The sequence below is a fragment of the Carassius auratus genome, chromosome 14 (assembly GCF_003368295.1).
Source record: "Carassius auratus strain Wakin chromosome 14, ASM336829v1, whole genome shotgun sequence".
NCBI lineage: Eukaryota > Metazoa > Chordata > Actinopteri > Cypriniformes > Cyprinidae > Carassius > Carassius auratus.
The window spans coordinates 15,603,118-15,665,377 of NC_039256.1; the positions used below are offsets into that span (position 1 = coordinate 15,603,118).

General features: G+C 35.9%; 5 protein-coding genes and 1 pseudogene across 5 annotated transcripts in view; 3 read left to right on the forward strand and 3 right to left on the reverse strand.

Moving 5' to 3' along the window:
- The first annotated feature begins 3,656 nt into the window (after positions 1-3,656).
- Positions 3,657-21,277, forward strand: LOC113113791 (long-chain-fatty-acid--CoA ligase 1-like). The gene is made up of 21 exons (XM_026280276.1): positions 3,657-3,781; positions 6,851-7,063; positions 7,149-7,263; positions 7,521-7,585; positions 9,145-9,246; positions 10,230-10,329; positions 10,559-10,734; positions 12,057-12,089; positions 12,231-12,282; positions 12,508-12,581; positions 12,710-12,787; positions 12,898-13,032; positions 14,105-14,239; positions 14,344-14,439; positions 14,529-14,601; positions 14,690-14,778; positions 15,625-15,741; positions 16,139-16,282; positions 16,366-16,467; positions 16,620-16,691; positions 18,041-21,277. The coding sequence occupies exons 2-21, from the start codon at positions 6,869-6,871 to the stop codon at positions 18,179-18,181; spliced, it is 2,094 nt and encodes a 697-aa protein (XP_026136061.1). The 5' UTR covers positions 3,657-3,781; positions 6,851-6,868; the 3' UTR covers positions 18,182-21,277.
- Positions 21,278-27,053: 5,776 nt separating this feature from the next.
- On the reverse strand, positions 27,054-35,958 carry LOC113114476 (myozenin-2-like). Its single transcript, XM_026281399.1, has 6 exons — positions 35,872-35,958; positions 34,674-34,758; positions 32,589-32,746; positions 32,059-32,209; positions 30,607-30,775; positions 27,054-27,830 (listed from the first exon to the last, which is right to left on the reverse strand). The coding sequence occupies exons 1-6, from the start codon at positions 35,935-35,937 to the stop codon at positions 27,647-27,649; spliced, it is 813 nt and encodes a 270-aa protein (XP_026137184.1). The 5' UTR covers positions 35,938-35,958; the 3' UTR covers positions 27,054-27,646.
- An 8,704-nt stretch (positions 35,959-44,662) lies between these two features.
- LOC113113306 (soluble guanylate cyclase 88E-like) lies at positions 44,663-48,677 on the forward strand. The gene is made up of 4 exons (XM_026279429.1): positions 44,663-45,115; positions 45,427-45,573; positions 48,362-48,508; positions 48,600-48,677. Exons 1-4 carry the CDS (start codon positions 44,987-44,989, stop codon positions 48,675-48,677), a joined length of 501 nt encoding a protein of 166 aa, XP_026135214.1. The 5' UTR covers positions 44,663-44,986.
- A 566-nt stretch (positions 48,678-49,243) lies between these two features.
- Positions 49,244-51,008, forward strand: LOC113114477 (receptor-type guanylate cyclase gcy-4-like). The gene is made up of 5 exons (XM_026281400.1): positions 49,244-49,345; positions 49,587-49,676; positions 50,123-50,257; positions 50,356-50,481; positions 50,568-51,008. Exons 1-5 carry the CDS (start codon positions 49,250-49,252, stop codon positions 50,724-50,726), a joined length of 606 nt encoding a protein of 201 aa, XP_026137185.1. The 5' UTR covers positions 49,244-49,249; the 3' UTR covers positions 50,727-51,008.
- A 4,635-nt stretch (positions 51,009-55,643) lies between these two features.
- Positions 55,644-59,386, reverse strand: LOC113114478 (ADP-ribosylation factor-like protein 3; annotated as a pseudogene).
- Positions 59,387-62,146: 2,760 nt separating this feature from the next.
- The window catches only part of LOC113114479 (uncharacterized), a 5,202-nt gene continuing 5,088 nt past the window's right edge, over positions 62,147-62,260 (reverse strand). Inside the window, exon 7 of the mRNA XM_026281402.1 lies at positions 62,147-62,260. This exon is cut by the window's right edge and continues 908 nt beyond it. The gene's annotated coding sequence lies outside the window, so the exon portion shown is untranslated.

The window sequence follows — 62,260 nt, forward strand, 5'->3', positions numbered from 1 at the left end:
GGCAGTGTGATGCAATCTTGTCTGTTTGTGTAGGTTTTGAAACTATGTAGCCTAAGCATTCCGTATGAATGACTGAAATAAATGATCTAGTGTGAATAATAGAGAACGTGAGTCACAATAAAACCTCTTAAGAATGTGTCTGGGTCATAATTCAACCATAAAGCATAAGAAATTGGGCTTTGCATAAAAAATGTAAAGCTGTTTAGGGCCATTTTTTTATGGTTTCACATTTTTTTTAAGTGCATAAATACATTTTAGAATGTTATGGAAGTTTTCTTTTTTAAATAAACGTTTGTTCCTTTGAACTTTCTATTCATCAAAGAATCCTGAAGTAAATTATGGTGTTATTTCCACAAAATAAAGCCGCACAACTGTTGTCAATATTATTTAATCAGAAATGTTTCTTTAGCAGAAAAATCGGATATTAGAATGATTTCTGAGAGATCGTTATGTTGAAGACTGCAGGAATGAGCTGAAAATTCAGCTTTGATCACATAACTTTTTTTAATGATATATTCACATAGAGCTTTGATCACATAACTTTTTTTTTAATGATATATTCACATAGAAAACTGTTTTAAATTGTAATAATATCTGTATTTTTTATCAAATATATGCATCTTAACAACCCAGATTTTTGTAATGTAATGGTAGCATTATATGCTGTCCTGCCTTTATGCTGATAAAATGTATGTTAAGTAAACATTCATATCTAATATATAATGAACCAATAATAAAAAAAAGGACCCTAAAAGAGGTGTATTACAGTAGTCAGAATTCTGTTGTAAATGTCATGAAAAATGCAAATAATCTTACTGGTTATTTATTTTATATATATATATATATATATTATATTATATATATATATATATATATATAGAAGTTTTTAATTTTTAATTGACTTAATTCCACATTGCACTAAAGTTTTACACCTCAAATCAGTGAAAGCTGTCTTGTTCTTGAGGTTAATGCGGATGTGATATGTCCGCTGGTCTCTCTCGTCATAACTCGCATGCCTTTAATATATCTGGATCTGTTCCACTCAACCTCATGCCACTGTTTTCCATTTGTTGTGCCACTATTTTTAAATAGCAGCCCTGCTCTGGGAGGGGGTTGTGTCTGTGCCCATCGGGTGACCGGCCTGCGGGCCTGTCATTGGTCTCACTCACCCCCCTCAAGAGTTTAAAGGACGAGGCTGTGGTCATGTTACCTTTGCCCTGGAAAGTTTCCACACCAGTGGAATGAGACGAAGTGATTATTTATCAGTCCTCGTGACGGGTCGACACCAAACACTGAGATAATAAAGAGATCTTTGAGAAATAAACAGAAGTGCGATAGTAGGTAGTGATCGACAGATATATCAGCTGATATTTAGAAATTTTTGCAATTTATTGGCATTCAGTTTTCTTCAAAGGTTTTTTGAAAGTCTCTTACACTCACTAAGGCTGCATTTACTTTAGGGATGCACAATCATGATTTTTCATGGCCAATAGGATTTCCTACAAGCCAAACAGTCAGGATTTTTACAAGCAAACGGGCCAATTCCGATAACGATTTCGATTTTTTTTTTTTTTCATTTTTTTCTTTAAGCATCAAAACAAGAAAGAAAGAAAAGTATACATAAACAAGCATTATTTGGTATTTAATAGGCCAAACTGGCTTTTGGCTATGAAAACAATAACCATAACCATCTGAATTAACAGCAGTATCTGCACAGTAACGCGAGAAACGCGAGCAAGCAACGCGAGCGACGCGCTCCCTTTCATAGTCTAAACAGTGAACGCAGCATCACGGGTGATGCGGTATGCAATACAACGCTCACGCAAACAGGGGGGTAGTAGAGTCGGGTCGCATGATATTCAGATCACAATGGCAACTGAAGAGGAGTGTATTCTGTTGCAGATGAACTATCGTATAAATATGTGTGGATGAATACGTAGAAGTTCGCATAATTTTTCCTCTTCGTCCCGCCATTGTATTCAAACCTTTCTTCCTCTGTAAAACACAATATACTTGAATTAATGTACAATACTTGCAATGTCGCCCCCACCGACAACGCATTAGTATTGCGTGAATCGGCGCGTCGCGTATCAAAAACCTAGGGGGGACGACACATTTGGCTACGCACCGACGGATAATGGCGGCCGACGCGTAATGATGCGTAGCCTCGGGGACGCGTATGCGTACAGATGCGTTGACTATGAAACGGCCCTAAGTAGCCAACATTCAGTACAAACATAGATGATACAGACATCAGCATTCAGCTTTTGTTTTTGAATGGGTTGAAACTACATAGAACTGGCCTTAATTAAAACATTAACTGTAACTAAATGAAATTAAAGGCAAAACTGCATAGTTTCTACAATCCAAACAACACAATCAACACACATTATATAAGAGGTTTCTTAAACAGCATTCAGTATTTGTTTTAGTTTTTAAATTTGGCTTAAAAAAAAGGTTTTACCAGTGAGACTACATAAAAGTAATGCTATATAAATATTATTCCAAAATGTTAAAATCAGATGCAAAGTGTTTCATTTCGTCCAAAAAAAAAAAAAAAATTGGGTATTGATTAGCATCTATATTTTTTACTTGAAGCCAATGAAAAATAAATAACTATTGACTCAAGTAAATAAAAAATAGATGTGAATCATTACCCTGAAAATATTTAATTGGTTGAATATAACACTTTTTGTAAAATTAAAATAATCATCCTATATAGAACTGACGTTTACTTCTGGCTTTTCAAATGTGTATGCAAGTTCTACTTTACAAAAAAGAAAAAAAGAAAACAGGGCAGGTACAGTGCGCTCGCTCAGCTTCAGTGAGCAGGAAAGGGGCTCTTATTTTTGCGCCAGTACACAAACGGCTGACCGCTTCCTTCTATCTGTGCCTCAGACGTCTAGCCAGAGACAATTGTCCTGCGCACAGATTTTTGAAATACTTTCCACACAAATGACATGATAGCGAATGATTACAATGTAGTATGTGCACGTGGGGCGCACTTCCGGAAAAACTGGCCGAGAAAAGACCGAAAACCGATTTATGGCCGGTCAACCAGGGCATCCCTAATTTACTTGAGCAAGAATACGGCTGATATTGTGGAATATTATTAGAATAAAAAATAGCCGTTTTCTAAATGAATACATTTTAAAATGTAATTTATTCCTGTGATCTAATATATTATATTTGCTGCTCAAGAAACATGTCCAATTATTACAAATGTTTGAAAACAGATGTACTGCTATTTTCTGTGTAAATCATAATTCATTGTTTGTTTTTTTCAGGATTTTTTAATGAGTAGACTGTTGAAATCTTTGTACCATTATAAATTTATTTTAGTGGTCACTTTTGAGCATTTTAATACATCCTTTCTAAGTATAAGTATTAATAAAAACAAAATAAATTCAGTCATTTTTTATCACAGAACATCAGGCGTAATGTAATCAGCATATAGTTCTTTTGTGAGTATTGACACAGTGACAATCATTCTAGTCAGTTGTGGTTTTATTTGAGTACTTTAACTATTGGTCGTTGCCTGTTTGACTTCCTGTTCTGTGATTGGCTGACGCAGCAAGTGTTTCTGTCCAATAAGGGACAGGAAGGAGTCGGCAGGGGTCTGAACTGCGGTTGCCACATGAACTCAACCCGTAGTTGTTCAGACTGAACTTTTTTTTTTTCCTTCACCTGGTCATTTCAACCTTCTGTTGGCGTGATTCTGTGGGTGCCGGAAGCACATCGACACCCCAGGTTTGGACGTACCTCATTCTTCTAGTTTCAGGTGAAGTGGGTGTGTGTGTGTGGTGTTGTGTGTTGGTCATGTTGTGTTCTTGCCAAGTGATTTGAGATGGTTTGACTTTGTAGTCAACACCTTGATGAAGGGCAGGTTTTCAAGCAAAGGCGTCTACTAGCCAAGTTCGGAGAAACTTGTTTATAGTACAGTTGCTTATGTCAGATGTAGAGAACTTAGTATTTGCTGTTCTGAATGAGCAGAGATATTAAATGGTTTTGTAGTATTTTAGCTCCAAGACTCCACAATATTATAATTAACCTCTGCGTTGTTTGTATGCAGACATGCATGAGTTTTACAAGGGCTTCACGCTGTGTCTGTTATTACTCACTAAGTGAAGGCTGTTTCTCAGAAAGATCCGACCCGGGGCAGTAAGAATAGAAGTGGGTGAGAGGTTAAAGGGGTAATGCGTTCTCGCAAGGTTTAACCTGAATCACATAGGCTAGCTGACTAAGGTGACTCATGGCATCATAATGCTGTTGCTAAGTTAGCTTGGGTTAGTTTGTTGCAAATTAAATTTGTAGTTTATACTGTTAATTTGAATATGATTATAATGTGTAGTTGGATTTGTTCAATGTTCAGATCCTAAGTTTCTGTGACAAACTAATCAAATAAAAAACTTTCTTTATGTTCAACTAAAAATGTTGACAATCAGTGCACTGTAGGACTTAATGTTTTATTTTATTCTGTACTTAGCAGAAATGTGGGGGAAGTGAGCTCAGAAGTCATGGAAAATAATGTCGCAATGTAGCCAACACTAGTTTAAGCTGTTGGTGTTAATTTTGCCCAGAAACCTGTTTTTTAAAATGTAGGTTTAATGACAGGAGTGTTGATTGCTGTGGAGGTTTGTTGTTATATAAAACCTAAGCTTGATGTGTACTGAATCACAGATGAAGATGACCTTGCAGAACATCTGATCATTTCATCAGCTTGACCCTTCACCACTGACTGTTTCCCTGTAAAGATAGCATGTCACAGTTCAACTTTGATTACCAATTGACTGCTAAGATTCAATCAAAGGGTTTTCCACAATGTTTCAAAACACTTGTCAGGATTTTACAGCTCAATAATGTGCCAATACATTTTTTTTTAACAGGACTGATTTAATGAATCACTGAAGGGCAATAAGAAAGTTGCCTGTCAGACACAAACACATTTCTCATGTTTCTTTTGATCTTTTTGAAATTTAAATTACAGGTGCTGGTCATATAATTAGAATATCATCAAAAAGTTGATTTATTTCACTAATTTCATTCAAAAAGTGAAACTTGTATATTATATTCATTCATTACACACAGACTGATATATTTCAAATGTTTCTTAAAATTTTGATGATTATAACTGACAACTAAAGAAAATCCCAAATTCAGAATCTCAGAAAATTACTTTTACAATTACCAATTCAAAAAAGGATTTTTAGAAATCTTGGCCAACTGAAAAGTATGAGCATGTACAGCACTCAATACTTAGTTGGGAGTGCGTTTGCCTGAATTACTGCAGCAATGCGGTGTGGCATGGAGTCGATCAGTCTGTGGCACTGCTCAGGTGTTATGAGAGCCCAGGTTGGTCAGATAGTGGCCTTCAGCTCTTCTGCATTGTTTGGTCTGGCATATCGCATCTTCCTCTTCACAATACCCCATAGATTTTCTATTGGGTTAAGGTCAGGCGAGTTTGCTGGCCAATTAAGAACAGGGATACCATGGTCCTTAAACCGGGTACTGGAAGATTTGACACTGTGTGCAGGAGCCAAGTCCTGCTGGAAAATGAAATCTGCATCTCCATAAAGTTGGTCAGCAGCAGGAAGCATGAAGTTCTCTAAAACTTCCTGGTATATGGCTGCATTGACCTTGGACCTCAGAAAACACAGTGGACCAACAGCAGCAGATGACATGGCACCCCAAACCATCACTGACTGTGGAAACTCTACACTGGACCTCAAGCAACGTGGATTGTGTGCCTCTCCTCTCTTCCTCCATACTCTGGGACCCTGATATCCAAAGAAAATGCAAAATTTACTTTCATTAGAGAACATAACTTGGGACCACTCAGCAGCAGTCCAGTCCTTTTTGCAGTGAGACGCTTCTGATGCTGTCTGTTGTTCAAGAGTGGCTTGACACAAGGAATGCGACAGCTGAAACCCATCTCTTGCATACGTCTGTGCATAGTGGTTCTTGAAGCACTGACTCCAGCTGCAGTCCACTCTTTGTGAATCTCCCCCACAATTTTGAATGTGTTTTGTTTCACAATCCTCTTCAGGGTGTGGTTATCCCTATCGCTTGTACACTTTTCCTTCCCTTCACCTCTCTATTAATGTGCTTGGACAGAGCTCTGTAAACAGCCACCCTCTTTTGCAATGACCTTTTGTGTCTTGCCCTCCTTGTGCAAGGTGTCAGTGGTCGTCTTTTGGACAACTGTCAAGGCAGCAGTCTTCCCCCATGATTGTGTAGCCTACAGAACTAGACTGAGAGAACATTTAAAGGCTTTGCAGGTGTTTCGAGTTAATTAGCTGATTAGAGTGTGGCACCAGGTTTCTTCAATATTGAACCTTTTCACAATCTTCTAATTTTCTGAGATACCGAATTTGTGATTTTCCTTGGTTGTTAGTTATAATCATCAAAATTAAAAGCAATAAACATTTGAAATATATCAGTCTGTGTTTAATGAATGAATATAATATACAAGTAGTAAGACAACCTTATTTTGTGTTTGCTAAAAGTACCATGAATTTTTTTTGTCCCCTGTTAAAACCACCTTTTGATCTGTTAAATTTCCTTGGTATTATTTATGTATATATGGATGTATGTGATATCACAAATAATACATTTTTTTTGGACATGTGCCATGGTAAACCACTTACTTTTATTTATTTTTCTTTTGTATTAAATTTTGACTACACAAATCAAGGGCCAGATACCGTCAACTCTGCTTATCAGATTTTTGTATTTCAACATTTTTTGCCATTCCATGATACATAAATATGGTAATATCAAAGTATTTTTTCCCCCTGTGCTAGGATATAAGCACAGTAGTGTCTACTTTAACCTCTGTTGTCCTCCACAGATTGAGTTCACTGTAGTCATGCAGGCACACGAGCTGTTGAAGCAGCTGCGAATCCCTGAGCTGTCCGAGGTGAGGGACTATTTCCACAGTCTCTCCACAAACACCCTCCTCGGCATGGGTGCGTTCACCGCCGTCACGGCGTACTGGTTCGCCACCAGACCCAAAGCCCTCAAAGCACCCTGTGACCTGCGCATGCAGTCAGTAGAGCTGCCGGTAACACAATACTACATTAAGATGAACTCAAAGCCTGTCTTACTGTAATCAGAGATTTGATATAAAATCTTTTTTTGTCGATCAGGGTGGAGAATTTGCTCGTCGAGCGGCTGTTTTAAACGGAGGACCGCTCTTGAGCCATTTCTACGAGGACGCCATGACCCTATACGAGTGGTTTCAAAGGGGTCTCAGGGAGTCAAGTATGTACTTTACTTTTAACTTTTATTTCAACCTTGAAGCAATAAATAAATGATCAAGTTGAACATACTTGTATATCTAACTTTATATAATGATTTGGGTGAAAATCTAGTTATATTTTACAATGAAATGCGTCAATATCAACCTGTGGTTAATTGGTCAGCATTAATATATCGCATGATGTTGAATATTCTGTATATAAACACAAAACGGAAAAATCGAATTGGTCTTTATGTGATATCTTTACATTTTCTTTCAGAAAATGGTCCCTGTCTTGGATCAAGAAAACCAAAGCAGCCGTATGAATGGCTTTCGTACTCAGAGGTAGGATGACACTTCTGCATCCGTGTTCTTGTTTTCATCCATGCTTCTCCTAATTGATGCATGCTTTTTTAATACTGTAAGTTTTCTGATATTTTCACTAACCTCATCACAAAGATTGATTTTTATTTTTGCAGTTTTGTATGTAAACAACGCATTTATCTTATATTTCCTATGTTAAAGGTATAGTTCATCCAAAAATGTAAATTCTGTCATTGATTACTCACCCTCATGTCGCTCCAAACACGTAATTTTACGAAACTACGAGAATACTTTTTGTCCTCAAAAGAAGAAGAAGAAAAAAATTGGATTATTTCACCAATCTTCTTGCTACGTTTCTGTACGTTGATCATGGTAGTCTATGCTTGCTGCCTATGCAGGGTCAGAGAGCTCTCAGATTTCATCAAAAATATCTTAATTTGTGAAATCCATCACAGAAAAACACAAGTGTTTTAAGACAATAGTACACATGTAAAATGTCACAATGCAGACCTGTCCCATCCCTCACACTGGTGCATGCCATCCGCCCATCTTTAATGAGCTTTGGGATTTATTATATCTCACATTTACTGTTCCCTTGGTTTTAAAAGATAATAAGTTACCTGGTGCAGTGGGTCATTTAATAAAAACTTTACATAATTTACATCTAGCATGCTGTAAAACCTGTGAAGTAATTCATAGAGTGAGACATTGTTCTTTCAAAATGCCTAATCTGTGTGACGTGTAACCAGAGCGTCCGACACACACTTGTGGTGAAGCTGGTTTTGGATTTCAGACCTCTTACGTGCAGGTTTCTTGTAGGTTGTTGGCGTGTTTGTGAAGGTTGCACTTACACAGGTGGTCAAACTATAAAACGGGCATGTGGGAACTTGTTTAACTGCTGACGCTGTCAAATGTACATTCCTTATGTTGTTGTCTTGTTAATAATCTACAAAGATTGCACATTATACTGGCATGCACTGATAATCTTTAACATATGTGACCCTGGACCAAAAAAACTGTCTTAAGTGTCAATTGTTGGAAATTGAGATTTATACAACTTATGAAAGCTGAATAAAATAAGCTTTCCATTGATGTATGGTTAGTTTTATCGGACAATATTTGTCAGAGATACAACTATTTGAAAATCTGGAATCTGAGGATGCAAAAAAAAAAAAAAATCTAAATAAAGAGAAAATCACCTTTAAAATTGCCCAAATTAATTCTGAGTGATGCATATTACTAATCCAAAATTAAGTTATGATATGTTTATGGTAAGACATTTACAAAATATCTCTATGGAACATGATCTTTACTTAATATCCTAATGATTTTTGGCATAAAAGAAAAAATATATAATTTTGACCCATACAATGTTTTTTTGGGTATTGCTACAAATATACCCCAGCGACTTAAGACTGATTTTGTGCTCCAGGGTCACATATTAAGTTTCCAATGGAAAAATGAATTAAAACTATTTAGAGAAATAATAATTTTCTTTATTTCCGCCATTCTTGTGCAAAGTGAACTGCAGAAGTCGTTTTCTGGTTTGGTTAAGTTATTTGTCATTTCCTCTTCATCAGGTGATTGAGCGAGCAGAGAATTTGGGATCAGCATTTTTGCACAAAGGACACTCTAAGGATGGAGATCCCTACATCGGCATCTTCTCTCAGAACAGACCAGAGGTCAGAGCTAATAAATATCTGATTAATTGCCCAAATGCATCTTTACACTCGTGTTTAGATTTGAACCTGGTTTAACTTAATAATGCAATTCATCTTAAAGGAATAGTTCACCCAAAATTGAACATTGCAGAAGATTTCATAACTGAATTTAGAGAAATGTAGCATTACATCACTTGCTCACCAATGGATCCTCTGCAGTGAATGGGTGCCGTCAGAGTGAGAGTCCAAACAGCTGATAAACACATCACAATAATCCAAAAGTAATCCACACCACTCCAGTCCATTAACTAATGTCTTGTGACGGGAAAATTATAATGTTTTTGGGAATTTAATAGTAAACCATCTCTTCAGGCAAAAATATAGGTCCTCTATAAAGAATATTGAGTTCTCCATTAAAAAAAGTCTTGTCTGAATCAATATAGAAATATGCATAATCAGAAACAAAAGAGAACCGTCCTTTTCACTGGAGGAAGCTTTATCATGGATTATTGATTCATACTTGTCCAGAAGAAAGAGTTTTGAAGATGAAAATAGATTAATGATGGATTTGTTTTTATCAGCTGTTTGGACTCTCATTCTGATGGCACCCACTGAAAGAGTTTTTCACTGCAGAGAGAAGTGATGTAATGCTACATTTCTCCAAATGTATAAATGTATAATAAATTCTCTTAAAAAAAAAAAAAAAAAAATATCCAGAAGCACAAGTTTTTGAGTCTTTGTATGACCAAACACAGGAAAAAAAAAAGTTATAAATCATTTTTTGCAAGTCTGATTGGTACTGATGCAAAACATACATTTCACCTTTAAAAGATCAAATTAATCTTTAATTTAAATTTCAATTGAAATGGCAACTTTAAAATCTCCCGTCTTGAGTTTTTGCTCTGTTTGGGACTCTAAATTTTTGAGCGACGGGTTACAGTGATTCAATGTGCAGTTCATCTTGTAACGTTTGAGATTCACTAATGTCAGAAATCTTCATCTAGTGGACGATTTCAGAGCTGGCCTGCTACACTTACTCTCTGATATCAGTTCCTCTGTATGACACCTTGGGCACAGAAGCCATAAGCTACATCCTCGAAAAAAGTATGTCCGTTTTTTTTTTTATCTTGAAATTAGTGTGTTTACATAAAGTTAGTTTGTTTATTAGTCACTGGTTTTAGTTTGCATGCAGATGTGTCATATAAGATGTCCCTGTTGTCTATTTATTGATGTTTGCTAGGTCATTATTAGGGTTAGAGATTCATAACTAAATATGAATGTAATTTCTTTTTTTATGACTGTTTTACTGCATGCTTTTGTGTGTGTGTTGCAGCCTGTATCTCTACAGTTGTATGTGACGTACCTGAGAAGGTCAAGCTGCTGTTGGACTGTGTTTCGGGCCGACAGCACTCAGTCAAAACCCTGATCCTCATTGAAAACTTTGACACTGATTTGGTCAGCAGAGCACAGCAGTGTGGCATCGACATCATCAGTCTGAGAGACGCAGAGGTGAATGAACCGCAGATTGTCTGCTCAAATCTTTGCTTAACCCCAGCGAATGCGATCGATGTTTGTGTTTGCGTCTGGTGGAGTCTGTTTGTCTTTCTGTGCCCCGGATCATCTGCGGAAACTGGGTGGAAGAGCTCACTGACACTTCAGCTGCTATTTACAGTACATCCTTCCAGCCAAAAAAAAACAAAAAAAGGACCATGATACAGTTATGGAATTGGATGAACTATATGAATATCTCATTCATGTACAATAATAACTATGTAAAAGAATACCATACAGCACCATATCCCCAAAAAAAGAAAAAAAAAAGATTTTATATATATATGTATGTATGTATGTATGTATGTATGTATGTATGTATGCATGCATGCATGTGTGCATGTGTGTGTGTGTATATATATATATATATATATATATATATATATATATATATATATATATATATATATATATATATATATATATATGTATATATATATATATATATGTATATATATATGTATATATATATATATATATATATATATATATGTGTATATGTAATGTGTATATAATGTATATATGTGTGTGTGTGTGTGTATATATATGTATGTATGTATATATATGTGTGTATATATTTCACTAATTAAAAATCATTTTTGCATGTCCACTTTCCTTTGATGACTGTTATTGGTCACATGACATGCAGATAAAGAAATAAAATATAAAATTTTAGTATGTTTTTTAAGTGTTTTATTATGAATTGTTTTATGTATTTTTCAATATAATTTTTTTTTATTTCTATTAAATGTAATTTTGATGATATTTTAGTATTTGTATTTATTTTTATTATATTTATATTTATATTATTTATTTATATTTATATTTATTTCCATTTTAATTTTCATTATAACATTTTTGATTAAATGTTTAATTTAATATTGTGTATTTATTAAATTTTTATGATTTAAGTTCACTTAAATTTCATTATTATTTTTCATTATTTTGTTATTTTATAAATAAGTGTGTTTTGTTTATATGATTTATTTCAGTATTTTATGTAATAGTTTGATTAAATGTGTCATTTATTACATATTTATTTTAATTGATTTATTTTATTATTTTGACATTGATTAAATTTTTAGTCATTTTTTTAGTTTAATATTACGCGTTTATTTTAATACTACATTTCATAATCTTAAGTTGCTTAAGTGTATTTATATTTGTTTATATTTGATTGTTGTCAGTCACAGACACAAACCTCATTCACCTTGCAGTTTCTTCCTCTTTCACTGAACTTCCTCCATCATTTATTATAATAAGTTTCCCTTCCTTTGCAGAATATCGGCAAGGCTCATCGACAGAATCCTTTGGTTAGTACTGTATTTTATTTTTCTATATATTTTATAATTATAAAACGTTTAGTTCCGGAAAAAGTTTGGATGCTACTTTTCTGTGCATTTATTATTACTTAAAAATTCTCAATATTTATTTTATTTCTCCTGTATTTACAGCCCCCACAGCCTGATGACTTGGCTATTATTTGTTTTACGAGTGGAACCACTGGTATGATGTTTTATTTTACTTAATTCTACGCACTAGCAACACGAAGATCCAAGTCCCAGAAAATGCACAAATTGACATTAATGTACATTTGGCTTCAATGCAATGTAATGTCTTCTGGATAAAAGTGTCTGACCAATGCACTCCAAATTCTTGATGTAGTATCAGTTTGAAAAAAAAATTGAGTGTAATGATGGACACGAGGTTTCTCGTTTGGTTTCTCACAAGGAAACCCTAAAGGAGCGATGCTCACCCACGGAAACATAGTGTCTAATGTTTCTGCCTTCATCAATGTCACAAAGGTAAAGGCATTCTCAAATAAAAGCCCTATAATCACACAACACTTCTAATACATTTGGAAAGCAGGATGCAAATGTTTAACAGATTATTAAACCGTAATTTGTAATGTTTCTGATGGTCATATTTGCAGCCCACTTGCCCCATCAGTCCTCGGGACACACACATCTCTTACCTGCCCCTGGCACACATGTTTGAGAGAGTCGTACAGGTCTGTGATGAGTGCTTTAAATTAGTTGAGTGTTTTAATAAACACATTATAAGTGGTTTAAAACAGCTCATGTGTGTTCATGTGGACTGATGCTGTTTCCTCACTCTCAGGGTGTGATGCTGATGCACGGCGGACGTATCGGATACTTCCAGGGTGACATCCGAGTTCTGATGGATGACCTCACGACCCTGAAGCCCACCGTGTTCCCTGTGGTTCCTCGTCTGCTGAACCGCATGTTTGACAAGGTGAGCTTACAGATGTGGTCTTGATATTAGTATAAGGAATGTGTAAATCAGAGTTGCTTGGGTTGCTTGCAACGTCCATTTGAAAATGCAGCACTCTGCATTTATCTTCCCATATTTGTACTGAAAATCCTGAATGAAACTGTTATTAACTAAAGAGACTCTTTATGCTCTCCCTGCGGTTTCTGACCAAAATAAAAGCTCAATAGATTCAAGATTTAATTAATTTAATTAGTGCCGTAGTTTAATGTTTGTTTACAGATTTATATTGCAATTTTTGTTTTTGTAAAATAAAACATATTATTCATATTATTAATTCTTTTAAATACTAATGCTATTTAATTGTACAAATAGTATTATTGCAATTGCTTGTTCAAATGATCATTATTATTAATAATAATACATTAATTGTAAAAAATGCAATTGTGATGTATTGATTTTAATTTGTATAATTAAAATAATAAAAAAATTACTTTAATAACAGTATTATCACTATTATTATTATTATTATTATTAAAAACTAATTTTATTTAAAAGTACAAATAGTTTAACCGTTGCAATATTTTTGTATTATTTAGTTTTATTATTCAAATATTAAAAAAACTATTTTTTTATAATATATTTTTTATTAATATATTACAATTGCCTTAAAACTACTGCACTATAAAAAAGGGTATTTATTAATAATATTTATTTACATTTGTATAATTAAAGAATAATAAAATATTTTTAGTAATAGTAATAATAAAAGTAATAACAATTTGTTGTTGTTGTTTATTATGTTTTTTATTTAATTGTGAAATAGTAGTACTAGAAAAATAGTAATGTAGTTCATTGATTTAAAATTAAACTTATTTTGAATATTATTATAATTATTATTAATTTAGCACTATTTGTAGTAGTGGTAGTACTAATACTTAACTGATCATATGCCTAAATACATATAAAGCATGTAGTAACCATTGATGACTGTATTGCTGTATGATCTGTGTCCCCTCATTCATGTCTTTCCCCTCGTAGTGTCCCCATGTTAGATGCTGTAGTGTAGTAGTAATGTAGTCAAACGCTCTCGCAGATCTACGGACAGGCCAACAGTTCCCTGAAGAGACGCATCCTGGAGTTTGCGTTCAGGAGGAAAGAGAAGGAGATGAAGAGCGGCATCATGAGGAGAGACAGTGTGTGGGACAAGATCATCTTCAAGAAAGTCCAGGTGATCACTGACCTGAGAATGTGCTTGCTGTGTCTTCTGTGCTGACAGAGTTAGAAAGGGTTGTAGTGTTTAGTGTAGTAATGGGTCTGTGCTGCCCCCTGTAGGCCAGTGTTGGAGGACAGGTTCGGATGATGATAACTGGAGCGGCTCCCATTTCAGCTCCTGTTCTCACCTTCCTGCGAGCTGCGCTGGGCTGCAATGTCAGTTTGATCACCTAAACACATACATTAAGACTCCTTCCACCATATCTTATACTGCTGGATGTGAACTAAATGTTGTTTCCTTGCAGTTTTATGAAGGATACGGTCAGACTGAATGCACTGCAGGGAGCACAGTTACACTACCAGGAGACTGGACTGCGGGTAACACACACACACACACACACTGAAGCATGTGCAGTTATTAACACAGGTGCATGTTTATGTTGACTGGTTTATGGTGTCGTTGCAGGTCATGTTGGACCTCCTCTGTCCTGTAATGACATCAAACTAGTGGATGTGGCAGAGATGAACTATTATGCCACTAAAGGCGAGGGAGAGGTGTGTGTGTGTTGTTTTAATATAAATGAGATTCTATTGTTGTTATTTTATGTAGTCATATTATTATACGTACGGACCTTAAATGTATTAAAGATTAAGATTTGTAAAAAAAAATTATATATGCAGTGCTGTTAAATGATTAATCGCATCCAAAATGAAAGTTTTTGTTTATGTGATATATGTGGCTACTGTGTATATTTAGTATGGCTATATATATATATATATATATATATATATATATATAAATACAAACACATGCATGTATATATTTAAGAAAAATATGTCATGGTTATAGATTAAATATATTTATATATAATCTTAAATATAAAAATAGAAATATATATACTCTGTGTGTTTATATTCATAATAAATATACACAGTATACACACATTATACAAAAACTTTTATTTTGGATGCCATTAATCACAATTAATCATTTACTGTAATTTAAATAAAGGCCTACTGTATTGACTTAATTTGTATATTAAGTATACAGAAAATAAATATATCTTATTTTATTAAAATTTAATTTAATGTGGTGTAACGTAGTAATGTGAGAAATAAATAAAAAGTTTTGCAGCTGTATTAAGTTTTTTTTTTTGTTAATGCTTTGGGAAAAAAAGACACCATTATAGTTTTTAATATTTTGGGTTTTTATTTATTTATTTATCTAAAGAAATTAGTGACTGAATTTCTAAAGAAGTTTATTTCAGTTAATTTATTTCATTTAAGGTTTATTTTGCATCAAATAATAAAAAGGATTTTTATCATGGTTTAGCAGGAATAACCTTGATGTGTGTGTATGTGTTATTAGATGTGTGATTTGACCGGTGTTGTTTCTGGCAGGTGTGTGTGAGGGGTCCTAATGTTTTTAAGGGGTATCTGAAAGACCCTGAGAAGACGAAGGAGGCTCTTGATGAAGACGGTTGGGTTCACACTGGAGACATTGGCAGGTGGCTGCCGGTAAGAGTGCTTTAATAGAGGACTTTTATTCTGTATTCACAGGCACATTTTATTCTAATTTAGAAAATGAAGAATTGAGATGCACTACTTTTGAATTACAAATAATCAAACATGACACAGCTAATTAAATGTGTACATGTGGAATTAAAACTACTCAAGTTTGAGTTTTTACTATGTTTTAGTTTCTTCTACTCACCAAGGCTGCATTTATTTGAATGTTCATATTTCAAATGACTATTTAGCTACTTGTTCTTTTAGCAGATCAGGTTTAATTCATGTCAAATATGCCTTTATTTAAATGTTTTAGTTTGATAGTTCTATTAATTTCTAGTTTTCAGTGATTAGTAAAAGAATCAGACTGATCATACTTGACGACCACATGTTTTTTGTTTTGCAGAATGGCACTCTAAAGATTGTGGACCGTAAGAAGCACATTTTTAAGCTGGCTCAGGGTGAATACATCGCTCCAGAGAAGATCGAGAACATTTACATCAGGAGCGAAGCTGTGGCGCAGGCTTTCGTTCATGGAGACAGTCTGCAGGTGAGGAGAGCGAGAACAACACGCAGATGCAGGCGTTACAGGACAAGTCTTCATTATTCATTGTTCTCTCATTTTCTCCACAGGCCCGTCTGGTAGCCGTCATTGTGCCTGATCCAGACTTTCTGCCTGGCTGGGCCAAGAAGAGAGGCATAGAGGGCTCGTATGAAGAACTGTGCAAAAATAAGGTAAAGACAGATCTGCCATGTGCATTTTTATTCACTTCACCACTTTTCAGAGAGTTGCATTCTTGGGTATATTTGGGTCTAATATAAAATGCATATATCTAACAAGTCACAAAGTTTGAGAGAAAAATAATGTGTCTTATGTTTTTTTCTAGGAGGTGAAGAAAGCCATTCTGGAAGATATTGTCAAATTGGGTAAAGAAAGTGGCCTGAAGTCTTTTGAACAGGTGAGGTTCGTCTTGATAGACTCCAAAAATATAAATTTCCACTCATTTGGATTACACAGTTTTAACTTAAACTGATAAACTTTGTGTGCTGCATATTTGTGAATTATATATAAATTAAACTAGTAAGAACCAAGTATGATTTCTGCACTCCAAACAATCATGACATAGTTTATTATTAATTATTTGCATTTGATTTTATTTAAATGATCACATTTTCAAAATGCATGCACAAATTGCGCTTTGAATTACCACTAATATTTTCATTGGGAAAATAATTACGTATGTTTATTTAAGAAGTGTGTATAAGGCTAAAGTATGGAACAAGCAATATTCATTTAGTTAAAATGTTCATGAGAGCTGAACAAATTTGATTTATTAGTAATAAACACATAAACCTAGTTATTGTGTATTTAAAATGTAATTTTTTTTTAGTACTTTTACAGAAATTTGATTGGTTTCATTAAAGTGTGACTGGCAAACATGCATCACATTAAAGACCAGTTTACTAACATTTCTATCGTTAAAAATGCAGTGACGAATTAGCGCTGAAAAGGAGTGGACCGCTATTTTTGCACCTGACCTTATTGAATATGTATTTTTAGGAGTTTCTCTTTCAGACAGAAAAGTTATGGGAGGAGAGTTTTCAAATGAATCAAGCAACACGTTTTACTAAGGTTTACGCTCGTCAAATTACTTGTATTTGCTTCATTATTTAACACCCAAAAGAAGCAGGTCTTAAACTATTTTAAGCTTGAAATGGCTGTAACTTTTGTTGCTAGAGGAGGCATCACAGAGAACAGAGTGCGTGGTAGAAGGGAGAGGATTTCTTCCACATGTATCAATTTATTTTGAATGCAGAAGAACACTTTATCCGAACATATCGTCTGCCAAGCCATGCTATTTTTTATGAACTTGCTTCAAGAAATAAAAGATGACTTTGAAAGCTCAAATATTAAAACTTTTAGCAAATCATAATTTTTTGGCCTCAGGTTCTTTTCTACGTATTGTGGCTTTTTTTTTTTTTTTTTTTTTTTTTTGCGACTATGCTAACTTGTGCTGCGCTTGGTATATTGCATTGGTCAATATGTAAATTAGATCGCGTCTGTGTTCTTTAATTTGCATGTTATTAGTAATTCACCCGCAGGTATTTTCACACCCATCAGCACTGTTTTGCAATTGCACTCTTGTGCAAATTTGCCCCGTTTAGTAAAACTGGCCCTAACTTTATTAGGATGGAAATTTGTTTATGCATTTCAAATATGTAAATCTTAAATTTAGGTCTTAATATTTTTAAGTGCATTAAAGTGCATAAAGAAATGATATAATAAATCATCATCTTCTCTTCTCAGGTGAAGGACATTGCTCTCCACACAGAGATGTTCTCCATCCAGAACGGCCTCCTGACGCCCACCCTGAAAGCCAAACGCGCTGACCTCAGGGACTGCTTCAGGAAACTGATCGATGAGCTTTACTCCAACATCAAAATGTAAAGCAGAGGACGTGTAACAGAGCTGATCTGGGTCCCATGACTGAAAAGACCTAGTTCAAAACAAGAGGCCTGAGAGCGCTTGTGGTCAACTGATGTAGCATCAGTTTCATATGCCTTTCAGAGTTTGATTATAAACCCTAGATCAGCTGTGTTTCTCGACTCGACTTCAGCTTTAAACATCCTGCCTCAGGAAAACGTCCCTACATTGACACCATCATTTTTGCCTTTGACTATTTTGGGAGAAAGGGAAGAGAAATCCATGTGCAAAAATAACCTAATGCTGTTATTGAGGACAAAATAATATTCCTCTTTTATTTAAGTGCATTTTTTTCTAATGAGATGATGCAGATAAGCCAAACATGCTATTGTGCATGTAAAATGTACTCATCCTCATTTCAAGATGAAGGTGAAATGTAGCATTACATCACTTGCTCACCAATGGATCCTCTGCAGTGAATGGGTGCCGTCAGAATGAGAGTCCAAACAGCTGATAAACACATCACAATAATCCACACAGGGTTCCCACGGTTCTTGAAAGTACTCGGATATCAGAGACATTAATTCAAGGCCTGGAAGGTACTTGAAAATAAATAAAGTTCCCTGAAAGTACTTGAAATAAATCTGAAATGAAATTATTTAGTAGAATGGTGCTATTTCAAAAATCTTCCTATATGTGCTGTCAAAGGCTAAACGAAACCGTGCTAATGATCAAGGTGGAGATGTTGATTTAATACAACAGTTAATTAAACAAGAAGTTAATATTAACACATTTTCGATTCTCTGTATGTATGTACTGTACATGTGGAAGAATTGACAATAAAGTAGACTTGATATTAAGTGATATTGCATTATCTTAACACTATTGCCTAATTTTGCTGTATTCAACAAAAATAGTGACAAAATAAACAAAGTAACAGCTGACCTGCTGCGCATCTCCATTCAAGCAGCATTTATGTATGAATGGGCGTTTTTAAACGAATCTGAATCAATGATCTATTCATAAAGACAGACGGTGGCTTCTTTCCTGAACGAATCAACTGTTCAAACGAATCAATTGCATGAAAGATTCAGGGATAAAATCAGGGACCACCTACTGGCAGTTTTACTTTCATTTAATCTTTTCTGTTATTTAAATCATTTCATATTTATATATACAAAATGTTATATTTAAAACATTAACCTCAACATGAAGTTCTGAATTAAATTGCACTCATGTGACCGCTGAGCCTCATTAAACCCTGACAATACACCTACAAGCCACTTTTTCTCTAGCACAAATTATGTTTTAAAACTGATTTCATTTGATTGTTAACTTTTATTAATATTCTAGTTGTTTTAATTAGAATTTTTTTAAATAGCTTATAGATATATATTTTTGAATTTGACTGAAGATTACATACTTAATAAAGTGAGAAAGATGCCATTACTAAGGTATTGGTACATCACTTTAAGGAGTCAAATATCATCTCGTAATGGGAAGGCTAATATTTTATCAGAGTATTATTATTATTATATTATTATTTTTTAATTAAGGGCATAAGTGAGCAAGTGTAGTTCCCTGTTTAACCACTGTTTATTAATTAAAAAATGAAGAAAATATTTATAATTTAAATCTTTTACAAGAATTACAGCAAAAACCAGTTTGATGAAATATCAATATTTGAGAAATTCAGAATTCCTTTGAACACGACTGCTCAAAATGGTCGAAATTTATGAAACCTACACATTCAAAACCTCATTACTCTGAAATGTTTCATGTAAATGTTAAGTGTAAGTGAAATGTTAGTACTGTAAGAGGTCTTTCATGATGCTACATCATTATCGGCTGTTTGGGCGCTCATTCTGACGGCACCCATTCACTGCAGAGGATCCATTGCTGAACAAGTCAATGCATTACGCCATATCAGTTCTAATGAAGAAACACTCATCTAATCTTGGATGGCTTATGTACATTTTAAGAAAACTTTAATACAGCAAACCTTAATTTTTAAGTTTGTGGCCTTTCTCGAATGTTTTTTAAACTGCTTCATTGGCAGTAGCTACATTGAGTATGTGTGTGTTTGAGAAATATCATGTACAGTCTCAGGGGAAAATGTGCCTTATTAATGGACATCAGCTGCATTGAGTGTTGTTGATGAGAGGGGGAAATGCACACATGCAAAAAAAAATAAAAGCTAATAATTTTGTACTGTACCTCACGATCAACATGAAGGGCGAAGCACACACTCCACACTAGATGGAGAGTGGGAAATATTTCATCATTTTGTCTTCCATAAGATATTTTAATGTTCTGAAGCCTTTGACTCTTTATTAACACGACGTACATTAAAAAAAATAAAATAAATGAAAGTGTGGTATTTTAGGAAAGCAACTTTTATTGGTCCTTTATTCAAGAAACACTAGCAAAGCAAATTTTTGTTTAGCTAAATGTTCTATTTAATTCTATATATTTGTATAGAACTCATTCAAACGCAGCTTTACGAAGAATAGTGCCTTACAAAACGTGTGGAAATGGTTCATAAATCCGTTTTTATGCATGATCTACTCCAATAAGTTTAGCTTGTTTCTCATGAATAAGGTCCGTTGAGTTTAAACGCAGCCTGTGTGATCACGATATGTTCCTATATAAGCTATATGCTGTCTATATGATGCTTCCCTCATCTTTAATGTTGACTTTAAGACAGCTTGCGTTCTCCTCTAATCTGCTTGTGATGTGTGTGTGAAGGCTTTGAATGGCAGATGTTTTCAGGTGTAATATTATGGATGTCTCATATCATTATGCTGTAACATCATTGCAGAATACAGGAGCTTTCCACATGTGTCCTTCTGTTTGATTGAGGGCTGCTGCTTCATGTTCACAGTAACTGTGTGCTTATTATGCACAGGTTGTTTTTATTGTTGGTTTTATTCAAGCTGTATCTTTGTGTGTGTAATGACCTGTGGATAAGCCAAAGCAACTGTGGTGTGTGTGACAAACTAAAGTGCACTCTTATAATGACTCAGATGTACTAAAATACATCATCATGACTATAATGACAAATATACATTTTCCGTGTAAGAGATATAAGACAAATAAATATGATTTATGGATGTTCAAGAGTTGGTTAAAGCTGCTTTTTATTCAGGGCTGTGAAAATTAAATGTAGATAATCATGTGACTAAAACCATTTTTTTCATATGTTTTTTTTCACTTTCTGTTAGAACTGCATAGAAAGAAACAATAATGTCATTTAGTAAATATATTTAACTGATTTGTTGAAATTGTGGATTTAAATGTATTCTAATAGTTATGTATTTTAGTTAAGTTATATATATAATATATAATTATATATATTATATAAACTTAAAGATTAATACCATTAAAAAATAATAATAACTTGAAATAAAATAAATTACATACTTCAAAAAACAATTTTATGCCTTAAATGCCTAAGCTTGATGTACTAAAATAACTATATATATATATATATATATATATATATATATATATATATTTAAATGTTACTGTTTATCAAGAATATTATTTTATATTTCTATAGGCTAAAAAAGAGACAAGACATGCAGTTTATTTCATGGGATAACCTGAGTTATGTTTAACATACTTGTACTAAATTAAATGTGCTTGTTTGTTTATTATAATAATTAGTATTATTGTTTTATTACTGCATTTAAATACAAAATTTGATAAATTTATATAAAAATATTATATAATTATTTAAAAATAATTGTTTATTAATTTCAATATTAATTTGTGAGAAAAAACTGTGATGACTGATACTGATTGATAATTGATAGTGGTATAATTGAGATATTATAATAGTTTTTATTTTTATATATTCGTTTTTATTTTTATATTATTTTAATTTTAAAGTAATTTTTAGTTTTTTTTTATGTATTTCTATGCTTCTTTTTTCTTTTTTGCAACTTTAGTTATTTTAGTACATCAAGTTTAGGCATTTTAGGCATAAAATAGTTTTTTGAAATATGTAATTTATTTTATTTCAAGTAATTATTTTTTAATGGTATTAATCTTTTATTTTATGTAATACATAATATAATATATATAACCTAAAATAACCATCTATATCAGAGGGTATGTTTGCAATGGCATTCTGTCACACTTCTTTATATAATTTTTTTAAATATTCATTCTTATTTTGTGGACAAACTGTATGTGACAGAATGTTTTACTGATATATTTGATATTTTTTTAACTAAACCAAAACCAAAAGGTAGTGTTACATCTTTTTTTTGCAAATCAGGGCTGTGTATCCATTAAAAAATAAAAGGAAACATTACAAAAAATACATTTAAAATAAAAAAATAATAAATTAAATTAAATAAATTAAAAATTGTTTACATGCGAATGTGGTGTTAAATGATCAAAATATGAACTTGAAATCTCAGAACAAAATCTCAAGTCAAATTGGCGGGACTGACAGAAAAGTTTGGGAACAATGGCCTTAAATTATAATCTTTGTTTTTACAGGTCAGAAACACAGACATGTCCAGACGAGAACAAGGAATATTACACTCAGAACATGGAGAGAGAGATCTAAGAATTCCAAGGCCTGAAAAAAAGAAATCTGTAAAATCGTAGCACGTGCTTTTAAACTCTTGGTTTCCTGTCTGTGTCAGATCCAGAACTCAGATGCTGGCATGACCTCGCCACAGACCCATATCTGCTGCTTCTGAGAGGAGAAGGGTGTCCCTACAGGTCAGACTCCTCAGTGGGGTTGTCAGAATGGCTGAAAAATAAATTCGAATTTTGTACTTATTATATTCGAATTTAAAATGCACAATTTCAGTAAAGGTGAAGAAAAGCTTTTGTCTTACCCCCTAAAGGGCCACAAGAGGGCGCATCGAGCAAAAGATTACCAATGCACGTTTATTGAAAGCATCCGATAACAGGGCTGTGCACAGACATTTTGAGGGGCAGTGCCCTAAACCAAAAAAAAGGGGCACTAAGGTGGTGATTGCTTGTTAACACAAATTATCCAGTTATTACAAAATGTACAATTAAAAAAGAAGACAGTGCACGCTCAAATTCATATCAGACTTTATTGTAGAAGTTTTGATAGAACATCACAATTACACATTACTGATACTTTTTTATATTTACTGGTTCCATTTACAGCAACACTTTTTTATTTGGTACTATGTCCTGAAAGATCTTGATAACTAAATTTTTTATGATTCATAATTACACATTGATGATAATAAACTATTTACCGTCCGTTTTACATTTTGGTATTTACCTTTTCCTTTTACAGCAAAACCTTTCTATTTGGTACCATGTCCTGAAAGAGAATGAATGACAAACCTGTTACAATCATATTTTAAATACAATTGTTAGGCTTTAGTGCTAATTAAATGTATGTTCTTGTAATATAATTACTGTTCCATTCAAATAATTTAATGTCTATCTTTCTTGTTATAAAACTCTAGCATATTCAGAATCCTTTATTGTCAGCCAGTTTAACAACACTTACCTGTAAGTGTCTGATTTGGCTGATGCTGAATGGGCTCTCCCTCACTCTCTGAGCCTGCCTCTGCCTCATCTTCAATGGAGTAATAAGTAATAGACATTTAATTCCATATTAGCATACAACCTAAGTCTATATATACAACTCATTAAGAGCCTATGATGTGTTAGTCTCAACTAAGACAAGTGATTATAATGGGAGATATACTTACAATAATTAAACAGACAAACTGTCTGCTAACTGTTCTATATGATGATTTACCTGCTGGCTTGCTGGAGCTTTGAATCCATGTTTGCAATGTTGAACTGCCTTTAGCAGCCTCCCTTCTCTCTTTCTCTCTCTGTCTCTGTCTTCTTTTTTGTGAAGGCATTGTTTTTTTGTTGTTTTTTATGGTTGTCTTGTCTACAAAGTGTGCCAACAACAGAAAATGTAGTTATTTGTATTAAATCTGATCTGATCGAGAGTAAAATTATAATTTGATTAGACAAGCAGCTTCTTAGAACGTGTACAATGTTGTACAAGTTGTTAGCACTAGTAGAAGACCAAGAGCACAAAACATTACCGACATAAATACAAAAAAAATAGCCTACCTGTTAATGCGACAGCTTTCGTGAACTGTCGTGTTCACAAGCGCCGCAGACACATACTGTGAGTGATGCTGCGGAGTGCGGAGCGAGCGAGAAAACCTGGAGCGGATTCGCGGAATCAACGGAATGCTTTGAGCGGAGCGGTGGGGAAAAGGGGCACCTCAGTCGATGAGGGCAGAGGGGCAGTGGCTCTGGCCACCGGGCCACCCCCCTGTGCACGGCCCTGTCCGATAACATGACTATATTTGAAAAAAAGTGCATTGTGTTAAAAAAAAAGGTTCATAGACCAATTATAATCAATTAAGTTGCTTGAACAACAATAAACAAAACAGCATCATGTACAGTGGGGATCGAAAGTTTGGGCACCCCTTGCAGAATCTGTGAAAATATGAGTAATTTTCAAAAAATGAGAGAGATCATACTAAATGCATGTTATATTTTATTTAGTACTGTCCTGAGTAAGATATTGTACATAAAATATATTAACATTTAGTCCACAAGACAAAAAAAAAATGCTGAAATGATTAAAATAACCCCCTCAAAAGTTTGGGAACCCTTGGTTCTTAATACTGTGTTCTGTTACCTGATGATCCTCGACTGTCTTTCTGTTTTGTGATGGTTGTGCATGAGTCCCTTGTTTGTTCTGAACAGTTAAACTGAGCAGCGTTCTTCAGAAAAATTTTTAAGGTCCTACAGATTCTTCAGTTTTCCAGCATCTTTGCATATTTGAACCCTTTCAAGCAGTGACTTTATGATTTTGATATACATCTTTTCAGACTGAGGACATTTGAGGGACTCAAACACAACTATTTAAAAAGATTCAAACATTCACTGATGCTCCAGAAGGAAACAAGATGCATTAAGAGCAGGGGGTGAAAACTTTTGAACACGATGAAGATGGCCAAATTTGTCTTATTTTATTGAAATATAATTTTTTTCCATTTAGTTCTGCCCTTCGTAAGCAACAGAAGATACTTGTATGTTTCCCGGTACACAAATTAAGTACATTTTACCTTGATCTTCAAATTCCAAAAGTTTTCACCCCCTGCTCTTAATGCATCTTGTTTCCTTCTGGAGCATCACTGAATGTTTGAATCTTTTTAAATAGTTGTGTTTGAGTCCCTCAAATGTCCTCAGTCTGAAAAGATGCATCTCAAAATCATAAAGTCACTGCTGGAAAGGGTTCAAATATGCAAAGATGCTGGAAAACTGAAGAATCTGCAGGACCTTAAAGATTTTTCTGAAGAAAGCTGCTCAGTTTAACTGTTCAGAACAAACAAGGGACTCATACACAAGCATCACAAAACAGAAAGACAGTCGAGGATCATCAGGTAACAGAACACAGTACTAAGAACCAAGGGTTCCCAAACTTTTGAGTGGGGTTATTTTAATAATTTCAGCATTTTTTTTGTCTTGTGGAATACATTTTAAAATATTTTATGTACAAATATCTTACTCAGGACAGTACTAAATAAAAAATAACATGCATTTGGTATGATCTCTCTTATTTTTTGAAAATTACTCATATTTTCACAGATTCTACAAGGGGTGCCCAAACTTTCGATCCCCACTGTATGTATGCATAAACTAATGGAAAAACTAAAATGTGAGCTAAAAAATAAATGTAGGCTAATACATAAAAGCATAAAAGCATACTATGTGTGGTTTCAGGTTTGGACCTCCCATGATCCACCTCCTCTGATGGCTTTGAGACCTCCAGGCAAGATCCATTACCCTTCCCAGGATCCTCAGCGCATGGGAGCGATTGATGATGACTAGTAAAGATATTAATGTGTGAAGGTGATGTCATCAGAGATGATGAGTGATTGACTGGTACACAATGGTATGGTCATGTGATTGGGGATGCTATTGTGAGTGCAGTGCCACGCCCTCATTCCTCAGTCACATCTTATATACCGTACAGACACATCAACAACAAATAAGTTTACCCATCTTACTTCAGACACAAACTCTCTGCCTCATCGAAGTGTTCTAAACATCATCAGAACGCTAACTTGAGTTTACATTGAAAACAAAGAGCCGTTTAGGAATTTTTGCAGTTTGACATTAACATTTTTTACCCATTTTCCCCCAAATTGTAATTACAGTTATGCAAAAATAAATTAATAAAATTTCACATTAAAGTAAATATAATGAGTTTTTGCATTACGGTAGATTACTGACAATTTGGGTGGATAATTCGTGCAAATGTTTGTGGTCCTACATTAGGCTTTATTTAATATTGTTATTTTTGTATTTTTTTTTTATATTTGCTTAATTTGAATTGTTTTTGTACAGTTTTTGTGAGATCCACACATCCAAGCCATTCACTCTTACATCTAGAGATTTAACATAATTAAATGTAGTGTCTATTTAATGCAACTATTTAATTTTTTTTTCCCAAAGTAAGTGATAGTTGGATAGCCACTGTCTTGCTTCTCTTAAGGGTTAAAAGAACTAGATTTTTTTTAATGCCATTTTCTAATATTTCTCAGTTTTTCTTTGTGTTCTGAAGCAATTTTTTAATGAGCTGTCAGTTCAGGTTTCTTCTGTTGTAACATGAAAAAAGAAATTCAAAAACAACAAGTAATTCTTATTGAAAGCCTCCCGTTACCATTTTCTTTTGTGAACATTAAACTAGCCATCTTTAAATGTACAGTCTGTTTTTTTTAAGAAACTCAGCAACTCGAAAAGTATTTAGACACTTTTGCAAGTGCTTTTTATTTTAAGACGAACAAACACATTTTACAAGAAAAACATTTGACAAAAAAAAAGAGTTCAGTGTGAAAACAATAGAGTTATCAAACACATATTTTCCATGTGCTTAGAGTGTCTAGATACATTTTAGGGACCCCTGCTGCACACTTGAAACACTACCGTGAACACATGTCTACAATAATGAAGTGCCAAAGGCTATTATGAATACTTCTAAGATTTAAACTGAGTTCTTATTGTATAGCAGTGTTAAAGGAATAGTTAATCCAAAAAGACAATTTGCTGAACATTTACTCAACTTATTCTGACGGCACCCATTCACTGCAGAGGATCCACTGGTGAGCAGGTGATGTATTGCTAAATTTTTCCAAATATGTTCCCATGAATTAACAAACTCATCTACATCTTTGGATGGATAAAACTTTTAGCAAGTTGTTATTTTTGGCTGAACTATTCCTTTAAGGGTTTAGGAGAACAACCGTCATCCAACACTGAGCTAAAACCATCTCCTCACCCTAATCCTCTTTATTCTGATGTTTAATTTAGGTTTTCCAGCTGCTCTCCTCTGGCCTTTCACCTGCAGGGAACAGAATGGGACGGCCTGAAAGTGCAAGCGCAAGTCTTTACGGCGTGACAGTCTTTTCCTCTAACGTTACAGGTGTGGGTCAGCGCCTGAGCTCACAGGTCTTTCGACTCGGGCGAGTAGCCCATGCCCCATCCCCGCGGGGCTCTGTTGAAGTTGCGTCGTTTGGACGTGGTGGCCAAGGTCAAGCTAGAAAGATTTGGAGTCTCCAGAGCTTCAAAGCCCATAACAGGAATCACCCTCTGACTGCGCACAGGTCCTCCAAATGGCACTGCAGCTCTGAAACAAAAACCACATGAAGAAGAGATGAACTGAATCTGAACTATACATGCATTGTAATTTTCATTGAGTCATTTTAATATTTTCTTATATATTTATTATAATGATCTATTTCTTATATATTTATTTTAATATTTATATATATTTATATTTATATATTACTATTTACAGCAGGGATGGGCAAACATTTGAAAAGCAAGTCATGTAAAGATTGCTTTCAGTGTCTGATGTTATACTGTCTCCAGCCAGGAGAGGGCGCTAGTTTCCAGCCGCTCTCTTTTATTTTTTAAATGGCCATCACACAAGTGTGCACAAACAACGGGGAAGCCAGAGTTGCACTTGCCTCAAATTTCAAAGGTAAAATTCATATTCAACAAAAGCTTTTTTTTTGCCAAATGGCAGAAATGTTTGCACTTAACTAACCTTGTGTTCGAGAGTTTATGCGGGTCCTTGTAACGTTTTCAGTTAAATTGTTTACATTTAAGGCCATGAAAACTCATAAATGGGACATAAAGTCTAAATTATTAGAGGTCTTTGGGGACGGAAAGACAAGAATTGCTATATGGATTAATATGACGATTAAACTTCAAACGGCTAAAAGAGCTGAATTCAGTCAATCAGTGTGTGCAGTAAGTGAACAAAAAGCTCACCCGGACGCCTCTGATTGGTCATTGCGTTCATGAACTCAATGGACTCGTGTGTGATTGGTTATAATGCGCAACATCGAGCAGATCTACATTTAATGCTGCGGTCAACATTTGATTTCATTTTCTTTTTATTCGTGACGGCCCTAATGGATTTGGTTTAACCGAACATAAGCATATGTGTCCGTGTGTTGTCAATTTTATTTGTGCAGGGTAAAAATTTTATTTAAAAAATCCTGCAGATACCCTGCAAATTATTTTCATTTTTTCTTTTTATAATTTATAAACTGTATGTTGACTATTTATCTCATGAAATGTTTTATGCAAATTAGGCCGCTGTTTTTTAATACCACAGTAACATTTGATTTAAAGCGTAAAAAAATCAGGTTTTATTTACAGTTAACTCTTTTTAATTACAATAAGTAATTTTAATGCTTTAATCTAAACATAACATTTCTTATTTATTTTTTATCATTTTTTATTTTTAATTTTTATGTTTTTAAGTTCATTTCTTTATTCATCTGAAATAAAATTGCATGCATTTTCAAGTCACTTGATGGACCCAGTCCTGCAGTCTCAAGGTATTGTTGCATTTGGATTTGACTCCACATGGTGACGCAATTTTAGTTTGTATCTGAGGAACCTGATCTTCTGTGTACGCAGTGTGTCTTGAGGCTCTGTAAATTGTGACAGGAGAAGCTGGCGGTGCGTTTAAATAGTTCCTCAGTCATTTGCTCCTCTGAGTATCCTGTTTCAAATGGGAAGACGCAATGGAAACATCACAGCTCTCTTAAGTGGACTTCATAATCTGATAGTGTGGATTAGTCTTGTTGGGTCTATTTAAGGCATGCATGAAGCTAATGTGCCAAAACCTCTTGGTGACCATGAAGGCCGTTTCTCATATCATGTTTTGCCTTGGTTTTCCGGTACCACAGAGAATGAAGCTGTTACAGGGGAATCCCAACCCTATGGGCTGCAGTATATTGTGTCATGTTATTGTGATGCATCGATGAATCATTTGATGCAACTCTTTCGGTTTTGTTTCAGCATTCAGATTGGGACTTTCAAGACTCATGAATGCTGCAGTTAGTTGAATTACTAACAAAGTCATCTGCAAAATAACGTTGGGTATTTGAGCCATGGCATTTAAACTGTGGTGCAACACAAGGTTGAATCTGGCCTTGCATTATTTGTTTTTCATTCTTTTTACATTTAGTAATTTAGTGCTAAAAATCAGATTGGATTATAATATCGTACAATATTGCATTGTTTTTTTTCTTCAGTCAAAAAAAAGCCTTACTGAAGTCTCCATTCTAAAAATTGATTTGGTGGGTTTGTAAATATAAATAGCTATACCACCTTAATAAAGTATCTGAATAACACTTAAGTGAATGTTTGAGTTGGACATACCAAAAACAAATGCCTAAATATCCAACAGTTAATTTTTACAATTAAGATTTCACAAAAGGAAATCAGCAGGATATTTGAATAACAAATATATATACTTAACTTTTTTCAATTAAACTATTTGAGTGTGCAGAATTTACACTGATCAGTTTCAAGAACTACAATTAGGCTATTTTATTAGAATTTTTTTACATGAACAAAAACTTCAGTAAGTTAGACACAATTAACAATCAGCAGCATGCTTTTACATGGACTGAAATTAAAATATTACCGACACTACTTTTAAACAATAGTTTTGAAATCCATGTCATGAGCTGCACTATATTTTTTACAGAATTAATTGTTATTTGTTAAACCTAATTTATATTTTTGTTGTAGATTAATCAAAGACTTTAAATATGTCAATGGCATCATATTACTTATGAATGGGAGGAAGTACATCAGCATAAGTCCTGCCTTTTAAATAAAGAGAGCCAGTTGTCAATCACGTCATTGTGTCCTTTAGGACTGCGCAAGAGCAAAGGCTGGCAACTAGCTTGACATTTTTTAATAGAAGCATTATCAGATCATAAGAAACAACATTTAACAACCAATTTTGATTCGAAATATGGAGTTTAAAAGTAAGTGTGTAAGTTTTTTTTTTTTCCAGAGATTTCAGAATTTGTCCGTTTCAAATATGGCCACCAAGTGAACAGACTTTTCCTGGAAGGTAGCTACTATTTTACCTGTTAAAGCACCTGTAGTTGGCCGGAGGGAGTTTCTGGTGCAGTTCCTCTATCTGAGTGTTGAGTGAAGACAGAAGCTCTTCATCTTCTCCCAGAGCTTCTCGCCATGGTGAACGATAAGACTTCGGGAATGTCTCTCGAGGGATCTCTCTAAGCCGTCCAGAGTAGTCTAAAATGATAGGACGGTGCTTGGTGATTCACAGGCCAATTATACTATAGAGGGAGCTTTGCTGTCCTGAAGCACATTCGAGCATGCTACGGCGTTTAGCTCGTAGAGCTCGCCCAGGAGCACGCAGGTCCCTTCAGGGCCCACGGCAGATAAGGAGATGGAAACAGGAGATGGATGTTATTAAGGGCTCCACAGATGGAGGAAGAACATTAGACTGAGTTAATTAAGTGCAGCGACGAGCTAATGATTAGAGTTTATCAGATGAGTAAAGAGTGAAGCTGCTCTCAAAGACGTCAGAAATACATACAAGCGTGCTCCTCATATTAGAAAATACACTGTGTGTTTCTATGCACTGCAAAGATCATTTTCTTAACAACCAGTTTCATCTGTTTCCAGTTAAAAATATCTAAAGAAATTGAAAATGTTTTTTGCAAAAATTTATATTTGCAGTTTTAATTTGGTTCTTGTTTAGTCATTTTATGTCTCATTTATTTGTATTAATATTTAAAAAAATATTTATTATGTAGCTTTAATTTATTCCATTAGTTTTAATCATGTTTGTACTTCAAGTTCATCTTATTTTCGTTTTTTTTGTTTTTTTTGTTTTGGTGTAAAATCTTCTTCTAATATTTTACACATTTTATTTTATTTTAATTACTATTTTTTTTAAATGTTTTAATATGATTGGTAGTTAGCAATAACAACACTGTTCTCAACAAGTACATTTATCTTGTTTGAAAGATTTTTAGATATTTTTTTGTGCGATTTGAGTCAAGAATACCACAAATTATTAATGTTACCAAGACGATTCAAAGTTAGATGTGTATAATTTAAACTTTTATAAATTAAAGATATTATAAATATAAACTAGATTTCTGTTTTTTTCTATATAAAATATTAGAAGTGCTTGTTTTTGCAAAACTCACTGTCATCTTGCAAACTTATTGTGGGTGGTTACCAAGGTTTTGCTAAGCAGTTGCTAAGGTGTTCAGAGTATTTTTGGTTGATTGCTATGCAGTTGCTAGGATATCATAGTAAATGGTTGCTAGGTGCTCGCTTATTGGTGCTAGTCCAATTTCAGAGGCTACTTTGGATTGCAGGTTTGCTCAAGTCACTAAATCTATATGATACAGGTGCATCTCAATAAATTAGAATGTTGTGGAAAAGTTAATTCAGTAATTCAACTCAAATATATATATAATAACATATTCTATTTTGTTGAGATGCACCTGTATAATGAAATGTCATGCATTGGGTAATTTATAAATCTTAAGAGTGTGTACCTGGTGCCAGGATGTTTGGGCTTCCCTTCTTGGCCACGGTGTTCTTGAGGGTGCTGACGAGGCTGTGTTTACTGACCACTGGATACAGCAGGTTTTCTTTCCCTCCCTGCATGTCTGTCGTCATGTGGTTCTGGTTCTGTTCCATGTTGTTCTGATGGAAAATGTTCAGGACAGAGCATTTTGTCCAGTGTCTTGTAAAGCATGAATGCATGACCTTGAACCTGAAGCCATGTCTGTCTTTTCTAATCTGTAGCATTGCATGTACATAGAGGATGCCCGGCAGGAGAATGTGAAACGGGTTTCATTACCTCATCAAATGGATTCCTGCAGTAAATCCATGCAATATTCTATGCATATCCGTCAGATGATCTTATATTTGTTTTCTTCGTGAGTGTACACAAATAAAAGCAGACCTTTATACAGTGATGCATTATTAATAAGACAAAAGTGTTTAAAAATGGGAGTTGTTGCTCTTGTCCCCCAGCTGAATGTTTACATTTTATTTGAGTTTTCATTTGTTTCTGTCTTACGTGTAAGACGGAGGAAGCGTCTGCTGAGTTCTCCAGCGTGAACCTCTCCGCTCTCCTCTGGCGCTCCTGGAACATGATGGATCCTCTGTTGGTGTTCAGGTTCAGCTCCTCCATCATCACATCCCTGGGAACGCTGATCTTCTTCCCAAGGTTCAGACCTTCTCACACACACAAAGTAGCTTTAGTGACATTAGTGTTATTCATCCTTGATCTTTGTCAAGTGTTTTACAGTATGGACATAATTTTCATAAGAGCGTTTGTTTTTGGAACAGTTTTTACCATGGTACTGAATGATTAATGCATATGCATTCAACTAGGGGGTCAATAGGATTTTTTTTTCTAAGAAAATAATACTTTAGTCTATGAAGGATGCATTAAATAGATCAAATTTATAATTTTAGAAAAGGTTTCTAATTCAAATACATGCTGTTCTTTTTAACTTTCCATTAAAGTATCCAATGTATCACAATTTTAAACATTGATAATAATAAGAAATGTTATATTTGATTTCTTACATATTAATATACATTAAGATGATTTCTGAAGAAACAAAATGGAGCTTGTAGAGAATTTAGGAAGGAAACCGCAGACAAATAACCACAGAAAATGACAAGAAGCCCCAGAAATGCCCTGATTAAATAAAGAATTCAATAATCAAATAATCAAAAAAAAAATAAAGAAAAAACTGATAAATAAAATTCTATAAAATTTGTGTTTAAGTTATTTTAGTGTCACTAAAATACTGTTATAGTTTTGAGTTAGCGTTTATTTCTATAATTTTCTGCTTGCATGTTAATTTTAAAGCTTATACATTTTTTCTAATTAATTTTTATTTAGAAACATTACACATTTTATTTCAAGTAACACATTTTTTTTATGGTTTTAGTTCATTATAATATACCTGCTGCAGTAATGGCTCCAGAAAGTTCAGCTTTGTGTATAATAATAAATCACATTTTAAAATATATACATTTCTAAACTTATTTGACATTGCAAAAATAATATTTTACAATGTAATATAATACATATTACACTAATAATAATATTTCACAATGTTATCGTTTAAAAAAAAATGAAATTAGACAAATGCAGCTGTGGTGAGCTTCTTTTAGAAAGATGAAAAACATCTTATCGATCCCAAAATTGCATGGTGGTGTAAAAAAGGTTGTGGCATCTCATGTCTCATTGTTAAAGGTCTGGTCTGATCATTTATTATATCAGTCATTTCTAAGTGGGGCTTTACTGTCCAAATGCTCTTATTAGAATGATCCGACCTCATTTCGGGTTCTTCTGTTGTGATTGTTGTGTTATATGGGTAACAGTGATGATTATTATTAGACTGCAGTAATGTGGAACCCTTGACTTGCCCTAAAGTGGCATTTTCAGTGAGGGCATTCCTGGCAGGGCTCAAGCTAGCAGTGGTCCGTGGCTTATTCTTATATAATTCCTTCTCCAGAGTTGGATTCATCTGAGCTGGAGCTGCTGTGAGCCCAGATCAGACACACTGGCTTACGTCAATGGAAAATCGCAAACAAACATACTGAGGCATTGGGATAGTTTGAGGAATGTTTTGTATGTGGAGACTTCCCTCCGCTTAGATCACTCAACTGACTGAGGAAGAATCTGCTTTGATCTGTTCTGCTCCTGTCAGTCAACTGCACCGTCTCTCATATGAGTCCTTACACGACTGAAGACCAAACACCGTCACCTTATGATTGCCCTGATTAATTGTGATTGATATGTCATTTTGTAGGAATGTGTGTGTGTGTTTTTTGCTTCTATAGGGCTTCATCTAAGTGTTTCTGTAGTGTGTGAGTCTGTTATTCCAATATCCGAAATTTTGACCCTGTGGGGACTTTTTTTTTTTTGGTTGTCATGAGGAAAATAGCTTAAATCATACAATTTTTTTTTTTTTTGATTTCTGTGAGGGATAGGTTTAGGGTAAGGGAATAGAAAATATTGTTTTTACAGTATAACATCATCATGTCTAATGAACCTATACAATAATCATTACGTCTATGGAATGTTTCTACAAAACATGGAAACTAGTGTGTGTGTGTGTGTGTGTGTGTGTGTGTGTGTTACCTCCCTTTGCCTCTCTGCTCAGGATCATGGCCTGCTGCTGTCTCTGTTTGGTGAGACTATGTTGTGCCGTCTGCATCCTCTCGGTCTGAACACACATCACAACACAGCAAGTGATTCATACCCTGCTTATAATAATAATAATAATAATAATAATAATAATAATAATAGTTGTATTATATTTAATATGTAAGCAAAACTATGCAACTGTATAAATTTGATAACTTAAACAATTACTAATGATAATAACTATTAATATTATTATTATTTAGCTATGTGATGTAAATATGAGACAAAATTTCAAACAGGGGCATTTTGCCCCATATCTTGAATTTTAGGGATATTCTCTAGGCTCCATCATTCAATAAGTTGTTGCACTGCCTCATATTAGTCATCAATCGACTGTATGAAATGGCAGATGATCCACACAGGTCTGGGACGGGACAAGTGCATTAAATGCGTTAATAATTTTAATGCGTTATTTTTCTCCATAGTTAATTAATCTAATTAATGAGTTAAATTAACAGCCCTAATTCTAATAGTAAATTGCATAAAATAATAAAATTCAGTGTATTTTTTTTATAATGTTTTTATAATATTTTAATTTATAAAATATTAAACAACAATGTAAAATAATATATTGTAATATTAAAATAATACATTTTATTTTATTTTATTAAAAAATAATACATTTTATTCAATTAATATAAATACAATTTTAGTATGCATAAAATATGACTTGCATGTTGATTTAATAGGTAACAGTAAAAAATGATAAATGATGCTGAATTAATATTTGACACTTAGAAGATGACATGCAGGGTGTTTTTCTTTGGTAACATTTTTTCCAAAATATGTCCAAAAGTCAACACTAGAGGGGAAATATTGGCCCCTAATGAAATTTAATTTTTGATAATACTATATTCGGTTCGAAATGACTTCAATAATTCATGCTTTTTAATGTAGAATCTTTTTACTGCATTTTTTTTTTCACTGGAGCAATTTTAATTAAAATGATATTTTTTTAACTCCACTGAATATGGCTGTTCTCACTGAAGCTACAGGAAGCATTTTGTCATGCTAAAACAGATTTCATCTAATTGGACACACCGTGCATTTACCCATCTGCTGTGCGGATTACATGACCAGACACACACACACACACACACACACACACACACACACATGGTTTTTGGCTTACCTGAATGTGTGCTGGAGAAGATGATGTTTGGTGTTTGCTGATCTGAGTGTGAGAGCGCAGAAGCATGAAGCTGGTTTCTATAGACTCCTCTCAGCCCCTGCCTGATGACATCATCACTGCTAATTTAGCCCAAATGACAGGAGCTAAATGGGGCAAAGTATTTAGTCCCTGATGCCCCTCTGCTGACTCCCATAATAAAAACCTGATGCCAGTTTTGCGTGTGGACCGGTCTTTATGTTGTATGTCTGGGTGTATTTGTGTTTGTTGTCACTGGAGACCGTTGCTTAGTTCTGGTTAAGATCCATCTACTGTATGTGATTCATGTTTTAGTCTCACTGTCAGGGTCACTGGACCTTTACCTTTGACCTGAGCTTAAATGCGGGGCTAAAGGCTTGGATCATTTAGTCTTGGGAAAGTTTGAAGGATCTGTTATTTGAATTCGTATTGAGATCTGTGATGTTTGATCCGAGCACAATTTGAGGGCTTAAGATCATTTTTGAAATGTCTTTTTCCAATCTGCTCTGCATTTGATCTGGTTGATTTCTGTGCAACACAATTGAGATATAAAATAAATATAAAATATATTTTCTATATGGTTGCTCTACGCCATCTCCACGCTCTCCACTCGGTTCTATGTAGAGCAGTGGGGGAGCTACGCACGGATGCTCTTTGTGGACTTTAGCTCGAAATTTAACATCATCCTCTTCAACAGACTGGTGACCAAACTGCTAGACCTGGGAATATCTTACTCCATCGGCCTGTAGATTAAGAACTTTCTGTCCGATCGCCTGCAGAAGGTGAGGTTAGGCCACCACTCCTCCTCATGCCTTAGCCTCAGCACCGGCTCTCCCCAGGGCTGTGTGCTCAGTCCCCTCTTTACACCCTATACACCCATGACTGCACCCCCACCCACTCCAGCAACACAATCATCAACTTCAGTGTCGATACCACCATGGTGGGACTCATCTCTGGGGGAAATGAGTCCGCATACTGGGTCGAGGTGAAGCAGTTGTCAGTGTGGTGTATAGAAAACAACCTGGCCCTGAACATTAACAAGACCAAGGAACTGATTATTGATTGTAGGAGAAAGAAAATGGACATCCAACCCCTGTTAATCAATGGGGACTGTGTGGTCCATTGTACTTGTCCAATGACAATAAAGATAATCAATCAATAAAGATTTGCAGGGGTAATTTTTTTTTTTGTAATCAAATTTTTTATAGCCTTAGTAAATGTCTTCCTTTGTCAAATTCATGTTCTTATATTTAGAATATTTTCAAAATTAAAGCAATCAGTTCCATTAGAATGAGCATCAATCAGGAAGAATAAGTTGCCAATCAATTGAGATAATCAACCAAATTCAAAATTACAATCTTTGCAATAAAGAGATGGCACCGAACACAAAAGTGGCATTTAGGCATAGGCATTTATAAACTGTTTAAGGAGGCTCAGAGGTGGCATGAATGCATTTAAATTTGTAACAATATTACTGTCACTTTTAGTGTCCAAACAAGACAAAGGAGGATGTAAAACTAAAGCCTTTTATAGTCTGTGCAATTTCATCAGTTTTATAAGATCATTACAAATCACACTGTATAACATGGATCTAATAATCTAGGATATATAGACTGTACAATGATGACACATGTTGAATTGTAGTCTATGACTTTAGTAAGTTAATATAGAAAAATAAATTAATTAATCATAAGTCATTATCAGCATCCGCTAGTGGCAAACAGATAGAGCAAGATAAATTGCGCTTTGTGTTGTGTTGATCAATTTAATGTCTGACAGTGGCAAAAAATTATCATTAGTCACAAGACATAGCAGGACCACTGGAGCCACGACCAAAGAAATAACAGTGATTGTTTCACATTGGTCATTATTCGTCTGGGACAGCCCGAAATCGTACAGTATATACTGAGCTTAAGACACACAAAACAGAAAATGAATACAGTGTTAAAATGGAACCAAAACACAGCATACTTTTCAAGGCACGTCCCTTCGCATGCGACCCCTTCAGTACTGGCTGAAATTGGACACTTTCAACACAGGTTGGGGAGCGTTGTGCAACAGCAAACCAGCTTTCAGCCACTGGTCAAAAGAGAAGGGTCGGCTTCACATTAACTGCCTGGATGTTTGGGCTTTTGCACCATTCTGCCAGGCCATTGGGGACACTCTACCTTTTAGTCCACTCAGACAGCATGACGTTTGTGACCTATATAAATCGCCTGGGTAGTCTTGAAGCGCCTCTTCATTCTGGTATAGTACCTCTTGGAATGGGCTCAGCTCAACTTGCATTCACTGAGAGCAACTCATGTGCTGGGCAGGTTGAACCAAGGAGCAGACATGCTATCTCAGATCAAGGTCCCTTCAGAAGAGTGGATGCTACACCCACAAACGGTTCAAAGAATCTGGGAGATCTTCAGCAAGTGAGAGGTCGACCTTTTCGCCACAGAAGACAACTGTCATTTCCCAAATTATTTTTCAAAGGACGGGGATGCGTTGGCATACGATTGGCCCAACCTCCACCTTTATGTTTTTCACCCAGTCGCTCTGATCCAACAGATAATCAGGTCAATCAGGGAACAGAAACACAAAGGTTCTGTTAGTGCTCCCGCTCTGGGGAAATATAATAATTAAAAAAATATAATAATTTGATTTGTTTACCTGCATGTCAGTGTGACCATTAACTGACCTCAGAGAACTGTAAGTGTGTGAATGTGGTGTTAAATTATTAGGAATATTAACGTCCTCAGAGATATATCAAGGGTCTTAGCTAACAGGGGGCAGTCAAGGCCTAATGGCTAGAGAGTTGGACTTGTAACCCAAAGGTTGTCTCAGGTCTGGCAGGAATTGTCTGTGGGTGAAGTGAATAACCATCATTCTCTCTACCTTTAATTCAGAGCACGCCCACGATTGCATAACCGCCATTGACCAATGGAAGCTCAAAGGTGTTTAGGAGCCAAAACAAACTCCCCCAGAAAGTTTGCTTTGATTTTGTTCGAAATTATGTCATATCAGTTTGTTCTTCAGTTCCGTTTGAAATATATCATGGCCTTTACGCACTTCAAGTCTTCTAGATTTTAATTTGTGAATAATATGTAAGCCATTAAAAAGTAACAGATTATGAGCATTTTTAAAATTTAATATATACTCTAATTACAAGTACTTAATGTTTGTAATATAATTACGCAATCGAGATCAGTTACTAGCCAGCACTGATTACAGCATTATAAATGTATTTACTGTCCTTGCTATGTAAAAGTAATACTTTTGTTTAAAAAAAACGAATCCTTCTGACCTTAACTGTTTCAATAATATTTGATATGTATTAATCATTCAGTACACAATAACTGTTAGTCACACATTATATTTAATGATACAATTGTAAAATTGGAAAGAGCAGCATGTGTGCATGAGAGGTCTGCTTCTGTCAGTACTCAAAGTCACCAGGTGCTGACATAACAACAATAGATCAAAAGAGTTTATAGTATAAGTGTGGCTCTTTTTAAAATGTTTCTAGCTCCTCCTGCGCTGTTATTAAGACTGGGACCGTGTCTGGAGGAGCTGCAAACTTCTGAGACGGACAGACAGGAGGTCAGTTCATGTGACAATAAGACTGTTCAGGCTTCATTGTCATGAAAGAGCAGACAAACGTGTCGACTGTGATTGATTTATATATTTTAGAAGGACAGTGATCTCTTGATGTTGCTTTTTTTGTGTCCTTACTCTTTATTGTTTCACAGTTGGAGATAGTCTTGGAGTCCAGACGTTCAGACTTGTGTGGATTTGAAGACGTGTGTCGGTGTGGTCAGGATGTACGGGCTGCTGTGTGAAAGTCTTCACGACTTCATTAAGGAGTCGTACGGTGATGACGTGTGGAAACTGGTCATCTCTCGTCTCGTCTCGTCTCCCCACGTCTAGTCTCGTCTCGTCTCCCCACGTCTAGTCTCGTCTCGTCTCGTCTCCCCACGTCTAGTCTCGTCTCGTCTCGTCTCCTCACGTCTAGTCTCGTCTCGTCTCCCCATGTCTAGTCTCGCCTCGTCTCCTCATGTCTAGTCTCGTCTCGTCTCCTCACGTCTAGTCTCGTCTCGTCTCGTCTCCTCACGTCTAGTCTCGTCTCGTCTCCCCATGTCTAGTCTCGCCTCGTCTCCTCATGTCTAGTCTCGTCTCGTCTCCTCACGTCTAGTCTCGTCTCGTCTCCCCACGTCTAGTCTTGTCTTGTCTCGTCTCGTCTCCTCACGTCTAGTCTCGTCTCGTTTCGTCTCCTCACATCTAGTCTCGTCTTGTTGTGGTATATAATGTGTATCTTCTGATGCAATAGGACATGGTTGTGCATAACGTAGGCTCTGGTTTGGTGACTGTCTTTCCTGATCTGGATGGGAAGAAGATCAATGATGCTTTTCTGCTTGCTCGTCCTCTTGTGGAGTTCACATGGAACATGGAAAGTCATTTTTAATATTAAATATTAAATGTTGTATTAATTAATTATTATAATACAGTTACATTTTAGTATCAATGTATTTAAATATAGATACAGCACAAACTAAATAGAATTCTTTCATATAGAAACAGCATTACTTGGTTATTGGTTGACCTAAAATGGTATTATTTAATTGTGAACTGAAATTTAACACCTACTGTAAATCAAGTTTTTCCCTTCAACATTGTCTTCAGACAGGTGACTTTCTTCTCCTCACATCTTGTCTCGTCTCGTCTAGTCTCGTCTCCTCACGTCTCGTCTCGTCTCCCCACGTCTAGTCTCATCTTGTCTCGTCTCCCCACGTCTAGTCTCGTCTCGTCTCCCCACGTCTAGTCTCGTCTCCTCACATCTTGTCTCGTCTCGTCTAGTCTCGTCTCCTCACGTCTCGTCTCGTCTCCTCACATCTTGTCTCGTCTCGTCTAGTCTCGTCTCCTCACGTCTCGTCTCGTCTCCCCACGTCTCGTCTCGTCTTCCCACGTCTAGTCTCGTCTCGTCTCGTCTCCCCACGTCTCGTCTCGTCTTCCCACGTCTCGTCTCGTCTTCCCACGTCTCGTCTCGTCTCGTCTCCCCACGTCTAGTCTCGTCTCGTCTCGTCTCCCCACGTCTAGTCTCGTCTCGTCTCCCCACGTCTCCTCTCGTCTTCCCACATCTAGTCTCGTCTCGTCTCGTCTCCCCACGTCTCTTCTCGTCTTCCCACGTCTAGTCTCGTCTCGTCTCCCCACGTCTCGTCTCGTCTCCCCACGTCTCCTCTCGTCTTCCCACATCTAGTCTCGTCTCGTCTCGTCTCCCCACGTCTCTTCTCGTCTTCCCACGTCTAGTCTCGTCTCGTCTCCCCACGTCTCGTCTCGTCTCGTCTTCCCACGTCTAGTCTCGTCTCGTCTCCCCACGTCTCGTCTCGTCTCGTCTTCCCACGTCTAGTCTCGTCTCGTCTCCCCACGTCTCGTCTCGTCTCGTCTTCCCACGTCTAGTCTCGTCTCGTCTCGTCTCCCCACGTCTCGTCTCGTCTTCCCACGTCTCGTCTCGTCTCCCCACGTCTCGTCTCGTCTCGTCTTCCCACGTCTAGTCTCGTCTCGTCTCGTCTCCCCACGTCTCGTCTCGTCTTCCCACGTCTCGTCTCGTCTCGTCTCCCCACGTCTCGTCTCGTCTCGTCTTCCCACGTCTAGTCTCGTCTCGTCTCCCCACGTCTCGTCTCGTCTCGTCTTCCCACGTCTAGTCTCGTCTCGTCTCCCCACGTCTCGTCTCGTCTCCCCACGTCTCGTCTCGTCTCCCCACGTCTAGTCTCGTCTTCCCACGTCTAGTCTCGTCTCGTCTCCCCACGTCTCGTCTCGTCTCGTCTCCCCACGTCTCGTCTCCCCACATCTCGTCTCGTCTTCCCACGTCTCGTCTCGTCTCGTCTCCCCACGTCTCGTCTCGTCTCGTCTTCCCACGTCTAGTCTCGTCTCGTCTCGTCTCCCCACGTCTCGTCTCGTCTCGTCTCCCCACGTCTCGTCTCGTCTCGTCTCGTCTCCCCACGTCTCGTCTCGTCTCGTCTCCCCACGTCTCGTCTAAACACAAAGTAATTCTAACATGTTTGTTGTCCTCTAATGGTGTCAGATGGAAACAGTGCTAATGCGATGGAGAGCTGGGGTGATGGCAGCTGCTGCCTGAAACTGAAGGGTCAGATGAGATTCATGCCAGAGTGGGAATCCATCATCTTCCTGGGCACTCCAGTGTAAGACACAAAACACGCACATTAAACAGCGCGGCTGTGTTTCTGTTCATTTTGTGAATGCATAATAATTACAGAGTGGTTGTGTGTGTGTTGTCTTCGCAGCATGGAGAGTTTAAGTGCCATGTTTAAGACAGGTCTGTACATCAATGACCTGAGCATGCATGACTCGAGCAGAGATCTGGTGCTGGCAGGAACTCAGCAGTCTGAAGAGCTCCAGAGGGCCCTCATACAGGTACAGCTGTCGGGACTCAAGAGCACCCTGCTTTTGATGGACTCTTGCACTGTAGGGGTCTGAGAAAGAATTTTGACTTACCTGTGGAATAAAAAAAATGTGTCAATGTTTGTATGGTTTTATTAATGAATTATTATGTATTTAATTCAGCTCTGAATTGCCATGGAGAACTGATTTCTTTCCTTTCTTTGGTTCCCTTAGTGGTCCATTTTAAAGTGTAAAAGCATTCTCAATAACACATGTTCTCCTCTTATTGCCTGTCCTTCATTCTCTATATCTTTGTTTTTGTCTCTTTCTTCGTCTCGTCTCCCCACGTCTAGTCTCGTCTCGTCTCCCCACGTCTCGTCTCGTCTCGTCTCCCCACGTCTAGTCTCGTCTCGTCTCCCCACGTCTAGTCTCATCTCGTCTCGTCTCCTCACGTCTAGTCTCGTCTTGTCTCCTCACGTCTAGTCTCGTCTCGTCTCCCCACGTCTAGTCTCGTCTTGTCTCCTCATGTCTAGTCTCGTCTCGTCTCCTCACGTCTAGTCTCGTCTCCTCTCGTCTCCCCACGTCTAGTCTTGTCTTGTCTCGTCTCGTCTCCTCACGTCTAGTCTCTTCTCGTTTCATCTCCTCACGTCTAGTCTCGTCTTGTTGTGGTATATAATGTGTATCTTCTGATGCAATAGGACATGGTTGTGCATAACGTAGGCTCTGGTTTGGCGATTGTCTTTCCTGATCTGGATGGGAAGAAGATCAATGATGCTTTTCTGCTTGCTCGTCCTCTTGTGGAGTTCACATGGAACATGGCAAGTCATTTTTAATATTAAATATTAAATGTTGTATTAATTAATTATTATAATACAGTTACATTTTAGTATCAATGTATTTAAATATAGATACAGCACAAACTAAATATAATTCTTTCATATAGAAACAGCATTACTTGGTTATTGTTTGACCTAAAATGGTATTATTTAATTGTGAACTGAAATTTAACAGCTACTGTAAATCATTTTTGGTTGATTGTAATTCATCACGTACCTTTCTATCAAAGTTATCTAACATTATCAAGATGAATTTGTTCTGAAACAGTTCTTGTCATATTTTATTGCCATTTTGTAAACTGTAGAGAATAAACTGTGTTAATGTGAGAAATGTTGAAGATGTCTGAATTTTTTTGGTTTGACTGCATAGAGAGATTATATAATATAATTAATTATATATAATCATAATATAACTATATACCATATTAATTATAATAATACAGTATTTTATATAATTTTAATAATATACAATAAATTCATTTAAATAGTTAATAGTTCACATAAAATGGCAAGTAATTTTTGATATACATTTTTTTTGTATATGTATTTACACACGCACACATACATATAATTTTTTTGTATTCATATTAAAATGTGCAAATATAAACATATATATTACATAATAATTAGGAATCATATAATATTTATATATCATTTGAATTAATAGTTTTTTAAATTACAAATTAAAACTGTTTTAAATTCTGTTTTCTATTTGAATATATTTTAAAATGTAATTTATTCCTGTAAACATGTAAGAAGACATGCTAGTAAGTCTTTGCTTATCCAGTCAAATAATAAATCAGTCAGTAGTGAAGTGATGCCAAACTCCAAACCATTAATAAATGACAATATTGTAGAAAATGAGTGAATAAATGAATCAGTGGATTCTGTGACAGATCATCTCCCATCCCAACAACCTGTTTGAGATCATGTCTAAGGAGCCGGTGAAACGAGAGAGGAACCTTCACAACAGAGTGCAGAGTAAGGAAGGTCCTTCTGATCTCAGATCTACAGCTGGACATCATCCATCTTCATCAGATGATTCTGTTCTTTCTTTGTGTCTCAGACTCTGATTATGAGAACGCCAATCGCTCAGCAGATGTGGATGTGGAGCTGATGGCCTTTCAGTCAATTATAGGGGATGATTATAAAGGTCAGTCATTTATCTGTCATTACTGAGATTCTTCGTATTTTGGACAGTGATTTAAAGAGATGGTTCACCCAAAAATGAAAATTCTGTTGTTGTTTACTCTCGTTCATGTTATCTCAGACCTGTATGACTTTCTTTATTCCAGTAGAAGAACACCAGTAGAATGCCCAAGATGCTCTTTTTCATGTAATTAAAAGCGACAGATACAATCAACTCTTTAATGACAAAAAAGTTTCATAACAGCTTTATTAATTTACTTATTTACTGCAGTTGTATGTGTTTACTTGTATACTCCACACAGTTATGACAGTAAATAATATTTGATTGATTTGAAAGTCATATGGGTTTTTAAACTAAATGAGGAGGAATAAATGAGTTTTTAAACAATGTTATGAAGGTTTGGGTTGACTTTAACTTTGAAATTGAGACTGACTTTACTATATTTGATGTTTAAGAGGAAAACACATTAACAAAGTAATTCTAACATGTTTGTTGTCCTCTAATGGTGTCAGATGGAAACAGTGCTAATGCGATGGAGAGCTGGGGTGATGGCAGCCGCTGCCTGAAACTGAAGGGTCAGATGAGATTCATGCCAGAGTGGGAATCCATCATCTTCCTGGGCACTCCAGTGTAAGACACAAAACACGCACATTAAACAGCGCGGCTGAGTTTCTGTTCATTTTGTGAATGCATAATAATTACAGTGTGGTTGTTTGTGTGTTGTCTTCGCAGCATGGAGAGTTTAAGTGTCATGTTTAAGACAGGTCTGTACATCAATGACCTGAGCATGCATGACTCGAGCAGAGATCTGGTGCTGGCAGGAACTCAGCAGTCTGAAGAGCTCCAGAGGGCCCTCATACAGGTACAGCTGTCGGGACTCAAGAGCGCCCTGCTTTTGATGGACTCTTGCACTGTAGGGGTCTGAGAAAGAATTTCGACTTACCTGTGGAATAAAAAAAAATGTGTCAATGTTTGTATGGTTTTAATAATGAATTATTATTTCTGTATTTAATTCAGCTCTGAATTGACATGGAGAACTGATTTCTTTCCTTTCTTTGGTTCCCTTAGTGGTCCATTTTAAAGTGTAAAGGCATTCTCAATAACACATGTTCTCCTCTTATTGCCTGTCCTTCATTCTCTATATCTTTGTTTTTGTCTCTTTCTTCCCCACAGGAACAAAAGAAATCCAGTAAACTGGAGGAAAGCATGAAAATGTTGGACTACGAGATGAAAAAGACGGATGATCTTCTGTACAGAATGATTCCCAAGCCTGTTGCTAAGCGACTGCGGAAGGGGGAACCAGCTGTGAACACCTGTGAGGTTAGAACATCTGCATCTTTAACTACACGCAGGTGTTACGAGTGTCTAGACCAAATAGTCTTGGTTTTTTTTTGTTTTTGTTTTTTACTCTTGGATTTTTGTGAAAGTTTTTGTTTTTACTATTGAACATTTTGTCTTTAAAAACTTGTGCACCAAAATATTAATTATATTTTTTAAATATTAGTTACCCCTTTGATGGTAAAGCTGAATTTTCATACTTTAGCACACTTGCTGAATAATAATATTAATAAAAAAAACCAAAAAAAAAAAACCTCATGCAACAATAAATTATGAGATTCAACATTTATATATATATATATATATTAGGGGTGTAACGATACGCGTATTCGTATTGAACCGTTCGGTACGAGGCTTTCGGTTCGGTACGCGGTACGCATTATGTACCGAACGGTTCGTTGGACTAATTAATTAAATTTGGAAAATAAAAAAGGTGTGTGAAATATAATGTTATGCGTTCAACAAGGTAGCCCAATAACCCAAACGACGTAACAGGCAACGCCCCTGACACCCCCGAAGAAAAAAAAAAACACTTATATGTTTATGTTAGGCTACTCAGTCAGGCGCTCGCTCACTCAGTACGCGCTGAAGGCTCGGTACCAAGGAGCCCCGCACGTCACCTGTAGGAGGTGAGAGAAAAAAAATCAATCCGTGGCGACGGTTTTGCAATCCGTCCCCTCAGTTTATAAACCATCCTCATGAATTAATAAACTGTTCACTCGGTTTAACAAATCGTACCCACGGATTAACAAACCGTGCCCACGAATTCCCAATGCGTGCGCTCAGATTGTGTAAACCGTACCTTCGGTTTTTGAATCCGTACCCACTAATTCATAATCCGTGCGCACGCTTTCGCAATCCGTTCCCTCGGATTTGAAAACTGACACGCATTTTACACTTAACAGTGAAACATGCATCTAACTCCGGCAGGTGGGGTGAGGTGGGTGGAGCTTAGTATAATAAAATCACAAAAATAAGTCTTCATGTTAAGAAAGAATTGTACACAAGCATTTCCAAAACTGTCAAAGGTTATTTAAAAATAAAGCAATTCACAAATTATTTTATGACAAACATTTTTACTGTCTTGTACTCATTTATTTAGCCTACAAATTAAAATTATAAAAAATAACTTTATTTTTATTTGTATCATTATTATATATTATTAAACAGGTTATGCATAAGAATCTTTTATCCAAAATAACTTACAAAAGAGGAAAAAATTACTCCAGAGTCAGTCACAATGCCAGGTTTATTGCACAATAATAATCAAGTGCTATTATAGATTATCAGCAATTGAACAAGATTTTAATGCGCATCTTTCTTATTAAATCTTTGTATTCCACCTCGTACTACACTTGATAGAGAATCACTTAAGGCACTTTGCTGTAAACCTATTCCACATAATAATATTCAATAAAACTGTATGTTAACACGTAGGAGCTTGCTGCATGAATCCGTGAGTACGGTTTACAAATCCGAGGGAACGGATTGCGAAAGCGTGCGCACGGATTATGAATTCGTGAGTACGGATTCAAAAACCGAGGGTACGGTTTACAAAATCTGAGTGCACGGATTGGAAATTCGTGGGCACGATTTGTTAAATCGAGTGAACAGTTTATGAATTCGTGAGTACGGTTTATAAACTGAGGGGACGGATTGCAAAACCGTCGCCACGGATTGATTTTTTTTCTCCTACAGGTGACGTCCCGGGCTCCGTATACGGACATCACCGCAGCGAATGGTGCATTTACGTTATAGCCGCGGATATGAGACCTTACTCTGTAGTGGAAAACGCAGGTTTTAAGAACATGCTTAATGTAATTGAGCCCCATTACAATATTCCTTCACGAGCCCATTTCAGACAGACCGTAATTCCTGCTTTGTTCCAAAAAACATAAGCCCAAATAGAGAACCAACTGAGTAAAAACACACTCAATATAAAGAGTTATAGAGTTCAATATAAAAAGAGTTACATCTTTGTATTTGTTCATAACTACTACAACAATATTACATTTAATTTGTAAAAAAAATTTATTAGGGGCTATTTTTGTTTTATACAGTATGCTGCTAAGAAAACACCATAGAAGATGGGTAAAGAATAGCTCCATCATTGTTCAATGTAAAAAAACAAAAACAAAAAAAAACACATACTTTGTTAGTTTTAATAAATAAAACATTTAAATAAAAATCAAGGAAATTTATCTGCCAATTTTTTCTTTTTGCTGTATCTAAAACGTACCGAACCGTACCGAACCGAACCGTGACATCAGTGTATCGAACCGAACCGAACCGTGAATTTTGTGAACCGTTACACCCCTAATATATATATATATATATATATATATATATATATATATATATATATATATATATATATATATATATATATGTTTTTTTTTTTTTTTTAGTGAAGCTAATGAACTTTCTGGAATCCCTAAAATGATAATTTCCTTCAAATGTATTCATCCTCAGGCCATCCAAGATGTAAAAGATTTGGAACAGGTTTGGAGAAATATTGCATCACATAACTCGCTCATCAATGGATCCTCTGCTGTGGATGGGTGCCGTCAGAATGAGAGTCCAAACAGCTGATAAAAACATCACAATAATCCACAAGTAATCCTCAACACTCCAGTCCATCAGTTAACAACTTGTGGATTATTGTGATGTTTTTACCAGCTGTTTGAGCTGTCACCCTGACGGCACCCATTTACAATTGTATTTTTTTGGTGAACTTTTCCTTTAAACTCTTTCCTTTGACCTGTTTCAGGTGTTTCCTGATGTGACCATCCTGTTCAGTGATGTGGTGGGCTTCACTCATATCTGCAGTCACATCACACCCATGCAGGTGGTCCCTATGCTCAACACCATGTACACGCTCTTCGACACGCTCAGTGAGAAACACAGAGTGTTTAAGGTGAGATCATTTCTTCTGCGGTTCCAGCGCGATCACACGGTGATACAGATGTTCCTCACATTGATGTGTGTGTTTCTGGTTGAAACTATAGGTGATGCCTACATGGTGGTGGCAGGCGCTCCAGAAAAGACCAAGTTTCACGCTCATAATATCTGTGACATGGCTCTAGATATGGTTCGTTCTAAAGATCATCTCAAAGACCCGTCCAATGGAAACAACATCCAGATACGCGTGGGCACGTCTTCTCTCTTATTCAACAATTGTTTTTTCATTATTTACATTCATTTCTATTTATTGTAATATAATGAGCAATTTCAGGTAATAAACACTTCAGTTTGACATCAGTTTGGTTTTTTTAATATTTTAAAAAGAAGTCTTTTATGCTTACCAAGGCTGCATTTATTTGATCAAAAACAGTAATATTGTAAAATATCATTTCAATTTAGAATAACTGTTTTCTATTTGAATATATTTTAAAATGAAATGTATTCCTGTGATCAAAGCTGTATTTTCATCATCATTACTCCAGTCTTCAGTGTCACATGATCCTTCAGAAATCATTCTGCTGATTTGCTGCTTTAGAAGAACAGCATTTATTTGAAACAACTTTTGTAACATTAATGTCTTAACTCTCACTTTTGATCAATTCAATGCATTCTTGAGAAACACAAGTCTTGATTTCTTTCAAGACGCTCATTATTTTGAGCCTGTTTCATTCTTCTCGTAGGAATACACTCTGGTATGGTGGTGGCTGGGGTCGTAGGTCACAAGATGCCTCGCTACGGTCTTCACGGTGATACAGTCCACACTGCGTCTGCCATGGAGAGCAATGGGAAGGTAGATAGAAAGTCTTTAGTATACTTCATCATATATATTGCACAAACATTACTTACTTGAAGCAGGAATGATGGATTTAGTGCAGTTTTAATCAAAAGCACCACAATATCACGCTCATTAGATCGATGTTTGTTGGTTTTGTTGAGCGTTCCTCTGTTTATAATAGGACTGAACTCCTAGCGGCCGTTCACAGGCCCGAACGCCTGCTGTCTGATTGACGTCTGATGTCTCTTATTTATAGGAAATGCACATCCAGCTGAGCAGCGCTACTAATGAGCACCTGAAGGGAAGTCACTTTATCTTCGAGAGACGCGGTACCATCACCATCAAGGTCAGTCGCTGAGTAACTGGACTGAAAAATCGACCCAAAGCTTGTTTACGCAGACTTCGATAAACAGGACCACCTGAGGTCCATCAGTTGATCCGAGAACTGTCTGACCACCTTCATAATTAGGAAAGAATGATGAGCATTAATAATAGTGATGCTGCTTGAGCAAACGAATACATTAAAAACTTGTTTTTTGTTTGTTTGTTGTTGTTTTTTATAATTTCTCTCATGTGATTATGTGACTATGTGATTATGTTTGTAATAACATTTTTTTTTTTAAATTTAAAATGCTGTTTGATATTCACATAAAAAAAGTTTACATATGATCAACATAACATTAATTTGAACATAATACAGGGATAAGGGTTTGGTTTGAAAGATATGACTGATGCGCTGGCAAACTACAGCTACTTTATTGATGTAATATACTTTTCTCTGACAATGTGGAGATTGAGACGTACTGGCTGAAAGGAAAGAGAGATAAAGATGGAAACGCTCGGGCCGCATGCCCACAGTTAGAAGCCCAGACCATCAGTAAAGCCGCCATCTCTGCCCCTGAAGCGCCCATCGATGAGGACCTGCAGGTGAATTTATCATTTAAAATTATTATTAATTTATAATGTTATAAAGTTGTTTGCAGAATGGTTAAGAACAGTTTTTTCTTATGGATTTTCCTCCTCAGGTGTTCCCCTCGGTGGCAGGTGAGGATGAGGACGATGTGAAATCTATCCGCTCTCACCGCATGAAGATGGAAACCTCTGGAAACTCTCTGGAGGAGTGTCGGGTCGAAGGAGCGTCCGTCAGTAAGGTGAGATCTGTGATTTCTGTGCCTGTGTGAGCGAGTGATGAGATGTTACACCACGACTCATGATAATATCAAACGCTCTCTCTCAGTCTCATTATAAGGACGCTCTTCAGGACAGCAGTCTGCAGGACCCACACACTGAGCTGGACTCGGCTGAGTTTGACGTTGGAGATTCAATACTGGAGTCTCCTGCTGGCTCGTGGGATTCCCACGGCTCGGAGAAGAGCACCATGTGCTCTGTGTGCTAAACATAGTGATCATGGCATGGCTTGAAATTGATTTCCGAGTGTCTTTTCTAAAGCATTCAGCTGTTTCAGCCTTTTTAGTTTCCATAGTCCATCCTCAGAATCATATGGCTATTGATCTGCATGTGTTTCCCAAAGAATTCGCTGGATTGTCTTTTAAATAGATCAGAGGCATTATTGAACTGAAATGTGCTTTTTGTGTTGGCTTCTCATCTGTATTCAATCTCATTCAGGTTAAAGCTTTATAAATCTTTGTTCCCTTTTGCTGGTTTTATGCTTTATATTGACAGATACATTTATTTTTTTCATTTTTAATGATCTCCTTATGAAAATGAAAGGGTCATATTTCATCCTATATCATCAGTCAAAATGAAAATAATATTATTATATTCTTAAATTATTATTATTATTATTAATTTATTTCTGACATTATTTGCATGGCAATTAAGCACATTCGACCAGATTCTCATTTACTAATTAAAAACACAATAAAAAAAGAAAAATAAATAAATGATAAAAATAAATAAATTAAATCAGCATAAATTAAGCAGTGCAACAAATACTGCCATGATGTATAAATATTTAGCGATTGAAATAATATATACTTTTCTTTAAGAATGCTAATTGGCGAAAGTGCTTACCATTCATTTTAAAGTTGTCTATAAGATTTTCTTCAATGTTTTTGAAAGAAGTCTCTTCTACTCACCAAAGCTACATTCATTTAACCAAAAATACAGTAAGATCAGTAATATTGTAAAATGTTATTGCAATTTAAAAAAAAGTATTTTTCATTTTAGAAAATATTTCCAAATATAAGCGTTTGTTCTAAAACATTTTTACTGTCAATTCTGATAAATTTAATATGCCCTTGTAAGTATAAAAAAAATCTAAATACTTATAATGGTAGAGTATATTTTTTCACTTTTTTAATTGGGGTGAAATGCGACCTGAACATGTTTTAATTTCGGTAAGATTTGTCCAGTATTTACTCCTCACTGAATTCACTCAGGATGAAATGTTCTGCTTCTGTGCTTCATCTGTCAACATCGGTCCATTACCACAAGAAATCATCTGAACTCTTCTCTCAGCTTCTAAAAACAAACAGCAGTCATGATTAGTGTATAATGTACTCATAATGGTCATGTTTACAGCACTTATAGTAATTATTCTGGTGCTCTACATGCCTGACTGTTGTCATGTGTGAATTATGTGAGAGTTATTGTGTTTATCAGCTTTAAAGAGTCAAAAAATTGGATATAGGCTATTTTTACACAATATTTAGTGATGCTGCTGTCTTGTTAACACACCGTTTATGTCTTGTAGCTACATTTTAGAAGGATTTATCCCAATGCAACGCCCCACTGACTTCCATTGTGAGTGTTTTAATGTAATTGCTTATTTTTACAATCTGAGAGAAGGCTCAGAATTATTTCAAGATAGATGACACTTTGATGACACTTTGCAGCTCTTCTCAAAATTCGTCTGGTCTTTCTCTCTGTTTTGCCATTTTAGTTTTTGATGTGTTTCTCTGTCTGTGTATTGTTTGCTTGCTGCCTAACTGTTTCCTCAAAGTGATGTGAAAATGAAGCAGGAGTGACAGCGTGACTCATTTAATCACCATTGTACAATATATTTCAGTTGATCACAAGCAGGCTCAATAATTTCACGCATTACTTCTGCAGAAAACAGTCATTTCAGTTTCAGTTATGAGACAAAGCTGAATAGAACTGACAAAGAAAATGATAAAGCTGTATTCTGCTTTTCATCCAGTGAGGTTTTTGATAAAAAGAAATCTCTTATACTCACCAAAATAGCGTTTATTTATTTATTTAAATAAAGCATGTTTTATTATTTATTTAAATATATATAACAAATATTTTGTAATATATGTTTTCTATGTTAATATATTTTGTAATATAATATAATATAATATAATCACATGATCCTTCAGAAAAATTTCTGTTTTTTATCAGTGTTGAAAATAGTTGTGCTGGTTAATATTTTTGTGGAAACTGTAATACATTTTATTACAGGATTTCCTGATAAATATGAAGTTGAAAAGAACAGCATTTAGCAAAACAGAACAGCAAAATAGAAATCTTTCATAACATAGGCTAAATGTTTTGAATGTGTGCTTTCCGAATAAAAGTATTTTGAACAGCACAGAGTTTTGTATATTTATTTATTTTTAAATATGATGTCTAAATGACATACTAATTACTTTGCAGTTTGTATTCCTCAAAAATAAAGAAGGATAAAAAAATAAATAAAAAAGGGAAGAAAAGAAATCAAGCACTGATTTGGTTTCTTCGAGAGGCAGGGTCTTTCTCAGATGGTGTTTCCCAGCGAGGGGCTGGAGGAGCTGCGTCTGAAGGTGGCGTCCTCTCTGTCCAGACTGCAGCCGGAGGTTTGCCGCCCGTCTTTGGGAGACGTCTGCAGCGTGCAGTGGAAGCAGAAGGCGTAGAAGAACGCCACCAAGAGCAGGAAGCAGACAATGCAGAAGATGATGACTATGAGGATGGTGTGGACGTGTGTGTATGCGTCTTCAGACGGGAACCCAGGGCTGAATGTCGGGGTCACCTTCTCTCCGCTGACATACCCCTCAGAGCTGAGGTGTGACCCACCACTCATGACGGCGAGGGGAATTCTGGGTAACCTGGTGTAGAGGTGAAGAGATTTTTTCAAATGTCTCTTACGCTCACCAAAGCTGAATTTATTTGATAAAAAATACAGTAAAAACAGCAATATTTTGAAATATTATTACAGTTTTTAAATAACTGTTTTCTATGTGAATAGATTTTAAAATGTAATTTATTCCTGTGATCAAAGCTGAATTTATTTGACAAAAAATACAGTAAAAACAGCTATATTTTGAAATATTATTACAGTTTTTAAATAACTGTTTTCTATGTGAATAGATTTTAAAATGTAATTTATTCCTGTGATCAAAGCTGAATTTATTTGATAAAAAATACAGTAAAAACAGCAATATTTTGAAATATTATTACAGTTTTTAAATAACTGTTTTCTATGTGAATAGATTTTAAAATGTAATTTATTCCTGTGATCAAAGCTGAATTTATTTGATAAAAAATACAGTAAAAACAGCTATATTTTAAAATATTATTACAGTTTTTAAATAACTGTTTTCTATGTGAATAGATTTTAAAATGTAATTTATTCCTGTGATCAAAGCATCATTACTCTAGTCTTTAGTGTTGCATGACCCTTCAGAAATCATTCTAATATGCTGATTTGCTGCTCAAGAAATATTTCTTATCATCATCAATGATGAAAAAAGTATAATCAGAAGCATGGCAGGTCTACACAACACTTCACAGCATATGACAGTTAGTCAATGGGTTGGAAAAGTCCATTTTGATTAGTATTCAATGTTGGACTACTGGGGACCTAATGTAATATCTCAGTCAAAAACGAGCATGTATTGTATTTCAAAGCATTAGTCTCTTTTTCTGGTTTTCAGAAGCTCTTTCTTAACTAAAAGTTTGACAGGAGGCAGAATTAAAGAGACTCACCCAGTCGAGTGAAAACTGCTGTCAGTTTTTATCTGTAGAAAAGTGTTCCTGCCTGATCTTTCTGGAGATCAGTCCACTTGTGTGTGCATTACTGAACCTGCTCACGGTACGCTTCCATGCGACAGGACGAAAGAAACGAAGAAATGAAGAAAGGCTGGAGAGAGAGGAGGGAGGCGGTGTTGCCATAGCGACGCTCGCTGAGTGGATGAGAGCTTGAAGAGAGCCTGACATGCCAACTCAACACAGATGAGTTGATAGATTCCACAATAACATAATAATGAGTCTGTTATTGCCATTACAGCTCATGAAGCGTGTCCATCCAATTATACTGAGATGAGATGAGATGCAGAAGTGTATGTTTATGGGTTCTCATCAAATTTCTGATTGAATGTTTGAATCATTTCAGTCACAGAAGGAAATTAATTGGAAAGATAGATAGATAGATAGATAGATAGATAGATAGATAGATAGATAGATAGATAGATAGATAGATAGATAGATAGATAGATAGATAGATAGATAGATATTTTCTGGCTGATGGGTTGAATACATTTATCAGCGTCTGTCAACAGCTGGAGAGCTTTATTTTCATGCAAAGTAGATAATTGTTGCAGTTTGTCTGCTGATTTCTGTGTTCAGTCCATATTTATCTGCTGCCATCTACTGGATGGTGAGAAAGAAAGAAACCTGAAACACACTGAGCCAAATAATTCACATTTGGTTGATCTTCTTGAATACATTTCTTTGTCTTACACTGAGAGTAACAGTCATACAGGTGTGCAACATCATGTGGGTGAGAAAAAAAAATGCATTTCCTTTCATTTTCCCCCTTTAACTTTAATTTGTAACAACAATATTTTTTCCATAATGGACCTTTCTTGTTAGTCCTTTCCAAATGGGAAATTAAATGTACATGGAATACAAGACAAGTGAATATGTAATAAATTAACAGTTGATTTGTTTTTCCATTTGAAGGCAAAATAAATGGCGTATTAAGATATGTACATTATTAAATGCATTCATTCATTTTTATTAATTTGCTATTCTAAGAAAAACAAGAACAGACACAGAGGCGAGATCTTTTCTGATGATCCACTAACTGTCAACAGCCAGTTTGAGAGTACAGTGTAATACCATGATTCATAAAAAAAAAAGGCCTGCTCAAACACAATAGTCTGCAGTTATTGTTTGTGAGAGATGTCTGTCTATTGATATCACCACTTTTATAAAGTCAGTCTCTAGTTCAGACACTCAGTATATGCTAATCGTGAAATTTAGTGACATGAAAAACTGAGACACTAAAGGCAAATATTTCAAAATAATACCGATTACTGTTTTACAAGCAAACATACAAACAGTATATTTAAAGGAATATGCAAACATCTTAAGAGCCCTTGGAGTTTATTGTACTGATTACATGGAAATCGTGGATATCGCATGGGAGTTGTTACATGCTCGTGCAGTTCACAGGGTGTTATTATGTTATTTCGTCCTGTTGACGAGGCCGTTACAGATCCAATTTATACCATCCTGTAAATACAGGAAGATTTAGATGCACTTTTACCCCTCAGACTGCTGTAATTGGTGGTCAAAATTATTAGAACACTATATTCTCACCAGTTATTAATGTTATTTCTATCTTTAGCTGTAGTGTGTCAGTAGGAACAAACCTTCATTTAGCCATTAAGTGTAATGCTAGTGCCTCACCTGCACACCCTATCCTGTGACCGCCGGACAGGCCTGGATCTGCCAGACTCGGTCTCTGTATGTGTGCAGGTTCAAACCCTCGGCGATCTCACTGGCCTGAGACGCCGTACCCAGATCCTGTTAATTCACAAAGATGAGGATGGGTCCGCCTGCGAGATTTTCCTCGTCTATCAGCTCTGGCAGCTCCTACAGACATGTATGTAACAGCGGCATTCAAATTAAGGTCACAATATTCAACATCTGTAGTCAAATCCTCCAATTCTGTCTTCGAATTTGAATATATTAACTTTCCTGAGGTAAATGTAACTTTATGTGATTTGTTGTTTCCAAGCTGTTTAAAACATTTCATGACTGAAACACTTATTACATCATAAATAGATTTATGCAAATTTTTAATAAGGTGTCAGACTTTTGGACCCCGCTGTAGGCTATGTTGTTCCATGTTTTATTGTGTAATTGAACACAATTCACTGATAACACACAAGTAACAAACAAATGACCTTTGTTCTGTGGGAAGATTCTGGGAATTGTATTTGCATATGATTTCTGGCCTTACCAAACCTGTTTCCTCAAACCGCTTCTTGTCGGTGCTGTCTATGACATAAACCTGCAGATGAACCAACAAGCATCTCTTGTTTATTAGCAAATAGTGACAGTTGACATATTGTGTATGCAGTAGGGATGCACCGAATCCAGGTTTCGGATTCGGCCGAATACTGGGCTTTTTGACGGGGTTCGGTTTCGGCCGAACCTTAGTTTTTTTTTTAACCGAACCAAACCCTAGGCTCGGGGAACATTCGTTCCCACACTCGCGACCGGCTGTCACCTGTTAATGCAGAGCGTCTTGTTTTTTTTTAAATGAAACTCATTTCATGTGAAAGATTAGAGGTTTTACGTTAATTTAATTATGATGCAGGAGATGTGCGTGATCTTACGTAATATTTTTCGTAATATTTGGCTACTGTTCTAATCGTAGCCTATCCTACTACTGTTATAAACGAAAACTAAACAGCCTGCTATACGTTTATTGAGTTAATGTTCAATTATTTACATTAATTTCAGTTAAGTCACCAAACATATTCTGATTTTAAAAAAATAATAAAAAATAAAACTTTTCTTTGCATTGCCGCACTTTTTTTTTTGAAAGGTTTTGGTTGTTTACTTGCAAGCATAGCTAAGCTTGGTAAATGTCAAAAAAGTTTTTCTCACTTAATGTTGCCTATTCTTTTTTTTTCTTTCTTTTTTTTTACAGTTAAAATAAAATAAAATGAAAAATACATTGCTGTGGACGTTGTTTACTTCATTAATGTGTTTTACTGTGTTCATGGAATAAGGATGCGAGTAGGATTCGGTATTCGGTTTCGGCCGAATCTTAAACAGTGGATTCGGTATTCGGCCGGGGACGAAAAAAGGACGGATCTTTCTTTGTCTGCCGATGTCCCACACATTCAGTTTCATTCCATGAGAGGCCACGCTTTTGATGTTAAAGTGCTGGATTGGTCAATATCACCCAAAATAACTGGCGTAATTTGGAAATCGATATGTGATTTGGTAACACTTATACTTTAATCACATACTAATATCTAAATAAAAAATTGGCTTACATCTTATTTTAAGGTGTCCTATACAGTGTGATTATATAAGTAGATACTGAGCAATATTAATGAACTACCTGTACATGTAATTACTATATGGTTAGGGTCAGAATTAGGGTTCAGTTTAGGGTTACTTGCATGTTATTATGCATAATTTATTGTTATTATAATATGTACTTACATGTAACGTGTAACAAGGACACCTTAAAGTGTAACCAAATATTGCTTTAGGAAATAACCAATGATCACATAAAAAAAAAGTCCCCTTTTGGAACTTTATTTTTAAAGAATTGTTCTGAATCACTAACTTATCAGGCACTATTTCAGTTCGGATACTGTAGTTTCAAAACTTCATGCCAGTCAGATGGTTTCTTCTTGTCTAAGTGACTAGTTCTTGGTCAGGATAAGCTGCAGCTGGATTTCAGCAGGGCTGGTTTTGTTTAGACTCATTTGTGTTGGTGTGATGGTGTTCACTTGAGCAGTGTGGTTTTTCCCAGCGTTGTCCAGATCCACCAGAACTATCCTGAGCACCAGCTCTGTGGTTCCCTTCAGCTTCTGCATCACAGAGAGCAAACCCTAAACAGCACAAACACTACCATTATTCAAGCATACTGAGTTTACATTGTTCAAATGTTTACTTTTTGCCAACAACAACAGGAAATGTTTTGAACCTGATTAAATGTGGTTTTTACCATTAACCATTTCTAATGTTTCAGAAACATTCTTACATTCACGTTTATTCAAAGCAAATTACATTGGATTCAAGGTTTAAACTGATCGGTTATCTTTCCATTGCACCATGCACCATGGTTTATTAATGGAACTTATGTTGCTACTTATTAGGAACGCTTTTTGAAATGTAAGTCAATTACGTATAAAAGAGTGTTTTGATTAATTATTTATTTAGAAGTATATTTTAGGGTTATTACTCTATTGAAATAACATAAACAATATTTAACTTGTAAAAAAAAAAGTTTTATTTCAGCTAGCCGTTTTTCATTTATCATTTTTGTAAAGTTTATTAAAAATAAAAATAAAATTGATAAATGCTTTGTAGTCAAAAAATAAAAAAATGACAACAAATTAACTAAAACCTGAACAAAAGTTAGAATTAAAAATATATGAGTTTAACTATATATTAATACAAACTAAGAAGTGTCTTAATTATACTAAAATTACACTTGATTTAAATCCCTAGCCCCCAAACGAGTAATAATAATGATTCTTGATCAAAATTTTAAATCAAATGCCAAATTGCCTAATAAAAATAACACAATACTAAGGAAACTAGCATGCAGGAGCATTTTCTCAAGCACATTATTCATAGGTGAACAGATTAAGCTAATGGTGCTTTCTCTTGAGCACATGAAGCATGTATTTAAGAATGCTGCAGTTTAAGTAAGCAGTCGAATTGTTGACTATTGCACGGTTATCAGAAGCAGTTTCTCAGGGTAATGCACAGATCAGTCTGCCAGGCCCCATTCATGTAGTTAAGGCTTATAGAAATGAGATTTATCTGGGTCACGTGACCTATCTCTGATTGCTTGGGCCCCTTTCTTTCTGTAAGACAATACTAATCATCCCAGACTAACTCACACCTAAAGCGTACATCATTTATCCAGATTACTGAACATACTACGTGTACGTATTTGGCAGACGCTAAATCCAATTCAAAATTGCATGTCCATTAAATGAATGTGTAAATGACTGTATCTAGCAAAGACAATTATTGAATAGTTTATTCTGGGTTTTCTGATCACAAATGAACTGGGCAGTGATACCAACACAGAGGAAGCGACAAACGTACCTTTGGAGCATCACCCATCTTGACTTCTGTCCTGTCCTGGTTGCTTATATTCTCCCGTTGTCCCCGCAGGGTTATGGATGTGTATTTAAATCACGATTACCACTGTGCTGACAATCCCTCTCCCATATTCAGGGGTTTGTGAGTGTGATAGAGAGCTAAAATTGTTAACTTGTGTTGGATTGGACTCTGTCAATGAGTGTAGAACATTTGCAGAATGGAGGATTAGGAAAGACTGAATTAGTGTCTCTCTCCTCACCACCCCCACTGAGACTTTAGCAGAATTATTTCTAGCTGTAGGTGCTGAGGGGAATCACAGCGACTTACTAACCCTGCTAACCAGTACTGTCACTTCAGGGTTAAAGTAGATGAGTTTTGAGACATTATTTAATGAGAAATTAGAAATTTAGCATTACATCACTTGCTCACCTCCTCTGCCATCAGAATGAGAGTCCTTACAGCTGATAAAAGCACCACAATAATTCACAAGTAATCCATACCCCTCCAGTCCAACAATTAACATCTTGTGATGTGAAAAGTTGCGTGTTTGTAAGAAACAAATCCATCATGACATTTTTACCTTCAAACTGTTGCTTCCAGCTATAGTCCCCTATCCAAAAAATATGTGTAACGATATACAAATCTCCATATTCATCGGGAAGAAGGAGGCGGGAACCGGAGCACAATCAAAACATAATTTTAATATTCAAAATAAACACAATACAGCGCACCAGCCCCTCGCGGACGACTGGTGCGCGCAAATAAATAGCAAACACATAAAATAATGTCCCAGGCCTGGTCCTCTCTCGTCCTTCACGGTCGTCGCTCCAGTTTTATATCCTTCCATCTCCTACATGGGACTCGATACCAGCGGTGGGGCGCATCTTCAATCACTACACCTGGCCTCACTCCTCGTTCCCACGCCTCTCGGCCCCGCCCCACTCGCCACAATATGTTTCGTCTGAATCAGGAGAGAAATATGCACAGATCAAGCACAGGTGAAAACAGCCTAAAATAAATTCTAAACAAATAATGGAATGAAGGAAGCATTAATTTGGATATGAACTCAGAAGTGACAGTTTAAAGGTCCTAATGCTGGATTTGTTTCTTACAAACACAGCTTTTTGCTTCACAGGATGTTGATGGAATAGTTGAAATAATTGATGGACTGGAGTAATGCGGATTATTGTTGTGTATAAAAGTTAAGACTCGGCCACACCCCCCTAAAACGTCTAGTTCACACACATATTACACACCCCCACATATCTACATCACTATGTGGGAAGATTTGCATAACACCGCCCAGATGTTCACTCAAAGAAAGAAGGTGTACCTTTTATTCTCATTGTAGTATTGTTGTTGCCGTTGCTGCCATTTCGTATAGATGCTGTATGTTTCATTCTGAAAGTGAAACTCCTTTGTTTGGCCTTCCAAAAGAGGATGATATCCGCTTCTTCATACCAGGATCTGATACATCAACTTTGCCGGATCGTCTTTCACTGTAGATGAAGTGGAGTCCAGCCCGGGGTCGACACATGTGGTTGCAGCAAGCTCCTTCCTTCGTAGAATCCGCCCACTCAAGGCCGCGGTGTGTGGTGCTGTTTCGTTGAAAGAATTAAACTACTTTGTTTGACCTTCCAAAAGAAAACAAGACTAGAAATCATGATTATATAATGTTTATAATGGGTTTTAGGTTTAATAAAATGAAAGGACATCACAATCTGTTAAGGGGCATAACATTTCCATCACAAGTTTGGGGTGTTCAGCCAATCACAATGCACTGGATAGCTGGCCAATCACAGCACACCTCGCTTTTTAGACCGATGAGCTTTGTGAAAATCGATGCATTTCAGAAGGTGAGTGTAATAATATGAAACTCCACATACATCGGGAAGAAGGAGGCGGGAACCGGCGCACAATCAAATGAAGACTTTAATGCCAAAAATAAACACAAAACAGCGCGTCAGCCCCTCACGGCGACTGACGCGCACAAATAAAAAACAAACACATAAAATAATGTCCCAGGCCTGGTCCTCTCTTGTCCTTCACGGTCGTCGCTCCAATTTTATATCCTTCCATCTCCTACGTGGGACTCGATACCAGCGGTGGGGCGCAGGTGCAGCTCATCTTCAATCACTACACCTGGCCTCACTCCTCGTTCCCACGCCTCTCGGCCCCGCCCCACTCGCCACAGTGAGGCATAGAGGAACAACAAGATGATTTAAGATAGTTTGATGAAAAATGTTGATTTTTAGGTGTTTTTTAGGCGATTTTTTTTTTTTTTACTTTTTAATGCAGATTTTAGTATCTTGACAAATCTGAGAACAGTTTGCAATATTGCCGAGATGTGAGATTATTGGAGTCTTTCTCTCAGGAGAAAAGCCAGCAAAAGCAATACTGTAAACAAGATTCTCAGTTTGCTCTCAATTTAATCTCATTGCTTTCTAGAAGAAACAATTAAGATCTTAAAGAAATCCCATGTGATTTCTCTTCTGTTCAACAGAAAAGAATTGCTCCTCTCGTTCTGAAAATATGGCAGCAAAAAAAAAAAAAAAACCCTGCTGAAAAAGGATTCACACTGCAAACATGTTTGTGTACATGTTAGATTTTAATGGAATAAAAACTTGACAGTATAGTCGAACACAGTACCAGGAGTTGTGTCCCAAATATTGAACTATACTATATATATATATATATATATATATATATATATATATATATATATATATATATATATATATATATATATATATATATATATATATATATATTGCACTTTGCCCATCTATTTGCAGATCTTGTCTGATAGCCTCTCCTTACTTTAAATGTACCGGTAATTAAAGATGACATTTGAGTGACGTGTATTTGTGTATTTGTGGAATTTTCAGTGTGTTT

Bases quoted from the DNA above. Each gene is read 5' to 3' on its own strand.
- LOC113113791 (XM_026280276.1), top strand. From the start codon at position 6,869: ATGCAGGCACACGAGCTGTTGAAGCAGCTGCGAATCCCTGAGCTGTCC. The intron at 9,247-10,229 runs GTCAGAGCTAAT...ATCTTCATCTAG, and splicing joins TCTCTCAGAACAGACCAGAG to TGGACGATTTCAGAGCTGGC. The intron at 10,330-10,558 runs GTATGTCCGTTT...TGTGTGTTGCAG, and splicing joins AAGCTACATCCTCGAAAAAA to CCTGTATCTCTACAGTTGTA.
- LOC113114476 (XM_026281399.1), bottom strand. From the start codon at position 35,937: ATGCTTCTGCGCTCTCACACTCAGATCAGCAAACACCAAACATCATCT. The intron at 32,210-32,588 runs GTAAGACAGAAA...ATTTTCCATCAG, and splicing joins ACGCTTCCTCCGTCTTACAC to AACAACATGGAACAGAACCA. The intron at 30,776-32,058 runs GTACACACTCTT...CTATCATTTTAG, and splicing joins CCCAAACATCCTGGCACCAG to ACTACTCTGGACGGCTTAGA.
- LOC113113306 (XM_026279429.1), top strand. From the start codon at position 44,987: ATGGAGAGTTTAAGTGTCATGTTTAAGACAGGTCTGTACATCAATGAC. The intron at 45,116-45,426 runs GTACAGCTGTCG...TCTTCCCCACAG, and splicing joins TCCAGAGGGCCCTCATACAG to GAACAAAAGAAATCCAGTAA. The intron at 45,574-48,361 runs GTTAGAACATCT...GACCTGTTTCAG, and splicing joins CAGCTGTGAACACCTGTGAG to GTGTTTCCTGATGTGACCAT.
- LOC113114477 (XM_026281400.1), top strand. From the start codon at position 49,250: ATGGTGGTGGCTGGGGTCGTAGGTCACAAGATGCCTCGCTACGGTCTT. The intron at 49,346-49,586 runs GTAGATAGAAAG...TCTTATTTATAG, and splicing joins CCATGGAGAGCAATGGGAAG to GAAATGCACATCCAGCTGAG. The intron at 50,258-50,355 runs GTGAATTTATCA...TTTCCTCCTCAG, and splicing joins CCATCGATGAGGACCTGCAG to GTGTTCCCCTCGGTGGCAGG.